General features: G+C 32.0%; 1 protein-coding gene across 2 annotated transcripts; it reads left to right on the top strand.

Annotated features, from left to right (window-relative positions):
• The first annotated feature begins 9,776 nt into the window (after window positions 1–9,776).
• Window positions 9,777–52,986, top strand: LOC143228369 (zinc finger protein DPF3-like). Of its 2 annotated transcripts, none has more exons than XM_076459643.1 (10): window positions 9,777–9,861; window positions 12,001–12,078; window positions 12,589–12,878; window positions 15,032–15,249; window positions 21,266–21,335; window positions 26,416–26,589; window positions 37,391–37,525; window positions 43,323–43,435; window positions 43,936–44,017; window positions 50,431–52,986. In XM_076459643.1, exons 2-10 carry the CDS (start codon window positions 12,026–12,028, stop codon window positions 50,487–50,489), a joined length of 1,194 nt encoding a protein of 397 aa, XP_076315758.1. In that variant the 5' UTR covers window positions 9,777–9,861; window positions 12,001–12,025; the 3' UTR covers window positions 50,490–52,986. The 2 variants fall into 2 exon arrangements, with proteins under 2 accessions (XP_076315758.1, XP_076315754.1); XM_076459639.1 differs by having other exon boundaries at window positions 26,416–26,643.
• Window positions 52,987–60,948: the final 7,962 nt, after the last annotated feature.

Here is a 60,948-nt window from a genome sequence, read left to right as displayed (position 1 = left end):
TTCTTAGGTTATCTCCAGGTTAACCTGAAGTTTTAATACCCATACCAATCGTCTTAAGATACAGTCGTTATATGTTGTACGAGTGTATGGATCAAAATAATAACAGTGACAGGATATTTTTATTTTTAATAAAAGGCAATGTTTTTATTTTATTAGTATGTGAATAGAAATATCTGGTATCTCAGTAACTGTGTGAATTGGGAAAACTACGTTGTTATTGTTTAAAACTGGTTTGTGCATCAAAATATGTAGAACTGAATGATTTTCAGACAGAGTATTGGACTTTGTTATATATTGAGTTCACATATAAAGTGAAATGTAACTATTATATTATGACTGAGGAACGTATATATATATATATATTGTGGTGGTTCATGTTGATAAACCGAAATAAAGAGCTTAATGTTCGTATACAATCTGGAATCAGTGACACTCACTGCTTAGCAGACCACAACATCTGAAGACTGCCTGAACACAGAATATTTTCTAAAGCTACTATTTAGATTTCTCTATTATGACAGAGTGTATAAGTACTACAATCACGACACACATTAGAGCTTTCCTGAAACTTAGATTTTCTAAAAAATATTTCTAAATACGTTCTTTAAACTGAGCGCATAAGTAAAACGATTTTGTTTGGATACGCGTACTTTTTCCATAAATTAAACATTTGCAAAACAATTCGCAAGACGTTTATCAGTCTGCACTGGGATATTAAAACACAGTTAAGTTTGATTTTCATATAGATTCTGTTCAACAGTTTCTTTGTTTTACCACGAACGACACTCTTCCTAAATAAGATGCTATGAGAATCACTTTATTTTTGGATACCCTAAAAGAGTGGCCCAGGTTGTCCATCTGGGTTTTAATCTCTTGCATGATTTAGCGAGTAAGATTTATTATATAAGTGTTATTTAATTTTGGACAATCCATGATTCAATGTTTCTATGTAAGCTCATTACAAAAGGGTTGTGATCAGACTTCCTTTTAATGTAAATGGTACATAGTATTCAAAATGAATAAACAGTTCCGCAGACGTTGGCTTATGGTACGAACCAGCTCATAAAACAGCATTACCATTTGTGGTAAGGGTGTTATCTTAGTGTTCTATACCATTAAGTTAATATTACAATGTTTTTCATTTATTAACAGATAAAGGGTTAAATACATTCTACATTATTCTGATCCTGAACGATAGTGTAGTCATCTGCACGTCTGTAGTAATATAAATTCTGTTGAGCTTTCCCATAACTGTTTTCTTAATGTATAAAGAAATGAGCTAAGTCTAGTATTAAGTTGAATCCTATAGGCCTTTTTTACCAACTAAATTAGATTACTCGTAAGTACAACTTAATATATTTTTTAAACTTGTTTCGGTATTCCATCTTTTGTTTCCTCCTCACTCTACAGACAAAATTTGTACAACTTCTATGGCTTCACAGGGTGATATATGAGCGAATAGAAATTAGACGGGCCCAGCATGGCCAAACGTGTTAAGGCGTGCGACTCGTAATCTGAGGGTCGCGGGTTCACATCCCCTTTGTGCCAAATATGCTCGCCCTTTCAGCCGTGGGGGCGTTATAATTTGACGATCAATCCCACTATTCGTTGGTAAAAGAGTAACCCAAAAGTTGGCGGTGGGTGGTATTGACCAGCTGCCTTCCCTCTAGTCTTACACTACTAAATTTGGGACGGCTAGCACAGATAGCTCTCGAGTAGCTTTGTGCGAAATTCAAAAACAAACAAAACAAACAGAAATTAGACACCATTGGCCTTTTTTTTTCAATCATATCATAATTTATCGCTAACGGAAAATAACCTAGAACTTTAGTCCGCTCACGTCGAGTCATATTTTTAAAACGTCACTCCCTCTTATCCAGCGACGTCTGGTAATACGTCACGACAGACTTGATGTTATATTTTTTATTTTAAATGTGTTAACTGTTTCCAAATGCACAGACCTAAGTCTTGTTTACGATAGTTTATCTTGTCCTAAAATTATTTCAGACTCTTAATTTCGTAAAAAAAAAAAAATTAAAATCCCTTACTGAAATCATAATCAATCGTTTTGGTCATCCCATGTTAAAATTTTGAGTAAATTTCAAGGTATGTATTTTAAGGCTCTTACATCTCTCCCTTCTCCTCCCCACACACACAAAAAAAGAAAAACACAACGAGAAAGCCATGAAACACGTGCCAAAACAACGCCATAGTAAGATTTACATTACAGAAACGAATCTCACAAACTAAGCACAGTTTAAATATGCAGCTTAGATAACACACATCTAATTGCTCTCTTTGTGAAAAACAACTCCAAGTACTTAACAAGCATTAGATTCAAACAATTATGCGAACTACACAATTGTAAAGAAAAAAACAAACATTTTCTTCTCGAACAACCTGATATTGTTATTTACATTCACGGCTCAGAATCATGCAAACTGTACACAGTACGAACATATTTTATAAACAGAGGATCTTCGACAAGGAATTCCTACACTCAAGTTATAAACTGAATATTGTTATCTTATATTTGAAGATTTTCTACGGGCCTTACACAAATGTGACATCTACCTTGCAGCTAAAAATTTCGACCAGATTAGTACTCATATATCAAGTCTTGCTCTGTTTTCAATAATTGAACAAGGGGGGAAAAAAAAGAAACCCGTTTCCCATCTAAAATAATTATACACTCTTTAAAAACTGTGAACGAATAAGGGCATTATCATCACCAAACCTGGCGAAATAATTGGACCATTATTAGGAACAAAATATGTTATCTTAAAGATTTGGAGCATATTAGACGGTACTACTAAGTTTAAAATGCTTGGTAACATATTAGTAAAACGTAAAAGTTAGGTATCATTAATAGAACTGTTTAAGAACAATACACCCCACAGGGTATATTATATTAACTACCTAATATTCATAAAGAAGGTTATCTAGTCAGACACATTGTCTCTCTAATTGGTATTTACAATAAAACTTTGAGCTTCCGTGAAGAAGTTTCTTACTGATGGTTTTACAGTAATATAAACCATCGAGTTCGTTAAGCCATAAAAGGCTACTATTTGATAAAGAGTTATTCTGTGCGTGCTGAATCTTTATTCACCAGTAAACCACAGATGAAATTATCGTCTAAAATATACATAAACATAGTCTGTAATAAGGAGGAAACAACCAACATAATATGTAAGTTAGTTTTCAAAAAATCTCTTAAACCCGACAACCGAAAAATCTGATTTAATTTTGAATGGAAATACCTATGAAGAGATATATGGAGTGGTTATGAAATCCAGCTTGGCAGCAGACTTAGCTAGTTTATTTTTCTCTTTTCATGAAAAGCAATGGCTGAATAACTGTTCAATAGGATTTAAACCTTGATATTACCACAGGTATGCTCATGATACCAACAACAGTTTTGAGGATCAGAACCATGGTGAACAGTTTCTCACTTATATCAAACATGCAACGATATAATAATGTAATATACTCGAATTATATTAACATAATTATAAGTTATAAATATAATTATATTATACAACAGTATAATATACAGTAAAATATCTGAAGAATGGTAGCATCTTTTCTTAGATACTTAAATCACTCATGATAATTTGTTTTATCAGCTGGTTTGTACCATAACACAATCTTTACAATGATGTTTATTCACTTTAAACGTCATGTACCATCTAAATTTAAATAAAACCTATTCGAAACACTTGTATAGCGAGTTTTAATTGTCATTAATGACAGAAATGTTATATCAAGAACTATCTGTAACAGAAGGCGTGAAGGCTGGTCGTTTGGAGTTCAACTTAGCACCAGTTATAAACGTGTGTGTGTTTTTTTATAGCAAAGCCACATCGGTCTATCTCCTGAGCCCACCGAGGGGAATCAAACCCCTGATCTTAGCTTTGTAAATCCGTAGACTTACTGCTGTAATAGCGGGGGGACAGTTATAAATTAATTTATAAAAATCCAGGTTGTACAGTTGCGAGTGGAGTACCAAAGTCACGAGCTCGAGAAGGTTTACAACTAAAATAAATAAATGACAAAAGGACTAAGGCACAAATTAATAAATAACACTTTAATTAATTCAAAATATTCAAACACTCTTTCAACTATACAGTAGCAAAACTAAACTGGGAAGTCTCAACAATAAGAGGATCAAATTCCTGGTTTTGAGTGAGTAACTGAGTCTCGATTAAGCCTTCAGTAATATTTATTAGATCTGGCATTACATAAAACAAACTTATCTATCAGGTCGTTATGCAATAAATATCCAGACATAGTTTAGTTTTTGTCATGTGATTAGTACTTTTTCTAAAGTAATTTGTGACAAGTTTATTACTTTTTTCAGTAAATCTTACCAAGTTTACAAATGAATTCAGTTTTACCATCGTGTTACACATTATACATCATTTCCTAATTAAACTGTTATATTAGATATGGTAGCAATAACTACTTACACAGAATTTGTACGTTGGATATTAATCAGGTTCTGCCAAAACTGCCATAGTTTCTTCAAGTAGCCTCTCGGACAGCCTCTGAATTCATCATCGGAGAAATAAGTTTTGGTCCAAAATCACGACTTCTTATTCACAATTTCGTATATTCATATGATGATCCAAATAGCACTACATGCCTTCTTTGCAAGTAGATCCTCCATTTGATTGGTTCGATTCCATTGTTTTATAAATCCAAAACCAAAACTAAGTAATAATTGGTTATAGTCGTAAGCTGTTAATCACAGCTTATCGAAATGTATATCTCCACGTTTTCTTTCCAGTCAAATTTCTGATGGTGTTCTTAGATTAGAAAACCACCGGTTTTACTTCATATATTGCAACTTGGATGCATCATATTATTTACTTTAAAGCTTCTATTTCCTTATCTGAGCAATCGCTTAGATCTAGTTTATATTAGACATTCACTGGTGTACACGTCTTTCCTTCGCTTGACATGTATGTGTATCATACATGAATATTCACGAAAAATTATATTTTTCCTTCACTGAAACATTTGTAATTCTCATAAAATGCTTCAATCCTTTTCTCTTAAAGAAATTCGTATTCCCAATAAAAATTTCGCCACACAGCATCCACGTTTCTACTTCTCTCATGATGTCTAAATATACTTAATGTTGTGACTAACAAGTGTCTTGTTTCAGTTTACATTAAAGCCTTAATATTAATTTTATATTTTAATGTATAGTTATTCACAGAAGTATTCGTTTTAATCGCTCTATGGCGCAAAATATAAAATAATGTTTCACATTTTTCCATTTATTTGAAGTTAAGCACAAAGCTGCATAACAGGTTTTGTGTGCTCTGCCAAACACGGGTGCCGAAATTGTTTCTAGCATTGTAAGTCCGCAAGAACGTACCGTGTTTCTCCGAAAATAAGACAGGGCTTATATTAATTTTCACTCCAAAATATGACACTAGGGCTTATTTTCGGGGGATGTCTTATTTTGATATATTAAAAAAATGAAGTTACAAAGTAAAACTATTAAACTAACCATTTAAAATAAACTATTATTAAACTATTAAACTAACTGATTAATACTTAAACAAACTAATTAACTAACTATTAAACTAATTAATAAATTAATTTTTTTTTATTTCTTTCCTCTTCCTGCCACTCTTAACTAGGGCTTATTTTAAGGGTAGGGCTTATATTAAAACTATCCCCAAAAATCACACTAGGTCTTATTTTATGGGTATGTCTTATTATCGGAGAAACACGGTACATTGTGTGATTAGTAGTGAACCGCTGGAAACCAACATTATTACAGATAAATGTAAAAACATCTCCAAGAGATATATAAAACTGGACTTCTTGAGAACTAATAACACTTGATAAACAACCCATAATTACGTAATACGTTGTTTTATAAAACCACTTGCAAGTTTTCTGTGAGAATTTTAATAGTGACAACGTTTGAAAGATAGCTTCAACACGTGTGAACTGAAGATATAAAGTTTGAAACTAAAAACACGTGTAAAATCTTTACATATAAATAGTTTATATAATGTGTAAAATAAAAAATACATTTATAAGTCAATACATGTAGCAATTTCTGTCCTCCATAGTTGTTTACTGATCTTGTGTTTGTTTTTCTATATGAATCTGTTGTTCTTTTGCACAAATTATTCTCTTAACAAATCATTTTTCAGTTTTATGAACTCGGAATCTGAGATATCAGGCTTGTCCAATTGAGATTCATAATTCTTCTTTCTATTGTTACCAACAAACAGAAGTTTCTGGAAATCAAGATTGTTTTCTTTCTCTTTTTTTTTGCCTCAGGAGCTAAAAGTCTTTTGCGAACCATCATCCTTTGAGTATGAAGTTTGGTTGTATATTTTTTTCAACAGTGCAGGTGAACTTTGTTCAGCGCTGGAATTGCAAGCCAGACTGTGCCACGTTAGGCCAAGTTGAAATTCTAAACTTGCAGCTGTTTTATGGTAATATACACGTTTTGATCTACAGATCTGTTTGCCAGCTATAAACCTTGTCACAAGATGCATATAAGTCTCTGCTATGTTGCTTGTTCAATTACTTATCAGACGGTTTTAGTCATGTTTCCAACACGTGTCCAAAGTATAAACTATCAAAATGAAACGTCTTTTTACCTGCGGGACAATGTACATAGTTGTGATTAAGTAATCCCTGTTGGCTGGGTTACTGTTCCAGTGGCCAATACCAAGCATTATCTTCCTCCCTAATCAACACTGAATGATACATAAATGATCTTCACAAACAGTACGGCTCTCTCACTCTCGTTGTTTGGGTATATATATATATATATACGCGTGTATACCCAGAAGGGTCAGGTGAGGTGCACGTGACTTCTTTTGTTTTTTTCTTGTTGGTGCGAACTGCTTAGTATATTAATAGTCACTACATGAGAGCCAGAGTGACCCACATTTACTCTGGCCCCTTTCTGGACAATGCCAATATATTTTTCACCATCAGTTCCTTAACTAATGAGCCCCCCGCCAATACAACGATAAGTCTACAGACTTACAACCCCCAAATCAAAGGTCTGATATTAAAGGAGGTGAGGCATATGTCCAGGATGTCACTTGTATTTGTAGCATACGTGGTACATGCAGGTGTACTATCGTTTATTAGGGCTGTGTTATTTTCATCGATGAATTGTAATAGGTTTCTTTCATTTGTGTTGATAAATCTGCATTCAAAGTTCTTACGTTTACTCTTCAGATCACCTATTACAATTACAATTGTATCTTGTTTGTGGGAAAAGATGTTGTGGAATAGGTTTATATCAATGCATTTGGTTGGTGAACAATAAACACCTGCTATTATTATAATTGAATGGTTATTTATATTATATTTTCATTATCGTTGTTTATTTTATAATGTCAGCAACTGGAAGGTTGTTTTTACGTTTGTTTGTTTGTTTGTTTTGGAATTTCGCGCACAGCAACACGAGGGCTATCTGCGCTCGTCGTCCCTAATTTAGCAGTGTAAGACTAGAGGGAAGGCAACTAGTCATCACCACCCACCGCCAACTTTTGGGCTACTCTTTTACCAACTACTAGTGGGATTGATCGCCACATTATAACGCCCCCACGGCTGAAAGAGCTAACATGTTTGGTGTGATGGGGATTCGAACCCGCTACCCTCAGAATACGAGTCAAGTGCCATAACCACCTAACCTTGCCAGACCTAGTTGACAAGTTAGTTTCAACAAGGAGACAGGAGAAACTGTTTATATAAAAACGAATAATAAAATAATAATAAATAATATATGGTTTCTTTTTCTTATAGCAACATCACATCAGGCTATCTGCTGTGCCCACCCAGGAAATTTGGAACTTGACAAAAAAACAACAAAAACTTTGTTATATTCTGAATCACTTTGAAAAATTTCGTGAAGGGTTTTAACAATGAAATAATTAACAATTTTTAGATCTTCTATAAAACAAATTTTGGTAGTTTTTATTCCATAGGTATTCTATCAATGAGCAATTACAAAGATCTGCAAAATACTAATGTAGTTTACACAAATTTTACTTAAACACATGCTTTTATATTTATGCCTACATGAAAGCTTATAAAGTAATATAAATGAGAATGTTTTTGGAAAATCTGAATTCAAATTATTTATTTTTATGCTTGCATATGTGTGTGTATACATGGATATATACATAGTGACAAAACTGTGACTCGTGTTATGTATATGTGTATGTGTGTACCTGTATATACGACAAAACTATGCCCCGTCGTATGTATATGTTGGTGTGTGTATACATCTATATATAATGACAGAACTGTGATTCTTATTATGTACCTGTATATATATATGAGTGTGTGTAAATGTGTACTAATGAATGCATACAAAATTGTGACAGAAGATTTGAAAGTTGGATATTTCTTCTCCAGGGCCAAACTGAGAATAAGTTTTTATCCCTGTAATGATAATTGGTTGAAGTGCAGAACTTTTCGTAAGTGAAAAGCTCAAACCATGTCAATACAGTTAACGATTAACGATAAACTAAAAGTGTCGACCTCGTTTTCATCTGTGAGATTTTATGTGAGCTAAGCCTCAATGCATTTTCTAATGGCATTTTGCAATTCATCTCTTTTACAAAAAATTGTATTACTTAAAGAGATTTATCATTTCAAGAGTAACTCATAAACATAATTAAAGTGGTTAATCTTGTAGTTACGAGTTTACTTACGATTGGTTTTACTTTATGACATATTAAAACTACCACAAAATAGCATGTTTAACTTTGTTTTTTGAATTTTGCGCAAAGTAACAAGTATCTGCGCTAGCCGTTCCTAATTTAGCAGTGTTAGACTAGAGGGAAGGCAGCTAGTCAGCATCACCCACCGCCAACTCTTGGTCTACTCTTTTAGTAACGAATAGTGGGATTCATCGTTACATTATAACGCTCCCACGGCTGAAAGGGCGAGCATGTTTGGTGTGAAGCGGATTCGAACCCGCGATCCTCGGATTACGAGTCGAAAGCCTTATCTACCTTGCATGTTTAAATTAAAAAAAAAAACGTTTAAAAATATTATATTTTAAAACCAAAGTAAAAAAAAAGATTAACTATTCATATGTGATGTTGAGTGACTAATTACAAAAGATGGACACTTTAGCGACATAGTTTTTATATCGTAACTGAATTTTGTGTTGAGAAAATAACTTTTTTAAAAATTCATTTAATAAAAGAACTGTTCAGTAAGTGGCCTAATTTCAACTTGTAATTGCGCAGCTAGCCTTTGAGTAGCTTTGTGCGAAATTAAAAGAAAACAACAAAAATCAACCTTTAATTAAATCTTTAATGTCTTGAGTTTTCTAAAAAGTTATTTTTAAAACATTTTATTTACCAATCTCGAAAAACGCACATGGAACGTCATTTAAATACCTGTATAAAGATGAAGGAAAATCTTTATTCGCAAATCCTTTCAAGCTAAAGACACTCTTGATTACTCTAAATTGTATTATATTAGCCTTAATTCTTACACATTTTTCGGTGGAATTAGCAGATAGGCCGATGTGGCTTTGCAAAAAGAAAACGCAACACACATATTTAAATTTATAGCATATAATTTTTCAGGAATAGTTAAAATTTCTTTTATGAACCCAACTGTATTTCAGCTTAGTTTTAAAATGTTTTAATAATCTATGTATACTCTGGATATTCTAAAATTAGTCTGAGTTTTGTTTTTTAATAGAATAAAAGCAGTAAGTAAACTGTTACGATTTCTCATTAAACCAAGGTCTTTTACTTAAACGTTTTAACACTAGGCGGCTTAATAGAGCGTCACTGAGCAATGGCGTGTGATTAAACTAACGATAACAGAAAATCAAATTTGGTAAGATGAACTAGGATTTATTGAATTATATTGTGGGAAAAAAATCTTAACCACCATTTAACTTTTTAAGTTATTTATACGCTAACCAGAATATAGTTACGAAGAAACAACATTTTTTATATGCCTCGTTTTTCTGCTCTTTGTAGTACGTGTTTGGGTAATGTTCACAGATAGTCAACAATAGCGAGATTATCTTGTGATGTTGTACAACCAGTGAAATTTTAACTATTTCAGTCAGTAAACAAATTAATTAATCTTATTGGTTGTATTTCATTTACAATGAACTAACTATTAATTGAAATTTATTAAACTTTACAGAATTTATAAAATACGGTATATAATTTATAATACAACTTGGTTAATAACTGGTGTTACCGATGATGACCAGTTGTCAGACATGTCAACTCATCTGAATTTCCCGTGATCCTCATGGAGTTGATGCTCGTTGTATAGTCTCACATAAACATCATAAAAATTAACAAATGCAGCTGTTGGGTTCACTTGCTTTTAGGATATACCATTTTAACAAAAATGAAAATAATTTTGATTGTGCAGACCCACTATATGTGTAATGTTTAGGATGGAATATGTGTTGATGAAATTCATAAATTCCGTCTTTGGATGTGAATTTTTATAGTTCAGTGAGTAAACTGATGGCATTTTGGTGTTCTTAGATTTGGAATAATACATTATTTGCACCCTACTTTAGAATAATTTACATCCAAATGAACAAAAGTATCTTGCAAGGAGACCATTCTTTTTTTACCTTCTTAAGGCCAAATAATGTCTGAGGTTTCTCCTCATGGCTCTGTGTTTGGGCTCATCTCTTACTGTTAGTTTTGGAGATGCTGTTTCATTTTTTTCTGAATGTAAAAAATTGACATCCCTGCAATTGCAATAGACATTACCTTTGTAAAGATACTGTATCATTATGATCAGACTGCATCATGGTTGAAGCCTTCAAGGACTTGAAATTTACCATAGTACAGTTGGAGAATGAACAATTTCTCACAAAGTTGCCAGACCAAGAATTTAATATTTCCATATTGTTGCAACCTTAAATAAAAAAATGTAGTTTTATCATTGTTTACTGCTCTCAGTTCTTTTTTTTAATTTGCCTCTAACCTGTTTTATTCAAACATTTGATGTGTAATTAATTCAATAGTTTAGTAATACTTTGTACAAGTAATATGTCAACAAAATGAGAGTGTATGTCAGACATATATTTATTGTTTTAAATTCTTAAATATATCTTTGTACTGTATACTGTATAACTAAGAGTAATATTCATCCCATATAACAGAACCCTGTATGGTTAGGGTTCTGAACTTATAATCTGAGGGTAGCAGGTTTGAATCCATTTATACATGCTTATCCTTTCAGTTGTGGGGATATTATAATGTGATGGGTAATCCCACTATTCACTGGTAAAAGAGTAGCCCAAGATTTGGCCATGGGTGGTGATGACCACCTGCCTTTCATCTAGTCTTATCTACTAAACTAGGGAAGGCTAGGACAGATATCACTTGTGAAGCTTTGCACAAAATTCACTTGCACACAAACAAAACAAAAGGGAATCCTCAATAGCCATAACAATTGAAATTCTTTTAAGCAGGATTAGAGTAAATTAATCTATGAGATCTTTCTTTCTATTAACTATATTTTAGTGTGTCTGCAGTACCAAGCATGAGGCACATATAGATAATTATATTTTATTACTCATCAGAATCTCTACCACTTACAATTGAAATTATTTTCAGCAGGATTAGGATAAATTAATCTATAAGACCTTGTGTGTGTTGAAATACATCTTTCAGTAGGGTTTGACCTTCTGAGTCCAAAACTGTGGTTAGATCTCAAATCATTTGGGAGATGAAAGAGTTATGAGCTGAAAGTTTGTCCTTGAAAAAACTCAGTACAGCTGTGTGAGGCATTGTGCCTCAGATGGATGTTTGAATTTTAGTGAATAAATGTGCTTATGTGTTTTAATCTGCATCTGTGGGTTTAGTACATTTCCTGCACATAAAAGATGTGTTCTGAATGAACAGCTGTGTAGTTCTAAAAATTTTGTCAGCATTCATTTTAATACTGAAGTCAACCAAACTGATTAAGAATATTTTTAATGTTACTTTCTTGTAGTATTTATTGTGAAACCTTGTGAAAGATGTCTGGAACTGATGTTTCTTTGAATACAGAAGCTATAGAACGACTGGAAAGGTAAACATAAACTGTTTTGGTGTTAGATGTGTGGTTTTATAAAAATATTTTTGAATGTTTTTTTTTTCTATTTTGTTTCAATTTATATTAGTTGTGTTTACACTATTTACTTAAGTTGCATGTTTTTATGCATTTAGAAGTCAAGTTTTGAAATTTGTAATTTAATTGTTTTAATGTGCAGCAGAATGGGAAAGATTGTATAAGTAACTGCTTTAATTTCAAGCACTCATGACTTACAATTTAACTAGTATTTGCTTTCATAGTGTTTAATATTGTGTGAATAGTTTCATGAATATCAAATGATAATAAATTGCATTCTAAATATTATTTCAAAAGTAGTCATGGCCAAAAAAACTTTATTTGCATATTTTTCACTTTCTTGCTTTCAAATATAGGTACTGTTTATATTTCAAAGTCTAGTAATAATTTTTTCTTCATATAAATTTATTTAATTTGAATAATAAAACTGTGAAGACTATGTACTGTAATTTATTTATTGCTTGTTTTCAGCATTTTAAATGACTCCTTTTATCGAGAAGCAGTTGAAAGCTCTGCAAATTACAATACTCGTCTGTGTATAGAAAGAAAGACTAGATTACCATTTTTAGATGCACAAACAGGTGTAGCCCAAAGTGATTCTAGTTTGTGGATGCCAAAATGGCAAAGAATGCCTGGTCAGAACTTTGGCCAGTTATACAGCTATCCAGTCAAAAGGTGGAAGAAGAAAAGGTGGCAGTACTTAATGAATGATAGATATATTCCTCAAAAGGTGAAAGATGCTGATCATGTCAGTGAAGCAGGTAGTATAACTTGATAGATATACAAGTACAATCACATGTTTGTGATGTTCATATGCTAAATTGTTCTGTGTATGTTACATGTTACATAGGTTCAGTTTCTGTTATAGAATGTAATACGTGGTTCTGTAGCAAAATAATTAAATATATGTGTTAATGTCTGAAGCCAACAGCTGGTGTTAGTACGTCCAGAAATGACGTATATTCTGTTATTTATTGCTACTTTTATTAACCTTGGTGCTTATAATGTTCAGTATATGCAACTTTTTATTTTTAATATTTATTGCTGTTCTATTTCTATTATTGATTTTTGATATTGTTAGCTTAATGTATGTATTTAGAACTAACATAAATCTTCTAAGCTGGCCAAACCCTGTGAGGTATTATATTTGTGGCTTAAAAATTATTAGGCAATGGTACCCAACTTAGGAAAATTTATTTTTCTATAATATATAAGTAGGGTTTCAACATTAATCTCAACTAGCTTAACAAATTGCTTAAACTAGCTTAGCAAAACAATAACAAATCAGGTGATTGCAAGAACTGTTTATTAGTAAACCAAGTTGAGTTATGCAAAACAATTTATACAAACTGGACAAGTTACATCCACATGCTGAGTGGCAAATCCAGTCAGAAACCAGTAGATTAAAACCTACATAATATTGCCTGCAGAAGTAAAAGTAACCAAAAACTATTAACTAAAAACTTCTGTCTTAACTTTGAGGTTAAGTGTCTAAATGCTGCAGCTTAACACGTCAATGCCACAGGTTATTAAAATAATAAATATTATGTGATTGTAAAGTTACATCACATACTATAATTTTAGACAAGATGACTGCGCAAAATGTAAGTAGGAAACTTTTAAACTTAATAGTAGTACATATGTGCATGTGTATGATTGAATGTTAATGTATCTAATTATGTTTTAATAGATGTTTGCACCTAAAGGAAGAAATTGTGATAAGTTAATTCATTATAAATTAATGAATCAGTATGTTCTAATTTTTCTGAATAAGTAAAATTACCAGTAAAATAAGTAAAAATACTAATTACCAGTCAATTTTAGTTTTGATTAAAGGAGCTTGCTCTGATTGGAAGCTAATGCTAACTACAAAACAGTCATTGCTCATGGAAAAAAATAGTGGTAATTTTTCTTAAATAGCAGCATAACAGACATCATAAATTACTTTTTGTGTAATAGTGTTGGGTATGGCACATGGGTAATGATATTATTAATATGATGAAGAAACATGTAAGCTTGAAAAAAACAGTATGTTGTAAGATACCTAAGTGTATTGTAGACTTGTTGATAAGTTTGTGAAAAAAGTGCTAGTTTTTCTGTAAATTTTGAAACTTTATCACTCTTGGTTTTCATTGTTAATATATAAAAAATGTAACAGTATTACTCATTTGATAGGAACTTGTAAATTTCATTGATTTCACTATAAATGTTTTGTGGATCTTTGCTGGTATTCTGTGATTTCCACTTTGAAGTCACAAGTGTGTTGAAAGAGTGATAATTAAATCTTTCTATTTAGTTACAATAATGTGGGAGTTGGTTGACTACCTGTCTTTCCTCTAGTCTATCACTTCAAAATTAGGGACACTTAGTGCAGGTTGCTGTCAACTAGCTTTATGTCAAAAATCTAGCCAAATAAAAACTCCAAACAAAGTCAAATATGTAATGGAAACCATTGCCTCAACACAAACAGTGCAACTGTAAATGGTTTAAAATCAAAGATAAGTGACTTCCAACACATTTTAAATTGAAAACACTTCTTTTTATATCATTGATTTATAATTATAATATTGTAAGGGATTGGCAAAAGACTGTACCATAAAAATGTAGTAAGTGGCTAGTCAGAAGTAAATTACACTTCTAGTCTTTTTGTGTGTTATTCTTCATTAATGTGTAACTATTAAAAACAAGTTTATTACTGTTTACAGTGCATAAAATGGTACACAGTTACTAGCCTAGCACAATTAGAACTTATGTTCAGTGATATTGATATAATTTAATGTTGAATTTACTCCAGTACAAAACAGAAAATTCTATTTTGATTGTTGGTTGTACTTTTTTAGACCATTCAATAAATATATAACAAGTAGTTATAAGGGTTTTCTATAACACTTACTTTGTCTTTTGTTTTTGGTAGATACCAGCCATATTGCAGTAGTAGAAAATCTAGTGACTCGTTTGGAAGAAGGTGAAGAAAATAGTGTAGATAAGGTAACTGAGGATTCGAAAGACTCATGGTGTAAGGATTTTGAAGATGTCATTGAACCTCCAGAGCTGGGTGAACCCGAAGATCTTGATTCAGATTATGATGAATTTGAGGAAAGCTACAGTAGGAGAAAAAAGAAAAAAGTTCGGGTAAGTTAAGTTTTCTGATTCAAAGTCACATTTTATTTTTGTAGAGAGTATGTGACTGCCATATTGGTTGTGAAGAAACAAAGATTTTGTATATTTTTTTAAGGAGGCACATTACTAATATAACAGTAAATTGACAAACAATGGTTTATAGATATAATGAAGTGATTTTATTTTGGGGAATATGTTTTAATGGCTAGACTGTAGATGATATTTAAACAAGATAGACCAATATTCTATCGAAATGTGATGTATTTTTCTAAGAATAAAACAAATTTGTTCTTCTCCTTGCTTCCTGTTGCTTCTAGATTTCCCAATGGGTCATTGGTAAGTTTTTGACTTGTACACTGCACAGCTGGTTATGATACCTGTGGAAGGCGAGGCACAGATGCCCTTTGTGCAGCTTTGTCTTTCTTTACACAAAAAAGAATTAAGTATTTCACACCATCAGTTCCTCAGGCTTTTGTAGGTTAGATATGTGTCCTTTATCATCTAAGTTAAATTTATTGTAAGCTAAATATTGATTATTACTTTGTTTTCAAGGTAATTTTATTCAGTTTACACATTTGTTATTATGTACTTTGTACAAAAAGTAAATTTTGATGTTTTGTAAGTTCAATATTAATGAGTACTTTATCAACTATATATATTTAGATGGCTTGTATTTTACATGTCATTTCTGCTTGTACCATCTAATTCATTCCATCTGAATAATTTTTTACAGTATAGTTAAATATATTCCTTATAATTCTAATTTTTCTCACCAAGGGCTAGATTTTTGCATTGCTACATTTCTGAAGTATTTATTTATTTTCTCATTTGTAGGGCTGAGCTTTGCTTTAGCTACATTTTTTGTGTTCTTGATACTGGAATCCAAATTTCTTCCTCTTACCTCAATTTGAGGTTTGCCCTTACAAAACCCACATAATAAATACCATATTTTTACCAAGAAATTGAGTTTTCCAGTTGAGGGCCCTATTTGTTTTGAGTAATCTTGGCTATTTTTGTCTGCTGGAAGGAATATTTGCATGAAATCTTCACTCAATGGGTCTTCACACATTATTACGTAGACAACTGACTCCTGCTTGCTTCTTCCCATTCACAGTTTAGAGACCACACTTATCTTTTCATACTATAAATGGCCTTGGTAGGATTTCATATAAAGATGGAGAAGTCTATTCTTACCCCAGTTCAATACCTCATTCATTTGTTTGCTGTTGTTTTTAACTCAAATCTTATTTGGGCCTACTCTTCTTCTATTTGTCTTTAGGATATAGAGCTAGTAGTCTACAAGGCCCTTACCTCACATTCTCTCAGCTCAAAAGGTTCTGTCTCTCTTTTGAGGATGTGGGCTTCTTTGGGGGCTCTCACTCTCATGAGTTTTGCTCACATGTTTCCTTCAGTGGATGCTCCACAAATAGGGTACTTCTATTCAAAACCCTTGAACTACCCTTTTTACCCTTCCTTTCTCAATTAGACTTGATGGCTAAAAAGGAACCAGACTATGATGGGGGTCCACTGCTCCATCTCTTTCAGATTTATATATTTTTTCAGACACGTGTGTAGGAGGCTGGGGTGTTTACTTCAACCTACTGGAAGTTTCTGATATCTGGTTGATCAAGGAGTCTTTTATCTCTGTATAAATATTAATGAATGTATGGCAGTTAATTAAGTTTTGTCCCACTTCCTTCTTATCATGTGGAAGGGTAGTTACAGTATACTACATTAACTCTACAGTGGTTACTGGTATCACAAATCAAGGGGGATGCCAGATCCAGGTTTCTCTACTCTCAGATCCTCTCTTTTTTTTTTTTCCTTGGCCCACCACAGTCATCAGATGGTGGCCTGAATATGGTTATGGATCATATACCTCAACTAATGAAGGTTTTCCTCATGGAGTGGTCTCTCAATCCCTAGGTATTTCAGTGGGTACGTTCTCATCTGGAAATATCTCATATGAATGCTTTCACTGCCCACTTAAACATCAAAATTCCTTTCTTTTGTCTCTGAACAACACAACATATGTAGTTTAATGCAAGTTATAAACTCAATTCTTTGATATTGGCATGCTAGGATATAAAATAAGGACATCTCACCTTTTCTGTTTACTGAAATATAATGTTTATTGACTTCAACATATTGGTTCTGCTGCTACTTCATCAATTGAGAAAACTTTTTTACCTATGCCTGCTTTTTATACCTATGAGTTTATAACAAATTAAAAGTTCTGCATTTTCTTTACATAATTCTGTTAGTCATTTTAAGTTACAATAGAAAAACTCTTATATTGTTGGAGAGTTTGAAGTATTATGAACAGTACTATTTTTCAAAGAGAAATTAGATTTTATTTTCAGACCCAAATATAATACAAGAAACCTGGTAAATCATAATAGATTTTTGTGGCATTGGTATAAGACTTAATTTTTTGGTATTCAAAAATGCATATATAAGGTGTATGAATTTTAATTTTCTACATCAGCATGTGAACTTGGAGAAGGCTTACAATGAAGGATAGTGAGTATGTCTCATGAGTGCAAAAAAAGCTCAGACTATCATAAGTAATGGAGATCATTGTTTTCCAATTGTTTTTATTTACTGTTCTACATTTTAAGAAAAATAACTAACATTCAAATACTTATTTGTAGACAGTAATAATATACACATTCCTACAAATATACTTATGATTATACACTAAGAGTAAAGAGAGCATATCTTGTTCCTCTCCTTCCATTTCTCCTAGAGGTATATGTACATGTAATGTTTGGTAACTTGTACCTCACCATACCTCACAAAATATTAAAAATTGTATATTTATTAGTTACTGTGTAAGCATGGTAAATTAGGAAATACCTCACAAAATATTAAAAATTGTATATTTATTAGTTACTGTGTAAGCATGGTAAATTAGGAAATACCTCACAAAATATTAAAAATTGTATATTTATTAGTTACTGTGTAAGCATGGTAAATTAGGAAATACCTCACAAAATATTAAAAATTGTATATTTATTAGTTACTGTGTAAGCATGGTAAATTAGGAAATACCTCACAAAATATTAAAAATTGTATATTTATTAGTTACTGTGTAAGCATGGTAAATTAGGAAATACCTCACAAAATATTAAAAATTGTATATTTATTAGTTACTGTGTAAGCATGGTAAATTAGGAAATACCTCACAAAATATTAAAAATTGTATATTTATTAGTTACTGTGTAAGCATGGTAAATTAGGAAATACCTCACAAAATATTAAAAATTGTATATTTATTAGTTACTGTGTAAGCATGGTAAATTAGGAAACAGGGTGTTCATAAGCACTTTCACACACATATTATCATTAAATTCCAATCACCCAAGTTTATTGGATCAGATACAACTTTGTACACAGCCATGTCATAAATATTTTCTCTCTTTTCTATATAGTAGTTTAGACAGTTCTTGTTACAATTACTGTCCTGTGTAAACAAGCCAATAAATTCTACCCCACTGTATTTTCAGAGCCAGGATTTGAATAAATCCTGTAGGAAATCATCCACTTGTAATACTTTGGACAATTCTTTTATCCTTGAACAAGTTGATATATCTTTTTCCAGTCTGTTTTCAAAGCAGGAAAATTTCTGGAAATTGCACTGCAAAAGTTTATTTGATATTGGTGGTGAAAAGTATGGTAACATGTAAGCAGAAATTGTGAATCATTGTTTTATATTTGACAGTTTATACTTCAGTCACAAATGGTAGAATAAACAGAAGAAAGAGTTATCAAAAAAAATTTAAAGAAACTTTCAGAAAATTTATTTATAACTTTGCTATCCATACTGAGGACAGAGTACTGTTTGTTTTATTTTGTCAAGTTTCTAAGCTATTTGCTAGCAGTAAAATAACAACAGAAAATAAGTGTTAAAAGGTGAGAAGTGTAAACCTTGACTATGATTGCTTGGAAATTTTATGATCACTACTTACAGTAGTATGAATTTTCTTTTACACATCTAACCTTTATTTTCCTTATACAATGATTACTAACCTAAAACCTGGAGAATCAAGTATAGTACTACAGTAAAGAAAATAACAAAATATAAAGCTTTACTAAAAATGAAAATGTCTGGTATTTAATAAGAGCTTTTTTATTTTTTATTTGTTTTCACTATTTATTATTATAAAAGTGATTGAAAGGTAAAAAATAGAAACTCATCAGGTAAGATAATGAAAGAAAAATAATAAAAACCTTCATATGGTACATTTGCAAGCAGCTTTTGTATTACTCTGTTCGATACAGTAGCATGAGTTCCATGTACTTCGCGTAGTTTTTCTTTTTATGTTGGGATATTTTAAGTCAGGCACAGTTCAAAGGTCAATAGGACAAAGATCTATAAATGTAAATAGATGTGCACTGTTATGTGATTTTATCTATTAGAAGAAACATTTGCAGTTATTCTAAAACATGAATAAAGGTAACTTAGATTTATTTTCTAATTTTTATGATGGGTACGAGGTCAGTCAAATCAATCAACATCATATAGAGCTAGAACTGATAAAATAATAGATTAATATAAAATTTTATTCAAAAACATTTGCTTGTTACCTAAACAAATGTAGAGATTATGCAAATAGAACTTCACAGTTTTCAGCTAAAGAAAATTATGTTTAACCTTAAAATCAGAATTACTTTGCTTGTTGAATAATTGACGTTCTGAAAGAAATGATTCATTCATGAGCAAATCTTTAATGAAAAATGTTAATGCTTAATTTCAAAAACATCATACTTTTATGAAAACCTTGTAATGTTTATTAATAATGTGCAAAGTTTTGTAAAGACTCACATTTTCAAAAAATATAGTGTAATTACTTACATGGTTACAAGGTGGGTGGATCCCACTCAACCTGTATTAGTATGGTTAATTCTGGTTGATGGAAGTTTTTTCCCTTCTCCATTGGTTGAGATTGGGGACTTTGTCTGCCTTGAAATACCACATACAGATTATTTCTACAGTTTATACAGTTGAGTGAATGTTTAATGTCCCCCTTATAATTTCAGGAGTTTTTGCCCTACATTTACAGTTGAGTGATTTGTGATTTCTGCTCTTAATAATGGTTATAGATGTCACCATGTGTTTATAGCTGGGTTTGGTTTTTTGTATTTTTGGCTCCTGCTGTGGTTTTGGGATTTAGTCCAATTTTGGCTGAAAGTTAACCTCCTCTTTGTAGTTCCAGTTATTTGACAAATTAAATTCTGTTTGCTTATGGTTTGGGTTGATGAGGATATGTAACATGGTCCACATCCGCTAATCATAATGTTTATGTGAAAAACATATCTGTTTCATAAATAATGTCGTATACCATGTGTGTGCCTTGTTTTCATCTCGTAGCACGTGTTCATTCTTGGTGGCTGCTTTACACTTCATTTCAATATTGTGCACCTAAACTGGCTCCTTTACCTTTGCAATGTGGAATTCTTCCTTTGTGTGAGAGGAGGTAGGATCATGCGAGAAGTTAACAATTTTCTTAAATTGGAAATGTGTTTCAGTTTAGTACCTACCTCTTTTCACACATTCTCCCTTTCCTTCCCAATGTCATTGTTCTTCTTTTAGAACCTGCTAATTCTTGAAAGTGAGGTCTGAGTGAAAATAGAGCTAGCTACACCAATATATGTGGCACATTGCAATTGGTGGAGAGCAGTCATGTGATACATACAGGTTAAAAATCATACCCAGTTGGAGGGGGTGTATAGGCTGGTCCATTGAGCACAGGAGTGTTTTAGCAATGCTTAGAAAGCAGAATGAAGACTAAGATATTTTGTATGAAATGAGATAAGTACCTATTAGAAATATCTTTTCAGTGTAAGAAAGATGTTGACATTTATTAAATTTAATACAGAAAAATGTTTTGTTTTATAATGTGTTAAGTAAATACATAAATTATGTTACTGTTTCTTCCATTGCTTATGTACAGGTTTTTATATGTTTCTATTTCCACAAAGTAATCTATCAAAGTGTAAGCTTCAGTTAACTTTCTTTGCATAGACCACACGAGGAAAAAGGAAGGGTGAACGAGTAGAGTATTCTCAGGCTGATAAGCCTTACAGCTGTGAAAGTGAGTAGCTATAGGGTTACCACATTTCATAAAAACACGTTAGATGTTAAATTATATATGAGTGACAGTGTGATATATATAAGGAATGTAATCATCATTCTCTTGTCAAATCATTGTTTTAAAAGTGTGTCCTCTTAATCACCAAGTGTGTTTATATATATATATATGAAATGCTTTCTATATAACACATTTAACTACTTAATTTTTATTTATTATTCCAAGTCATTTTAAGATATTGTTATGATAATTAAATTTGTAAATATTTTTGTCTTTTATACAGAATAGTTTAATATTTGACATTAGGCCATCCAAGAGTTTTCAAACACAGGGTTATCAAACTGTGGTTTCTTTTTTCTTCTGTAAGAGTAATGTGTCCTTTTATGAGTGTTTTAAACTATAAGGCTCTTAAATTTGTCAAAAGCTACAAATGCTCAGGGCGTTATCTTAGACAAATTAATTTCTCTGTTCATACTTATTTGTGTATGATAGTTCAAGTTGTGTTATGTAACACTTTAGTTCAATTTTTTTATGAATTATCAGACAAACTATTTTGTGATGATTCTTCCTTCACTAAGAGGAGCTAGTAAAACAGTAACAAAAATGTATAATGTGTGTAAAATGCATTAGACTAGATCTGTGTAAGGTTTCACCAACTTTTATTTTGGTGAATAATAATAACTAGATCATGAGTTGTTTTTGTGAGAAAGTATGTAAAACAAAGAATCTGTAAAAGTGGTTAAATAAGAAATACTGATGTTTTGATAAAATGAGTGAAAGATATATACTGTAGCCTGTGTTGATTTTATTTGGTGAAAATTCCAATATATGATACAAGCATGTGTAGATAAGTGGTTTGTAAATATTGGCATTTGTAAGTAAAACTGTAAGCACATTAACGCACAGTTTAATTATGTGCTTTGAGTGTGCACAAGTCAGAGCCACTGCTACTGTTTTTTTATAACTATGACAGACATTATCATTTGGACACCTATAACAGAGATGTCATTAATTTTTAAAGTAGAAGGAGATTGAAAAAGATGAAAGAGAGGTTCAAGTGTCCTTTCACAATGAGGGTCCTAGAGTGCAATGTTCTGCACATGGGGTCGAGAATTGTCAGTGGTTTCTATCAGTTCAGAAGGAATGAAACTGTTGTGGTCTAAGTAGTTGTTTGTCTTTCTTGAGTATAATTATTATTTTCCTGTCAGAAAACATCATTATCAGTCTTTTATCTGAGTTGAAAAGTTGTATTAGTATTACTCACTTGGTTTTGGCAAAGAAAAAAATGAAATTGGATATTTTTTCATTGAAAGCTAAGTTTTCAATTCAGTTTTCTTTATTAATAATGTTTTATTTAAAATTAAAAAATAAATGTATAGAAAATAAAAACCCACCTTTCAGAGTTACAGAAGTTATTCTACTCAAAATTTGTTTCTTACAAATGACATTGCAGTTTATGAACAAAATCAAATGTTAGAAATATGAAAACAAAAGCAACACAGTTACAACCCATACACATGGTATTATATTCTGCTTAGAGTGATTCTAAAAATAAGATTGATTTCAGTTGACCAGGACAAGACTTGTTTTGGACATTATTTATTGAATTATTTGCTACTTCCATAGTCTTTACTGTGCTTCTGTTAGTGTTAAATAATTTGAGTTGCAAAGAGCATTTTAGAATTAAATAGATGAACAGATTGGATATAAACATCTACTGATTGACACTCAAACCAACACATTTTATGCAGAATACATTATTGAAAATATTTTTTAATTTTCAGTGAACTCTAAAGGATAAAATTTTGTGCATTTAAGAAACAAATAAGACCTAGAAATGAAAACTGTTGAGGGCAAAATAACAAAAAACAGTGGGAAACCCCAGCTTCCAGATTGTAAATGACATTCTATGCATAAATATTTATTGCTTTGCAACAGAAAATTTAAACTTGTACCAAACAACAGACAGTATAACTCGACAAGTTTTCATACTTTCACATCATGAACATGAAACTTTTTCAAACAGATTTGTTACATTACAGACCACTAACAGGCTTTCTAGGCTTTTTTTTATTGCATCATCAGAACAAGTGTAAAATAATTATGGACATTATTTTTTCCATCATTTTTTGGCTGATTGACTTGAAATTGAGAGGTTTATGCCTTGGTTCAATATACTAGCAGACATTTTTTTATTTAGGCATTTCTAGGGATTTTATGTGGTCAAATGTAAAAAAAAAATGTATATTTTGAGCTCTTATGCTCTTTATAGCAAACAAGATCAAATTTGGCACAAATACTAAGTTTCATGTGCTCATCACATTCACATAGAGAAAAGAAGTGAGATTTTCTCATTTTGAATCTTTTTTTTTTTGTTGTTTTTTGAGGAGGGAATCAGAACTCACAAAATAATTTTGGGACTTTTGTCGATTTCTTGTCTGTATTTTGACCAGTTTACATGTGATTTAGCAAAAAGATATTTTTCTACAGGCAGCACACATATACACACAAAAGTGTTGAACTTGTCCATTTTTAGTTATTAGTAGGAGTTGAGATGCCACTAAGAAAAGAGTAATTTAAGGGATTTTTGACAATTGTTTTGCCATGTTTCTGCTAATTTATATGAAAATGACAGAAATATACTTTTTTTTTTACAAGTCTCATATTGAAATATAGAGAGTTTTGGAAGTTTTATTTTTGCTCAGTTTTTCAATGATAAAAGTACAATTTTAGTTTTTCATCAACTATATGTGTTTGTCAACCAATTTACATGGGAATTGGTACACAAATACCTTCTTGCAGGTCTTAAGTAGTGATATAGACAGTATTTAATTTTTCTTATGTCAGAACTGGCCATGTTGGGACTGCATGGCAAAGGCATATTGCATTTGCTTGTGAATGTTGGCCTCTTTAATTTGGTTACCCAAACACATATATTGTATATCTTTTTCAATAAACCAACTGTGATAAACATATTACCACAGAGGATTAGCAGATACTTGACAAATACAGAAGTGCTCCTAAAGTCAGAAGACATAGAATTTATGAAAATGTTACTAATTTAATGGACAAAAATAGTCACTGAGTCTGTTTCTTGTTTTAATATTTGATTATACTCCCTCTGGTCTTGAAAACTTCTGGACATCACTGTGGCATAAAAGTGTACTAGAGACTGAACTGAGGCATAAGTCAGTTGATTCCACATGCATATTAAGACTTCTGCAGTTCTAAGGGGCTTCTAATTTTCTTTTCTTGCACTTTGTTACCTATTACTTCCCAATGGTTTTTGATAGTGTTGAGATGTAAGCTGTTTCCTAGCAAATATAGTATTTTGATCCTCTCCCTATGAAGATATCCCTTCATCTGAAGCAATGAAATAAAACGTCTTTTTTGCAGTACACATAAGAGTGAATTTCCTTCAATTTATATCTACTGCTTATAGTTGATGAATATTACAAATCCCTTTTAACTCTGTTGTATGGAATGTGCATTGGTCAACTCCACTGAAGTTATCCCAAATTTTTGGCTTTAACCAAGACTCAAGGAGCTCAACATACTTGTCAACATTTACAATGCCATTCACAAAATGTAAGCATTCTGCGCCCTGGTGAGAGATGCATTCCATATCACCTGACCCACACAGATGCTTCACAGTTGTATTCAAACATGCTAGAAGAAACTCTTCTCCACACTGATGTCATAGAAAGTGCTTCCCATGAGACCTGTGCAGGTTGAACTTTTAACTTATCTGAGAAGATCACTTTGTTTCACATTTTTTCATTCCAGATAGCATTATCTTTGGCCCAGTTGAGCCTCCTCTTCATATGATTGGTGAGGAGAGGGGTTCTTTCTTGGTTATCTTGCTGCAAGACCAGATGAACAGCAGGAGAGATCTCATGGTGCACATATAATAATGAAGTTTCCTACTATGCTTTTTTGAGATCTGTGGATGACAGCTGATAATTCTGTATGCTCATGTTTAAGAACATGATTGTCAGCTTTTCTGAAAGAATTCTTCCAACTCTTCCCCTTCCATTACTTTGCACAACCAGTGGCTCACAGTAGACTGGTTAAATTTAATTTTTCTAGCATTCTGCCTTGTCATATGCCCCTCTTTGCTCTAGAATGACTGCTTTTCTGCAGTGGAGTTTGCTCAACCCTTAGCCTTGGTAGCATTACAGACACATTGTAACATATAGGCTTTTAAACTGACCCTTAGTAAGAACCTGTATAATCTTAAAATGGCTGACACAATACTCAAACAGGTTATGGTAGCTATACTGTATTACATCACTTATGAAACAGTTTGGCATCTATATGGGTTTGAACCCCCATCCAACCAAACATGCATGCCCTTTCAGTCATAGAGTTATAAAGTGATGGTCAATTCCACTGTTTGTTGGCAAAACAGTAACTCAAGAATTGTGAGTGGGTGGTAATGACTATATATCTCCCCTCTAGTCTTTTACTGCCAAATTAGGAAAGGCTGGTGCAAATAAACCTCATGTGGATTTGCTAGACACTGTTTCTAACCATCTTGCTTTATTTATTTGTTTAATATGATAAAGGACAGAGATTAGTGAAGTGAACTCTCAGATTTTAGTGGGTTTTTTGTTTGTTTGTTATTACCATGCCACCATATTTTAAAATAATTTTGTTTTTTTATGCTTTTTAAAGGTTTAACGTGACCTTAATGAATATTTAATATTTTGGAGGGTGGTTTTTTTTTAGGGATATGGAAACACTAGGTAAGTGAAATAGAAAACAGCTATAAATTTACTTTGAAAGAATAAAGCTGAACTTGCATATTTAGAGTTGTTTTAAATACTTTAAATTAAATTTCATAATATTTATTACAAATGTAAATGCTAATTAAAACTAAAGTTAAAGACTTAATGAATGAATTAAACTGTAAATGTAATTGTAATTTAACTTTTCATCATACTGTGGATTAGTTTTGTTGTGGTATCTTATGTTGATAGCTTATTTTATCTCTTTTAATATATTTGTAAACTTCTGAAAACTACCAAGGTGAATCAGTAAAGCAGAATTTGCTTGTTACACTCTATTTGTTTCTCCTCAGTATGCGGTGCCCGGTACAAGACCCGGCCAGGACTATCATACCACTACTCTCACAGTCACAACAACTCAGATACTGCTGACGAGGAGCAGAGCTATGCTTCTCCTAAATCCACTACTTCTAAACCCACTTCCTCTACCTCGTCAGCTGGAGGATCGGCCGATGACCCACTGGCAGGTTTGAGGAAATTTCAGGACAGCTTCTTGTCTTTCCTAAAGAAGCCTGGTAATGGTACGGGCAGACATTCACTTTGTGCTTATATGTACCCTACATCTTTCCTCCCAGTCCTTTGTGTGTAATTTTCCAGTCATTATATTCTGAGCTGTTGCATTGCTTTATGACTTCAGAATATCAAACAATTTATAAATGTCTGCGTAACTGCCTCTGCTGAACTAGCTGGACTAAAATATTAATTGTAACTAAATCTGTTTCAGTCAACGTTGGCAACTTAACCTACTAAGAAATTAGTGTGCAGAGGATTTAACACAATAAACTATTTTGACCCTTTTTTTTAAATTTTGGAGGTCGGACAGAGCTCTACAATGGTACTTCTATCAGCTTTAATGACTCTTGCAGCATTTCATGAGCTTTTGTGTAAGAGTTTAATATTATTTTGTAAAGGTTTATACCATATATACAAAAAGGACATTTCTTCTGGATCTTATCATGATTAATGTTTTTTTAAGAAAATATATTCAAATTATTTTGTCTTAAGGAAGTGTACTACTGCTATGGATATTTAAAATGAGCAGACAAATTAACCTTTATTAATTTGGTGTTTGAAATACATATTGGTTGAATTGAAAATAATTAAAAAGATAAAGTTCTGTTGTTTTTTAAAAAATGCAAAATTAATAATCTTTAATCATAGATATTAATTAAATATAACTTTTAAAGGAATTAATTTGTTTGTTTGTTTTTTCATTTTAAATAATATATGTTATTGAATGTATATTCTACTCAACTATAACATGAAATTGGCACTATTTTATAGTTTTGGATTGAACATGCATGAAGTGTGTTATTACATGGTAATTGTGTGTACAAATGAGTGCTTGTAACTTGTATATTTTAACAAATAACATTACATTTCTATTATTCATGTTTTGCATATTGAAGCTTTACTACACAAAAAATGTGACATTTTCTATATACATCTTTCAGGTGTAATACCCCATATTTCATTTTTTAATAAGATAATTTGTTGTTTTGATGAGTATTTCAACTTAATTTATGGTGTCTATAAAATTAGTTGGTTGGCAAGGTTTTTAACTTAAGTACAGAATGTTAGTTCTATTCAGGTGTTGGAACAGGGCAAGCATAGAAACAAGTGACTGGTCATTTTGATTCATCCAGGTCTGTAATGAGAAGGGTTTATAGACATGTCATTAAAAACTGATCTGTACAATAGACAATATAGAAGATCAGTTATGCCACATAATTACTGCTCTCTGCACAATGCTGCTGCTAAGAATAGCCAATCCATTGTTTATGGCTTTGAGACAGTAGGAGGGGCTGTAGCCAGTGATGAGTAGGAATTCATTTGAACAGCTGCTTCAACCAATATGTTTGATACTTTTGTGAAGAGATCAAGAGCTTGCAGAAAAAGCCACTAGTATTCTTTAATCATTTACTGGTTCATGTGTGAAGAGCCAGAAATGAATAATATGTTGAACACATTGTTTTATCATCATTATGGGTGAATTTATAGATCTTATTGTGTTTCTAACATGCTAGAGTTACTATTTGGTGATACATTGGTGTAATATTGGATCTACACGTACGAACTTTCTCTGGTCCAGTCAGACCAGATCGTGTCCTAATGTCCTATCATTAGGACTGTAATGGATTATCTTGAACGAAACAACAAATTAGAACCTAAATTGCAAAGAACCATTTTGGAACTACCTTGGACACCATGTACATCAATGATGCCATCCAGGGAGTAGTAATTTGTTTTAGGGGTCGGGTGTGTACCTATCTTTACAAACATTTGTCATTATGTCACTTCTTCCCCATGGTCATCTTTTGCTGTATACAACACCTCTGTTATTTTTCTTACAATGAAGAAAAAAGTAATTAGTTTATTAAAATGCATATTCTATGATTTGAAAACCATAAGAATGTTTTATTCACTTCAGACCCAATCTCAGAACACTCATCACAACTGTGTTATTTCAGTGCCTTTTCATCCCTAATTTCAGGCATAGGTTACCCCAATACTTCGTAATTCACTCATCAGCCAAAATGCATCAGAGTGAGATTCCGTGGGTGCCATATTGTTGTTCTGTATCAATTCTTCTGAACTTCCAGTTTCTTTTTGTTCTCTTGAATTTCAGGTTTTAAAAAGTAAAATTGATACAGTTTATAAAAAAAGCCAAAAAAACTATTGTATGTAATACAAGTTATCAGAAGATGGGATTCAACCCTTAATGTGAATGAGTGAACAATTTATTCTCCTATTCTACCTTCATCCACCATGCAGAATCATAGACTTTGGTACTGAAATTACTTAAGAATGAATGTAGGAGCTCCATAAAAATTATTTAATAAAATATTAGAAATGTGACCTGAATATGCAGAGAATATACTAATGTCAGTAGGTCTCCAAATACATTACTGAGTGTATCATTTTAATATGTTCTCTTCAATAGAAGTTATTTAAAGGAAACTTGTACTTCAATTGAAAGCAGTATTCTATGATATTCATGAAAGTAATACAGTAAATAAATGACACTTTATAAAATATATTAATTTCAGTTTTTTATTCATTTGGTTAAAGAATTATGTACCTGTAAAATCATGCCTCTTCAATTTGTTTGAGTAGCTTATCATTGATATTTATGCAGCACAGAGTGCATGAAGTACTTGAAACATTACTGTTAATTTCTAGTAAATAAATGTTTTTGTCATGTTAAAAGATGAAAGTACTTTTCTTAGTATGGTTGCCATTGTGAAAGAAAGTGCGAAAAATTTTGTTTTCATTTGTGCTATAAATTTATCTATCACATGAGAGTTACAGATTTACTTCAAATTCAGTATCACTTCCCAGCCATGTTAAAGAAGTACTTCATTTGACACTAAATTCATCAATGTTGTATTCACTGCTTAATTCAGTGGTTCTCAACCAGGGGTGCGAGATAGCATTTGTTTTGACCACCTTCACCTTTATTCTTAAATAAATAATTACTGTGATGGGTGCAGGGCATAAAATGGTTGGGAACCACTGGCTTAATTAAACAGTCAGTTGTATGATCTAACTTATTTTCATTATGTTTGTAAATTGTTTTATGAAATATGGAAAGTTTTTGAAATTACGATACCATCTGGAAAAAAATCACGGATAAAAAAAAGCAGGCATGTTTCTTTTTAAAATATACATTGAAAAGTTATTTTTGTCTTTTTTTTTAAATGGGAGGAAAGATGTTAGGCCTTTTACAGTAAAAAAGAAAACAGTATATAATAACTTTATAACTGGAAATATATATTTTACAAATTCGTTGTAACTAAGTGGACAATGACTGCTACTTTTAGTACTGGCCTCCTGAAATTTCTTCATGGTGTTTGCAGTATTGTGCCAAGTTAAAACATTGTTTTCCTAACTAACTGGTTTTTCTTTGTAACTTGAGTCTTTTATATCTGTGCATGTGTGCTTCTATTGCATGTGGGAAACTATGAAGCTTTTTCTCTTAAATTAGGATCATTCACCATTTGCACAATCTATCATCTGTGCATATATTTAGATATTGAAAGATAGCCCTCTTTTATGTTTTATTCCAAGTTTTTTGTTACATAAGCTTGAAAGTTATTAATTTATTTGTTTATGTTAATCAGTAGTTCAGATTGTGTTAATTTTGTAGAACAATGCATTGCTGGTCTCGACACATTGTAGCCTTATGTAAACAGACAGTGAGACACAAGTTGGTTATGGAGCTCTGGAAAAGCTCACGAGCTGATAACGCATGTTATGAAGTGTTTTAAAAATCATATAACACTGTTGTTGCATTCCAGAAGAGTTGATAAGTTGTATATTTTTTAACTGACAGTGTGCGTCTTAAAATATTAAAAACCTGTAGCTGCAAAGAGGATCAAAGTCTTTTGCTAGAACTTCTGGCTGTCTTATATATAATTAAAATATGGTAGCCACTTGTTATATCTAATTTTAATTATATTAATTTAAATGAAATTATTAGAGCATAAAACATATTTTGAAAAGCCATTATCTTAAGCAATATATATAATTTTGTAGAATATGGTAATTGCATGTATGTGTGTGCGTGCAGTCTTTTAGTCATGAAATAGCAGTTCATAAATATATATATGTTTCTAAAAGTATCAGGCACTTGTGTGTGTGTGTGTTTCACATAATGTAATGGTGTGCCTGGTAATTTTTATATATGTGTCAGTTTCTGGTAATTCTCAGAATGTGAAGTGGCAGTTCTTATATGTTTTTCATGATTTAACAATATCTAATGATTATGTGCTTTTCATAACTTAGTAATACCTAATAAGTATGTGTTCTAACAGTAATGATACATAGTAAAAGTGTGTATGCACTTTTCATAATTTAATAGCACCTGGTAGTAGTAAGGATGTGCTTAACATTTTATTAATGACTAAATATGATGCGTCTATGCATTATATTACTTGAGAATCACATGGATGTGCTTTGCATGTTCTAATAGTACTGTACTTAAGAATCAAAAATTGTTTACATGTTACTGTGCTGTTATGTTTATGTTGATTTGTTGTTAAGGAGTATTTTTGAAGATTTAAACTTCAAAACATAACCATATTATTTAACCTATAACTTAGAACATTAGTAATATATTGTTTTAAAATAATTTAAATAAAGTAGATGTCCTCTGCTGGCACAGTGGTAAGTCTATGGATTTATAACACTAAAATCAGGATTTTGATTCCCTATGATAGACACAGCAGATAGCCTGATGTGGCTTTGCTGTAAGAAAAACAAATAATTAACGTAGATTGTATTGATAGTGAATCTTTTATGGTAATACACCTGGTGTTTAAGAGTTGGTTGAACCTGTATTTAAGTTTATTACAAGTAACTTTATATTTTATATTTAGTGGTATCATAAAGAAATAAACTATCCAGTTTTAATAGGAATAACTAAGGATATATAATTATCTCTGAATTATTTTGTATGAGTCATTTCTTGCACTAACTTAATGTTCCTATTGAGAATGAATTTTTTGTTGTTGTTGTACATTTAATCTTGTAAGTTAGAGGTATTTTGTTAATTCTATAAGTTTTAGTACTTTAAGTATTACTTAAATAGGATACTAATACATTTGGAAAATGATAAAGTTTTGACCAAAATAAAACATTTATAAACGACCAAGTTACAATCTATTGTATTGGATATCCATCTAATTTTTGTAAAATATATCTTGCAGAAAAAAAATATTCACATTCTTTTCTATGGAGCTATTTTGCATTGCAGTAAGAAAAACCTTTTGTTTAATTAAAACTTGGAAAAAGATTTCATTTTTTCTCTTATGAGAGAGAAAATTACAAAGGTGACATAGTACAGTGTTATTATTCAATATCTGAAAGTTTATTTTTCTTTATAAATATCAAAAGTTAGAAGTAAGTTAAAAGAAAAGAAAAACTGAATGGTTCTGAAAAGAATGAAAAACCTATCCTATTGAGTCACTCTTAGGAAAAGTGCCTCTCTGTAAGAACTCAAAAGCACTTGGAAGTAATTAAGAAAAATAATAATAAGTCTTTTCAAGATAGCATTAACAATTATTTTATTGATGCCTGTAAGCCTATTCAGAATACAGTATAAAAGTAGTTTTCTAAAGTTACTTTTGTAATTGTTAAGCAGGTACTTGTAAGTGTCGGTTCAGTATTTTAATTTTTTTTTTATTATTAAGAAACTATATATATAAGTTATTTAAGTTTGTTAGAACTCAAAAACAAGCCAAAACAAAAACAAATGAAAAATGCTGCATCAACTGAAAAGATCCCAGGGTACAAGTTACTATGTGGGATTATAAATGTATCCTCTTCAGTTGATACAGCATTTTTTAATCATAACAAACTAATATAATTAGTCAGAGGTTAGGATTTGCTGTTTTTAACACAGTTCCTTCCTTGTGATTTTTACATATTTTACTGTTTAATTAAAATGTATTTATTTACATAATAAGTTATCTACTATTGTTTACATATAATTTGAGGTGTGTTTTGATATCATAAAATATAAAATCCAAACCTTGGATGCAACTTTATTAAAGTTTATCATTTGAATAATTTGGTTTGTTACTTTGAATATCTTCAAGAATATTTGTAGCGAATTTTGAATGTTCAGCAGTGTAAAGGTTTAATTTTCACATATGCTATATCTGGTATTTGTACATTGTTTCAAGTGAGCTTATTAACAGCAATTCTAGCAGGAGGTTAGTCTAATAAATGTGGTTTAAATGGAAAACTTGTAAAATAAATATTAGAATCATTTAGACATGAACTACTTTATGTACCTTATGATAAATGCAAGTTTATTATTAATTTTAAGTTTTTTTCTTTAGCCGATTATGTGTTTTATGAACATTAATAAACAATTATAGGTTAAATATTTTTTTTCAAGTAAATGTGTCTCAGATGTAGTTAGATGTTTTGTTGTCCTATTTCTAACTCACTTTCAATCTCCCACTTCAAATTTGACACTGAAAAAGTTAACTTTATTTTGATATTGTGGCATAAGTAACTGTGAAAATGTACCTTGTCACTAATACTTTAAAAATAAGCTAGAAAATTGTTCAGTCTAGGAGAAACGTTTTTTGATATATTTGATCATGTATTTTTCTATGTATGGCTTATATGTTTCAATTCTCTGCTCTCAACACATTAATAATACATTCTCTGGACCCTGTTATCATGCGTATGTAACCTAATCATTTCAAGATTTCAGAAAGTCTACAGTATCTGCACTGTAAGTCGTGTACAAGAGTGAATGTCTGCTTGTTACCATTATTAGCACAGTAAATATATATTATCTTAAATTCTGTGAAAGAAATTATTAATACGTAATATTTTGGAATAAAAAATAGTGATAATTCTGCTTCCAGAATTATCTGTAAATAACTTGAAAGTTCTAGGAAAGTAAAGTATCATAAATATGTTGTTGTGTTTTCCTATTGAAATATTGTTGCCATTTGATTTAATCTTGTAATTTGTTTTTCAGACGAAGTATATTAATATTTCATTTGTGAAGCTAGTAGTTCTGCCAGAAGTGCTAGCTGTGTAGTCACATTTTTTTTAAACTTCATTAAGGCACCCCTTGAAAACTTGAGTTAATTATTGTAATTTCAGGATGCTTAGTGGGTTATTATGTTATGAGCTAATTGTAAAACGAGCATTACTTTGGTAAGCTAGGAAATACAGTAATTTTATTTGTTCTAATCCTATCCAGACTGCAGAGCACCTATCAGGTGATGAGTGCACACCTGGATATCAAGTTTCAAAACCTAGGTAAAGATAGTACAGCAAGTCTTTTCAACCCGAAAAATGTTATAGAATTTATAACATATATTTAGTGCAATTCTCAAAAAAATATTATAACAATGTTTCAACTTTTTATCTGTACAACTTTGTGGGATCTTGCCTGTAAACCATTCGCTTATCACTTTATTTTACAATTTTTCTGCCCGTAACATAACATGGGTTAATATTTACTAATAAACTATTATCTCATGAAAATATAACTACCCATTTCTCGTTTCTGTTTTGATAGTTTTATTACTATGGTGTTGTTTTTTTTTTTGTTTTTTTTTTGTTGTTTTTTTTACCCATCCTATTATGGTGTTACCCTCTGTGGTCTGAACAATTACTTGTTATGCATTGCTTTGAAAATATCTACAGGCAACATTTAAATGCAAGTTGACAGAATATATTATAAAGTATTTATTTCAATGTAAATTAAATAAAATGGTTTAAGCAGTAATTTGTGGTTTGGTGGGAAAGTGACTAGATGATCTCCTATAGAGATAAATCAAGTCTAATTGAAAAGACTTAGAAGCAAACCAAAGGTGTGGACATTTTGTTACAGTTTTTTTCAGATGGTTTATAACTGAAAATGTTTTTATGTGAAAATATATCTTCAAAAGCTATAGAAATTTTCTTCCATCACGAACACCAGATAAGCTTAGTTAATGTAGTAGGCAAGGTCAAAATGTTCTGATGACCCAAATTATTATTTGTCAATATTGTTAATTTTGTGATATTCAAACTATATACACATAAATAAAATAACTTATTTTCTTGAAAATAAATATGTATTCTATAGGTATAATGTGATTCAATTTTGAAAGATCAGGTCCTAACTCATGAATCTGTACAAGTATGTGTGATGATTTATAACTGGAAGTGGTGACAACTGCAATCAGCAAAATAGAATCAATCAAATTGATCCTGACCGACTCGTAACATTCTGACTATAAGTAAAAGAAAAATTAAAATTCTAAAACAAATGAATGTATTTGTCCTGTTTGTTTTCTTTAAACAGCTTCACATTTTTAGAAGTTTCAAAAATATGGAAAAAAAAGTGGAAAAAATGAGTGTTTTAAACAAAACTGTTTATTAAGTTTGATCCATGTGGTTTGGTTTTAAGTATTTCCACTGTGATAAGGAAAAAAAAAATTAAAGGATATCAGTGATACCCCTACAGTCTGGAAAAGATTAAGTAGAAACTACAGACTGGCATAATTCCTGTAATCTGCTTTATTTGTAAAATCGTTTTTCAATAAAATGATACATTTTGTTTAAAACATTATTATGATTATGAGATAAATTGTCTTATTATAAATCTCATCAGTAATAAATGATATATTTCTTACCTGTCATATCTTATAAAAAGTGAAGGTCATCCCACATTATTGTGGACACTATACAGCTAAACTTTGAAATTTAGATTCATGCTGATTGAATCCTTTAAACAAAAGCTGTTATGTACAACACAATAATCTTGTGGTTTCTTAGATATTCATATGCCTAGCTCTATACGTACTGGGTTATTTTATTTTACTTCATGCATTATGTTAGTGAGAAAGTAGAATGAGTCATCTGTGAAGTCATGGTTAAAGATAACATTAGTTATGTTTTATCTTTCTTAGTGTAGCTGCTTTCTCTTTCAGTTGCTAAGGTATCACTGATTGTATTTTCAGAGTTTTACTTAGCTGTTCAGTATTCTTAGTAACAGTTTTACTTGCGAGGTAGACCCCCAGTGTGAAAGTTAAGGTTTTACTTGCTGGTATATATAGCAGTGTGAAAGTTAAGGTTTTACTTGCTTGTGTAAATGCCATTGTCATGGTTAATATGTTACCTATTATTGTATAATAGAATGTCAAAAGTTTTTACATGTTAGTTTAGCTTGTCAGTGTTGCTAATTTCTTATCTGTTGAGAGTAACCAGTCTTTTAAGATTTTACTTCGTTCAGTTCGTCTTTTGTTACATTGTTGTGGTGAAACTGCTGTCACTGTTGCAAAACATATGTCATTTGCCAACATTACTTCAGCAATTGTATGAAGTGTTAGCTAAATTAAACACTTTTATAAATATTATTTGAAAATAAATGCATAGAAAGTAAGGATTTGTTAATGCTATCCAGCTTTCTCTATCATGTTATTGTTTAATTTCTTTGTTTCTTTTAAGAATCTCTGTGCTTTAAATTTCATGGTTTCCATGGTCATTCTGAACTTACAGTTTATTAAATTACAAGCTTATAACCATAGTCTGCATTTAACTTTCCTAAAGTTCAAGACAGATTTATTTACATACACAAAAGTACTAATACTTGTGTTGTAGCAGTGTCTTTACTGGAAATAATTGTCTCTGCTGTCAAAATTTAAATACCTTAGTGATTAAAATTCAACTGAAAAGAAATATACTGAAATTGTGTTCTTGTGTTGTGGAAAATAGTTGACAATAAAATGTTTGCAGAATGTTTTTTCACCCCCTCATTCACAGTTGACTGAAGCCAATGATTTGAAACTATGGATTAAACCATTAATACATAGTAATGAAGAAGTCAAACTCCTGAACATTAAGCACATGGAAACATTAGTTATTAGTTTAAAAGATTTAAAATCCTGATCAGTGTCTTAATGCAAGCACAGCTAATACTTTGTTTATCTTAGATACCTACTATCATTTTGTTGGGTTGTTTGAATAAATGGTATAAAATGGAGATCTTGTTTAGTTTACATGTGATGGAAAAGCAACTGAGTTTTAAAATTGAGTTTGGTTTTAAAAGATAGGAAACTTAAATATTGAAAGCCTCATGAAAGTAAATACATCTCTGTTCAACAATTATTTATCAGTTCTTGTTTTGTGTATTTAAAAAAAAGAAAAAAGATGATGTAATTATTACATGAATGAATTGTAGTAACACCAGCATTTAGCACATTTACCATTGGCTGTTACTGTATATACATATACTTGCATGGCTTTGATGAGTTGAGTTGAAAATTAGTTATTTTGCATTTTTATTTTCAAAATTGGTTAAAGTGAAGGCATGGGTTTTTTTTTTTTCCTGTGATGTTGATTTCAAAAAATCTTCAAAGTGACCTAAATGATATTATAAGCAAGATGTTAGTATGCTTTTGGAAGAAAATGAACTTTCCAATTTGATTAATAATATTATATTAAAAGATTGTTGGGTTGTTTATTAATTATGATGAAGTTGTACTTTAGAATGAATATTTGAACTTTTATTGATAAAACATTTTATGTTATTGCAGTTAATTTATGAGAACATTTTTGTGGCTACCAAAAGTTGTGTTAAAAACCTGATAGTATGGATGTATACTTGTTTCAACATTGATATAAAAAATGCAGTTATTTTATTTCTTTAATAAATCATTTCAATCTTGGGTATGAAATCAATTTCTTAAAGCAATTTGGCTAAGCTTTCTTAACCATCTTGCACCATTATGGTGTATTTCTCTGTAGACCAGAAAAGTGCTTCAGGAAAACCTATGGCATCTCCAAGTCCTTATTGTGACTTCTGTCTAGGGGATAATGTAGAGAACAAAAAAACAAGGCAAGCAGAAGAGCTTGTATCTTGTGCAGACTGTGGACGATCCGGTATGGTTCGAGTTCTGATTGTGATTATAAGTAGAAGAACCTTATCTGGTATCTTAAGATAATGTATAGAATTAGATATGTAATAGGAAAATATTCTGAATAATTTTGCAATAAGCTTATAAAATAAGACTTGTCAGCTCATTTTATAGAAGAAAATATTAGTTTAAAAATTAACCCTTAAACAGTGACCATCATCAACTGATGTTGTTACCTACAGCATTCCTGCTGTTTAAGGGTTAATATAATTCAGATCCATTGATTAATATTATACAACTAGGTTTCCTTTTCAAGAAAGTCCTAAGTTACTTCACGAGAAAAAGTTTTACTTAAGAATATTTTGAAAGGAAATTAATAATTTCTGGTGCTAATGTGCTCATTAATGTCTTACCTCTTTGTTTTAAAACCAGTCTTTCTTTTTTTTTTATCCTCAAAGCATGTAGAATGACTTGGGAGTCTTGTAGTTAATGACACAGACCAACAAACTTAAACTTCCTAAACATTATTTTTGTTTTAATAATAAATTTTCCAAAATTCAGCTACAAACAAATTTCAGAAATAGTATTTATTTTTTGATATCACGTAAGGATTTTTAACGATTTGGGAAAAACAAGCTTATTTAGATCAAGTTATTACTTTATTTACCACAATGAAAATTTCTTATTATTATGTTTATATTCTAGTGTGATTGATAAGACACGCATCACGATTGGTCTACAGAAATTTATAACCACTTATTGTCAACATTTTAAGCATAAGAAAATGTGACCTGATTCCAATTAATATGATTCACTTTGTAAAACTACATATGATGTTTTGTGAACAATGTGTACCTTATGGAGAAAAAAATGTATATTTTCAGATTCAGCATAAAGGAATTAGTATTGAGCATGTAAAAATTTCAAGACAGTGAAACCATTGCAGGCCTGTGTTATTATATTGATATTAATTAGTATATTGAAATTTTGTGGTAAACTTGAATCATAAATTACAATTCTATTTTATGTAACATTAGATTATGATGAATTTAGACAGTAGTTACTGGACTACCTTGTGATATATACATTTGGAAAATCCATTCTTCAATATATGTGTGTGTGTTTTATTTGAAGATGACATAAGTATTTTTAATATAGTACTTTTATATTTGTAACAAATTTCATATTTCATTAGAATGTGCCATTTTTATTTGTTTCTATATTTATTGGTCTTCATTGCACTGTTTATCTGTTTTGTACAAGTAATTGCATATTTATTTATTCATTTACAGCTGAAATCAAAATTTGATTCTCTACATGTCTAACTATATATACAGGGATTGAAATTTTCTATTTAAAGTCAGACATGTCCATTAAAAAATCAAGTTTGACCGGCACTTTCCCTTCTATCACCGACATCATGACCGGTTGTCATAATCCTAACGTATCGGACACAAATACATCATCCCATCAAAAATAAGCGAGGCAAAAGCTGTGTATGCACAGCCCAAAGATTTTGCTTGAAAGTATATTCTATAATGAGTGTAAAATAACTTGCAAAATTTAAGATTTAATTTGAGACAAAAAAAGCAAATTTTAAATGATCGTGAATACTCGCAAAATACGCTTTTTAGGTTGCATTATCAGTGCCGTCCTAGATAGTCACATGACAAACATTCTCGACAATCTGATTATGGTGTCTGATAGTAAAAAAACGGGAAAGTCTAATGATCTATTTCAGTTTGGTTTCACGAGCAAGACTAATGAATCAGAAGACAGTACTACGGAACCCCAAGTGAAAAAAACCCAAGCTTGTTGACCCAAGCCCAATGGTTAAAGCAAAAACTGTTGCTGCTAGTACTGGTGCTAAGCCTACTCGTTGTTTCCAGGATGAATGGAATATAAGCCGATCATGGCTGGAGTATAATAACACTATCGGACTGATGTTTTGCTCAATTTGTCAGGAATATGACCAAAGTAGCGGAAGGCAGAAGAACACCCTCATAACAGGATCTTCCAACCTGAGAGCAAGTACTGTTAAGGACCATGAAAACAGTCACACCCACAGTCTAAGTTGTCAAGCTAAGACAGCAAAAGAAGCACCTGATTTAACTCCCGTGATGAAAGAATTGAGCAAACTTAACCAGACTGAGAAAGATCGTTTGCTTGTGCTGTTCAGGACTGCCCTTTATATGACTTTGAATACCAAACCAATCAGCAATTTTCAAGAGCTTCTGTTGCTGCAGGAGCACAACTTTGGTATGAACTTAACAGAACATTATGCCAATGACAAACAAGCAGTTATCTTTACAAAGTATATTGCAGAAACAATTAGAATTAATGTAAGATCTCGTCTGCACACCTCATTATTCTTTGGCATTATGACTGACAGCTCAACAGACACTGCCAACATTGAGCAGGAGATAGTTTGTGTAAGATACTTGGACAGTGACTGTTACTCAGTAATCCACTTCCTGTGTCTGCAGTCAGTTGAGAAGGCTGATTCTGAACACTTGCTACAGGCACTTAGTTCAGGTAAAGGTTTCTTAATTACCTGGGATGAGAATTTTCTGGATTTATCCTGAATTCCTAATTAAGAAAAATTAAAATGGACAATATTTCATGTACATTTGTGTTTTAAATCAGGTTTACTTAGTCATTTCATTGTTAATATACATCAGTGAAAACTCAAGCATTTTTCAATTGATTTAAACCAAGAAGAACCACATATTTACCAATGACAAAATTGGAGCTTAACCTAGCATAACTAGCATAATAGATAACGGAGCAATTGAATTTTCCAAAGTACAAATTTACATTTTTTACAGAAAGTAACTAATATTGGGTACTAATTTTTTGCAGCATTGTCCATATATGGCAAGTTTCCTGACTGGCTTGAATCAATTGTATGCCTGACAGCTGATGGGGCAGCTGTCAATTTTGGCACAAATAAAGGACTTGTCAACAGATTGAAGGTGCAAAAACCTTATTTGATAGGGATCCACTGTGTTAGTCACAGATTGGAACTTGCAATTAAGAAGACCATCAAGAACATCCCTTACCTTGATAGTATCCAAACCTTTTTAGAAAACCTATGGAAATTTTATAACAATTCGCCACAGAACTGGGCTGGCCTCAAGAAGCTGGTAAAGCCAACAAAAGGGACAGGAACATGGTGGGTGGCCTACAAAGAGCATGCTCTGGAGTCAGTTTCTCATAACTGGCCAGCTTTAGCAGAGCACTTGTATCAAGTAAAGCTGCATGACAAAGGGGAACATGGACAGAAAGCTGCAGGATTATACAGTACTTTGACAAGCCTTAAATTCATCCTGTACATGGATATACTCTTGGCAGTTCTGCCTGTTTTGACATCTCTTAGTCTCAAAATGCAAGACAATTCTGCTACTGTGAACATTGTTTCTGACAAACTCTGTTTGTAAAGAGAAGCTTGGCAATCTGAATCATGTTGAGAGATCCCAGAAAATTGTTAAAGAGCTCACAACATGTGAACAAACTGGCAAGTGGTTACATAGAGGAAAGGTGATTGTTATAAGTGGTCAAACAAGGGCCAGAGGCTGAAAAATTCCACAAAAGAGACAGTTGCTCAATCCGTGGCTGAAGAAACTGCCATCTTCATTGGTAAAATTGTCACATATCTGAATGAGAGATTTGAAGAATTTGATAAGGATTTTATTGGTGCCTTTCAAATTTTTGAATCAAGCAACTGGCCTAAAAGCAAGGAAGCATTGTCATCTTATGGCAATAATGAACTCCAGACACTATTGGACCACTTTGGCACTGTGCTAGAAGCTAAGGGTTTCAACATTGCAGCTGATATTTGCCAAGCTGATTTACATGAGCCACTGCTCAAAGCCACAAGACTTGCCAAATCAGATGAGTCCCTGGCTAGTAGTGCAAGTGGATTGTGGACCCACATGTTAAGTCAAATTACTGTTGAAGATGGTAAACCTTTCCCTAGATCAACAGTGTTGGCCATGGTATGCCTTATGCAGGTGATTTCCATGTCATTTGCTGAACCAGAATGTGGATTTTCCCAGATGGCAGTTATTAAGGATGACTGGCAGTCCAAAGTAATAAATGATCCTCATAATGACTTGATGACAATAAAATTAGCTAAGAATAAGACCTGTGATCTTGCAAGCACAGAATTACTGTGCAAGTCTGTAGAATCCTGGTGGAAGGACAGTAAAAAACCAGACAATTTGTGAGTCCACATGGAACTCACACACGTTGAGACAATAAAGATACTGAGTCTACATCAGCTGATGTCTTAGTGCTGGATGACTAAATCTACCAGTTTGACTAATGTGTCAATTTTAATGGATACCAGGCTTGTTGCCACTTGCTTTGAAATAATGTTTCAGTGCCATAAATAAAATGATTCTGTTTTATATAATAATTGTCTCTACTTGATTTCTTGTTTTTGGTAATGTCCGGTGACAATTTTGAGGTGTCCTGCTAAAATTTCAAATGTCTGGCAAGTTTCACTGTCCAGCAGGACATGTGTCCTGCTGAAAATTTAGAATATTTCTACCCCTGATATATGTGTGTGTGTGTACAAATTTGAATGAATTGAATACAGTTTAATGTAATATTTGGACCATGTGTGATGGAGATATGTTTCCAGTCTTTTCTTGAAATTGACAACTTTTTTCAGATTCTGGGCCATAAATGAATGGAAGAAAAGTAGAAGCTTGTAGAACTGTATGATGAATATGTGTACAATATGATAAGTTAATGTGAGCTCCTGATTGCAGTTACAGAAGTAATTTTACTGACATAGAAAAATTCAAAAATCCACAGAGAATATTTTACATTTTCTAGAGATTTTGTTTGACCACCCTTGTTCATATTTAAACTATTATAAAACACATCAGGAATACTGGATTACATCTTAACTTATGGATAAATCTTTGTTGTATTTATGTTTATTTTTGTTCATATCTATTTAAATCTTAAGACTGTTAGTAATATACCCCTAACTACTATTTATTGTAATGATGCAAATGATCTGTGTGTGTGTGTTGCAGATGAACATGCAAGTAATACATCAAATCTGTGTTCACAGTCCATCTTTCTTACCAGTTTTCAAACAATGGAAAGTTATGAACAACATTTTCATGTGTTACACCAGTTTCTAAACATGTTTTTTTTTTGTTCTGTTTCTTGACTCACATTTTGTTTTATTGAAATTCTATGTGTGAAGAATGGGTTGTGTGGAATACATTAGTGGAGGAAAGAATGTTTAGTTCATACATATTTCTATATCTTTAAAATGTCTTTTTAAGTTGCCCCCCAGTGGCTCAGCAGTATGTCTGTGGACTTACAATGCTAAAATCTGAGTTTTGATACCCATGGTGGGCAGAGCACAGATAGCCCATTGTGTAGCTTTGTGCTTAATTCAGAACAACTTACATCTTTTTAAGTTAGATTATTAAAATAGATTTATTGAAAAGTGTTGTCCCCTTACTGAACAATAAAACAACCTTGCAAAGCACAAGTTTTAACAGATGTTGTGTGGGGTAAGGTATAGTTTTCTGAAACTGTTTTTTTGGGGTAGTATTTATAATCAGGAAAGTGTGGAATAACAGTATAGCTTTCAGTGTGTAATTTTTTTTATTAAATAAGGAAGTACAATTTAGTTTAATGTATATTAAATAAACTGTTTTTGTGATTTAATTGGTGAAGTAAGATACTCAACTGAAAATATACAGATTTATTTTCTTTATTCTCTTAATTTATTTCACATGCCAATTAAACATCTCTCATGTGTTATTGAATTTTATATTTTTCATGAATAGCACATCCAACTTGCCTTCAGTTTACTCCAAACATGACAATCTCAGTAAAAAAATACAGATGGCAATGTATTGAATGTAAATCTTGTGGCCTGTGTGGAACTTCAGATAATGATGTAAGTGACAGAGACTTCAAAAAAGAAGTAATTTTGTAACTTCACAGACTGTTCCCAGTTTTTGGTTGTCTGATAGATAGAAATTACAAAAATCATAGTGTAAAAACTGTAACAAAAGGCATGCTGGAAATATTAAAGGGAAATCTGTTCAGTTTCTGCTTGCATTAAACCTATATTGATTCATGCACTTATGTCACATTTCAGATTAAAGATTGCATCACATCCACTGAATTTAAGGAAGTACTGTGTTAATATCTTAAAAAGTACTTGTAACTTAAGAAACTTGCAAGTCAAAATTATAAGATATGTGAGCAATAGTTTTGTTTTAATGTACTCTATTGAAAGAGCTTTTTCTTTTGATGGAATATAGTAGCTCATAATGGAAGTAAAAGAAACAGTGTAATGTTGGGAAAACAGTTTTGTTTATGTAATGTCCTGGTTTTCATGCTTGGAAGTTCTTAACAAAGTTTTCTTTTTGTCTTGTTTAATTCTTCTTTCAGGACCAGTTGCTATTTTGTGATGACTGTGACCGAGGTTACCACATGTACTGCTTGAATCCTCCACTGTCAGAACCACCAGAAGGTAAAGTTAGATTTACTTTATTACTGTAGAAAGTTTTCTCACTTGAGTTATTCAACAATCTGAAATACTAATCAGTCATGTCGAGAAAACCCACTTGTAGAGAAATATATATGCAAAAACGGCTCGTTTGGGTTGAGAAAATATTTTACATAGAAGAGCGAACAACGTTTCGACCTTCTATGGTCATCGTCAGGTTCACAAAGAAAGAGGTAACTGACCGGAAGCTGACCACATGTTTGAAAGGGGTTGTGTAACTGAGTGTTGGAATGTAGGGGGCGGTGTTATATGTTTGAATATATAATTTATTTATTTTATTATATTAATATAGGTATAAAGGCATTCCTTTATATTGGTTTATTTTGGGTTTAAGTTGTTGTATAAGTAAGGCTTCTTTAATTTTGCATTTGTTTATGTTTGTTTCTTTATTTAGTATTTGAGTGTTTTCTATGGTTATGTTGTGTTTATTTGACTTGCAGTGTTCGAAAACGTGTGAAGGTGACTTTTTATGTTCTTTGAATCTGGTTTCCATTTTTCTACTTGTTTCTCCAATATAGAAGTCGTGACAGTTATCACATTGTATTTTATAAATAATGTTGGTGTGGTGTTTGTCAGTGTAGTTTTTTACACAGTATAGACCTCAGTTTTGTGCCTGGTTTTTGAATAAATTTGGTATTAACTGGAATGTCATATTTTGTAACTAGTTTTTGCCAAATGTTGGTTATTTGTCTGCTGATGTCAGGAATATATGGTGTGCAGCAGTATATGGTTTCGTGATTTTTGATTTGTGAGATATATTTACTTTTGTTGGTTGATTTTGCTTTCTGTCTAGGTGTGTGCGTATAATGTTTTCTACAGTTTGTGGAGGAAACTTATTGATGTTGATGAAGTATTGTTTTATTTTGTCTAATTCATCGTTAATTTTATCTGGTGAGCATAGTTTTATGGCTGTGTTTATTTGGTTTCTTAGTATGTTGAGTTTTTGTTTTGTTTCATGTGCTGAGTCCCAAGGAATGTATAGTCTAGTATGGGTGATTTTTCGGTGAATTTCTGTTTTGAATTGTGTGTCGGTTCTTGTAATTTTGAGGTTAAGAAATGATATTTGATTGCTTTCTTCCTATTCACATGTGAAGTTAATGTTGGGTTGTATAGAGTTAATGTGATTGAAAAAATTAAGTATGTGTTCTGTAGGTTTGAATCCTGCAACCATGTCATCTACATATCTGTACCAGTATAGTGGTGGATGTAATGCTGTGTTAATTGCTTGTGTTTCAACTTGTGTCATAAAAATATTGGCTAGAACTGGTGATACTGGGTTGCCCATGCTTAGGCCATTTGTTTGTATATAGTTGTGGTTGTTGAACATGAAGTTTGTCTTTATCGTGGTGAATTCTATGAGGGTTGCTAATTGGTTGCTGGGAATGTTTATAGTTGGGTTAGGGGCTCGGATATAGAGTTCTAAGGCTATCTTGCAGGCTTCAGTGGTTGGAACTTCTGTAAAGAGGGATATAACATTGAAACTGGCCATTCAGCCTTTATGATTAAGTTGATTTAGATTAGACTTGAAATTAAAAGAGTCTTTGATGAATGAGCTGGCTGATGTTACATATTTGGAGAATGCCCACGCTATGTATTTACCAAGATTGTAATTAAACGATTCATATGTGGACATTATTGGTGAACATTATTTGTGAACCTGACGATGACCAAGGAAGGTCGAAACGTTGTTTGCTCTTCTATGTAAAATATTTTCTCAACCCAAACGAGCCGTTTTTGCATATATAAATCTTAAATACTGAAAGCCTTTGCTAGTGGAGTTTGAACTTGTGCTGTGAACAGAATGTGTCTCAGAATTTCTGAATACCCTTTGTGCATTACAGTCTTTTATCCATAATTCCCCATCTCTTCCACCTTTTGCATGTCTTATTGCACAAGCTCTGCTTTCATGCCATAATTTGAATTTTTTTTTATTGACAATATGCTGTTAACTTTGATATGACTTTTTTTGCTGATTGAAATATATCCACCAATGTCAGCATTTCTCTAAGAATATAGAATACAGCATAAACCTATAGCTGCATTCTCAACCATAATTGTTCTGCATATTTATGCTATTATATACTGATGTTCCTGTCAGGTATCACAATGGTGTGAGTGTTTAATTTCCATAACACTTGACATTTTGTTGTATTTTGGTGAAGATTGATATTTTACCAAGGCCTGCTTGCCTACAGAGTATGCAGAGCTGAATTATTCTTCTGCTTCCTCACCCTAATCCTAACACACTTCTACTTGTCTCAGTTCTTTTTCTCTTTCAGGTATGTTTTATTCTCAACATTACAACTGAGGGTTCTTATGTCATGTAAAGTGATTTGTGTACTTTTATTCCTCCCACTACTTTCTGATAAAGTTTGTAGAAATTGTTTTTTTTTCAAATCTATCCATGTACTAAATACATTAGCTTGAACTTCTGCACATGTTGTGGCAGTGCAATATGCCACTGTCATCAGGAATAACAGATATAAGTAAGACACTGAGTTGTATGCCTATAAAACAATAAATTTACATAAACTACATCCCACTAATCACATCAACCATCCTAGGAAAGGTAACTGTTGTTAGGGAGTCTTCCATGTGTTTCATACTTTCATCCATAGTAATTTTATGACTGGCATTCTCTGACTTTTCTTGTTTTGAGACACTTTTTCTGAACCATTAGTGTCTAATCTTGTTTAGCATGTAAATGTCAGAAGCTCCTCTCCTTGTTATGCCATCACTGTGTTTAAGTACTTGCATTCAATTCAGCTCTGATGATATGCAGCAACAAATAGAGTGGAAGTCAATCCTGCAGTCTTTTCTTGCTGCTATTTTTCGACTTCTTTGGCTTTATTCCCATCATGTCTTCTGTTTCATTGGTTGTGCCAACTATCTGATTAACTAATTCTTGATGTATTTATGGTGATAGTAAATCATCTTCAGATGCTTTACTGCTTTACAATTCCAGGTTCAACTTCTCTACAATAGATTGTTTCAATCTCATTTGAGGAGAAATTTTTCTTTGTGTTGCCCTGTTCCTCACCTTCCTGTTTTATCAAGTACTAAACATGATCAGTTGGTCCTATTGTTCACTTCTTCTTATTGTTTCATGGTGGACTACTTCAAGTTTTTTTTATTCTTTTATTGCATCTCTACAAGTACCTAGACATTACCTTTAGTGGAATTTTGGTTTCCTAGCTTCTTCCTTTGAACACTTAGCAACTTGTTCATTGTACCATCTTTCTCTGAAAACATGTTTTATTTTGTTTCTCACTTTTTGGTGGAGATGATCACACATTCTTGCCTTTGTTATTTTTCTTTTTTTTTTCTGTATTTATATTCTGATGGAGTATTCCTACCAGAGATTTGGGCTACAAGAAGTGGCCACAGCTGTTTCTCCTATTGTAGTACCTTCTCTGATTCACTTCCTGGAGAACGTTTTCTATGTCTGATTAGGACTGTTTTTTCTTATGAGGACAGAACCAGCACTTTTTATCTTTTCTTTACAACAATTCTTGTTCCAGAGATTTTCTCCGTAGTATAATAACAAGTTGGCTTGTTCAGCTGATCAGTTTATTTACCATGATGTTTACAACCACCTTAAGCATAGATTTCAGATTACTTCTCATCACAGTCATCATTTTATTATATCTTTGGCCATCTGGCCTCTATACCCTTTAGGAGAGATTTCACAGATCGACAATGAGATGAATCAACATATATTTTTTGGTTTTTACCTTTATCATGCTGCTGTATCTTCAGTTTCAAGATCACTATTGCCACCTGTGGTTATACATTATTTTCCTTAGCATACAAGGTTTGTATATTCTGTGCTACACCTGTTAACCGTATCCAGGATATCCGAGATTGTGAATAATTTTCATTTCACAACAAAAGTTACAAAACAAGACAGATAAAATAGTTAAATACAGTGTATTGTTCATCTCCCCACCTCAGAAATTTCAGAGCTTATGTGTTTTATATTTGATTATGTATAAAAAATGTTTAAACAACCATTTTTTTATTTTTATTGGCAACAAACTCAACCATTGTGTTTATTCTCAGCTTAGAAAATATGGCTCATAATGGGTAGAATACTCTGTCTTGGCAGCCTTGGGCAGTAATGAATTTTGAAGTATATATACCTCCATGTGTAAACTACCAGCTACCACAAGGTCGTTATTTTAGTAATATCCCCTTGAGGAGTTTCCTGTGTGGGGTGAGGGTACTTCCCAGAGAAGGTAAATTTCAATTTACCTCCTCTGGGATCTGAACATCCACTCACGTGTTTGCCATGCATGGTGACCTACAAAGGGAAGGGGAGGAGTCTAGCCCTAACACACCAATTTGGTCTGAATTCCTATAGATGGGCAGCCTTGGTGTGGCTCCCCCATGGTCACTTGGCTGGTTCACTTGGGCTAGAGACAATCAAGTGCCAGTGTTGGATGTTCTCAACAAGTGTTGTGAATATTGTGCCTGATCTTGGTGTTTGGGTATAATGCTCATGAAAGCCTGGCATTGCTGTAATGTTCTTGTTTGGCATTGCAGTGATGATCCATAATGAGTGGGGACAATGAGCACTGAAATGTTCCTATTTTATTATGGATGCCACCATTCATGAAGAAAAAACTAAAAAAGAAGAACACATTGGAAAACGACCACGTCTGGACGACTTTGTTACAAAGTCACCATCAAAGTTGGATTCAACACCTTGATTTTTCATTCATTTGCAGGAACGAACTCGCTGACAGCTGAGCTAAGTGTGTCTGCTCTGGTGCTATCACTGCTTTGCATATTCCATATATGTACTACAACCCTGTATTCAAGGCTTGGCTCCACGACAGTTGGTAGTCAATTTGGAGTGAGCAACATGATAAGCTTTCACAGATAAAACCTTCTATTGGATTTTGGCCACCTTGTTTCCATAAGGATCAGAAGGAGGAAGTTAATCTAACTAGGCTATGCATTGATCACAGTTTTTAACTCACTGATGCACCAATATGTGGTCTGTGTGACACTCAAACCACAATAGCCCACATTTTACTGTTATGTCGTTGTTACAACCGTGAGTGATGGCACCATTTTAGAGATGTTTTTACTGTGGGATTACCCCTAATGTTGAACAGTGTCATTGGTAATGGTGACACTGTCTACCTTGTGAATGTTTTCAATTTTTTAAGGGTCATTGGCCTTTTTAATTCTATTTAAGTTTTTATCTGACATTGGGCCACTGTTTTTGTTTTAACTTAATTTTCCTTTTCACTTTATAGAACTTAGTTTGTTTGTTTGTTTTTTCCAGTTGTGTGGTGTAGATAGCCTAGTTACTTTGCCTCATAAATTGCCAGACAATGTCACTGATATTAGCATTAAAACCTAAAAGCATAAAATTACTGGTGGGAAAAACATCATGGACATTTCAGAATCTTCCTAATTCAGTCATCTTTAGCATAAACACCTCAAAAATAATTCACATTTCAAGCCTAAGTTTTTCCTAGTTTATTGCCTAATCTTTATTGATGAAAAGAGAGAGTGAGAGAAATGTTAATGTGTATGGCAACAGTCTATTACCATGGGTGTCACATTGCCAGCTTCTACATGATTTAATCATCCACCATTTACAGTGATCGATCTAAGCTTTAACTTTGTTTATCCATTAAAGTATAAAAACTTGTAATTGTTGTTCTTCGTCACCTGTTGTTTTTTGTTTCTCACAACTTAATTAGTAATTTCTTTATCATCTACCTGTATGTACTTGTATGAAGTAGTCAACTTGGCTTTCTGTGAGACTCCAACATTCCAGGATCACCATTTGTAGACGTATGCACAATGTTTTGTACTTTTCTTGTCATATAACTAAGGTTTATGCTGTATAGTGACTTCTCAGATGTGTCTGCTTACATGGGGATTTCAAATGACTATGAAAGCTATGAAACAAGTAGTGTGGCATTTCATGAAAAGACTAATAAAATTAGTGGATAAACTACAGTGAGGAAATGTGATGTATCCCAGTAAAAAAAGGTATTATGGAAGAACTCACAAACTGATGGAGATCCACGATCTGTTAGTTTTTCACTGATGTTTTAATATTTTATAGGCTAGAAACTATAGGCTATTTAATAGAAACTAGAAGTGCCATCAGGTAATTCAGCTAGAAGACAGACAATGTATGCATAGCTTTAAACAAACTAATTGAAATAAAGTCTGATATAGAAATCTGTACATTGCTGTCCTTGTTTTCCCTCTCTTGTCTTTTTTTTTGGGGAGAAAGGAAAAATATTTTCTGTGTTTATATTTATTTGAAATTGCAAAAACTGTACGAAGATAATTGGATAAATTTTAAAAAGACAGAAAAAGAGTAATTTTCTATTTTTTATTAACAGGTTCATGGAGTTGTCATCTTTGTATTGAAGAATATCATGGTGGAATGAAGATACAGTAAGATTCATTTCAAGACCTACTGTGGTTGGTTTCTGATCTTTATTACGTTAACACACGTCTTGGAGTCTCACATTAAAATTAATCATGGTCAGCGTCACTGAGTAAGCACATTTGTTATAGGATACTCCAGTTATTTTTATTTTGTGATACAGGTGTTACGTTTTGTTGGAAGAAAGTCGGAGAAAAGCTGTGAATAGAGTTTAAGTTGTCTGTAAGTGCATTTGAGGGCAACAAAAATGCATTCACACATAAAGAAAAAATTATATGATTGATTGGTGAAATATTTATTGTGTTGTTTTGTATGTTTTACCTTGAATAAATATATTTTAAATACAAAATAAGAAAATGGCCAGTTTTCAAAGATAAATGATGATGGCTATTTTAAGCCAATTCCAATTTATTAATTTCCAAATTTCGATTTTTATTTTTTTTAATGAAGAGAATTAACCTACATGTGTAGTAAATATAAAATGTGTCAGATTATTATTGGTGCTCACACAACAATAATAAATGTATCGCAAGCAAGGAGAAATAATAATTTTCGTCTTTATTTTCTTACCCAAATCTTGCTCTAGTAAGTTTTCTTCACCATTACACACATTATAAAATAGAGAATGTCTTATAAAAATGTGATTAATACTGAGATAAAAAATAGCATTTGAATAGTGAGAAATTACTTATAAAATGTGTGTATCTTTATCTATCTTGCAAAACTCTCAGAATATTTTTGTACAATTTATTTCATTGTGTTTTTTTAATTATTGACACTTTGGAAGAAATGAAATTTATTTTATTACAATGACTAAGGTTAAAAAAGAAGTTGTATTTTTATGTAATAAATGTGTTATTTAGTACTTACATCTTGTAATTTTCTAGCGTCCTGTATTTTTACTGGTAGGCACTAACAGTTTCACTGTGCATTTCCAATCCTGCATGTAGGCTGTGTATTTTACGCTTTTTGTATTCGTAAGAATTTCTTGGGAACTTCGTGATTTGGAGCTCCTGATGGAATCTTAGCGTTGACTCTATGTACGTGGTGAGTTGTGTAACTAATGTGTGTGTGCATGTCTCATTGTCTGTTTGCAACAGATGCATACACACTTGTTTAAAGAAGAATTTATGCAAGTTTACACTGAATAACGTTAAGAGTTTCTTCAGAAATAACATTTTGTGAAGTTGATAAAGATGAAGTGATTTGTTATTGCCTTTTCAGAACACATTCTCTTTCAAAAAAAACTTATATTCTTACCAGATTTTTATTTGAAGAATTTGAATAGTATTGGTTAGATTATATACAATGAAAATTGACACTAATATTCATATTTTTTAAAATCATGTGCATTCTTTTTCTTTTTGTACCTGCTGGCATTTATTGCTTTAAATCATGTGTGCAAAGATATTTTTGAAGCCACAGAGTGGATCATTAATAGTTTTTTTTCATTCCTTCTTTCCTTTCTGGTTGAATATGTGGTAATTATACACCTCTTGTTTCTATACTTTACTGTAATATTTTGCTTGGTATTTCACTGTTTGTAATTAATAAATTAATTAAACATTAGTTGGTTAGAAAATAATTCAAAACATGGCTATCAGAATAGGTGGGAAATGAGGCATCTCATTAACAAATTAAAGTGTATAACTGTGCATTTTTCTTGCCATCTGATTGTGATTTGTGTGTACTAACCGTCCTTTTAATAGATATATATATATATTGGGTAAGTATTGGTAGCTAAAGGTCTCAGAAAACAATACACATAGTTTAATGTCCTGCTAATATGTTTACGTATTTGTGTCTATGTATGTGTACATATATATAGATATATGCAAATAACTTTTTACCTCTTTGTTGATAAAGTGAATAAACCTATAACTTGGTACAGCACCAGTAAACTTCAATGGAATTTATTAAGCTTGTAAAACATCTATACAGCACCATTGGTAGAAGACTTATTGTTGATAAAGTGAAGGCTCTGTTATAAGCCTAGATGTTCCATTTTGTCAATTGATTTGAGTGTCACATTTTAGAATAAAATAACTTCTATCACTGATCTTTGTTTTTGCTGGAAAGGATCTAGGTACTTCTCGTGTACGTAATGGTCTCACAGTTGTCACTTGTGAAGGGTCAGTTTACTATAAGCGTTCTAATACAAAATAACAGCCATCTAATTATTGCAACTTTTAATGCAGTTATTTTGTCTTTTAGGCAAAGTTGCATTTTTGTCACATTATAGAATGTGTTGCCTCTTGTACTTGTATGAATGTATCTAGCTTTCTGTCAGGTATTAAGAATGATCTTTAAATCAAAAGGTAATCATATGAATATTTTAATCAAATATTTCCAATTTATAGAAAACAATGGAACTTCGGCCTTACATTTGTGCATGTTTAGATAAATGTTTTGTCAAGCTGTTGTATATTTACATTTATATGATTCTATATATATTGCTTGCAAATTATGGAATATTTCAGTATAGTAATAAAACATTTTACAAACTGAATTTTGACTTTAGGAGGCTCAAGCTTTATTTTAGGAGAGATAGTGTACTTTTAACATATTTTTTGGTGGATTTCTTAAGAGAATTGTCAAAATCAGTGGTTCTCAACCTTTTTTATGCCCCGCACCCCTAAAAAAATTTAATATGTTCTCGCACCCCTCACAGTAATTATTTATTTAAGAATAAAGGTGAAGGTGGCCAAAATAAATGTTAACTCGCACCCCCTGGAACGCTATTTTGCACACCTGGTTGGGAACCACTGACTCAAGATGCACAGCTGTCAGGCACAACATAGCCAACATGGTGACAGAATGTAACGAACGGTGAGGCCCCCCAAATCATTTTAATATAAAGTACCTATTATTTCTACAATATTTAAACGTGAATCACATATTGCTTAACATTTACATATTGAGCCCGAGTGGCTTAGCAATAAACCTTTAGCCTTGGTACACTGAAAATTGGGTTTCAATGCACATGGTATGCACAGCACACTAAACATTTATTTCATGTTGAGCCATAATACAGCTCAGCATTTAAATAGAAGGTTATTTTATGAATTATCATTTAAGTACAAACACTACCATATTGTATGTAAGTAATTTTGTATTAATGTAAATAAGATCATTTTATGAAATCGTAAATTATGTAATAGAGTATTGGAGTAATATTTTAGATTATTTAATGACTAATTGAAAGTGTTTTTAGGTATTCCTAAAATACTGGTGTTAATACCTCATACTTCAAGATTCATACATAAACTCAGAAGATAAAAACAAATTAGACGTTTCAAAATCACACCACAACTGTAGATTTTTGATGTATGTATCAGTTTTTGTTTTCACTTTTTGTGGATTGTTTTACTGGATAATTACCATTAGTCCTATCAAACCAACCTTTGTGGTCACAATTTTGGAAACTATAAATCACATATAAATTCTTTGATCTTTATTATAGACATGAACTTCATTGTTGCCATTTTCACATCAATAATTTGTTAAAACCTGTAACAACTATGTGAGATCTTTTATATTCAGCATATTTTTATGTGCACAGTGAAATCAAAAGTAGTAATTATAATTTCCATGAAATGTATTTCTATTTTAAAGAATGCCACGTTTGTAGAACAAAAACATCGTTGTAAAAAAAATTGTTTTCAGTAGAGTTGTGTTGGAAAGTCATCATACGGAGGAAACTACACAATAAATGGAAATTGGCTTTTAAACCCCAAACTCATTCATTGGTCCTACAGAAATTAAGTTTTCAGTTTTACCTCGTGCTTCAGAAAATGTAATTAGTCGCCCAAAACTTTATTTAGTATTGTTGAAAAAGCTCTTAAAACGAGGCTATTTTTCTTCATGACTTTTCGTGTTCTCTGCTGATTGAATTCCAATGGTTTAGAACGATTTCTCTGTTTAATATTAAAAGAAACCTCATACACGAAGTTCACGTATCATTCAAACCTCACACCTTGTACTTACAACTTGAACAATCATCACCCACTGTGTAATAACTAGTTAAGGAATGAAAACAAATCTTTTATAAGTAATTGCTCCCCAGTGACACAGCGGTATGTCTGCAAATTCACAACGCTAGAAATCAGGTTTCGATGCCCGTGGTGGACAGAGCACATATAGCCCATTGTGTAGCTTTGTGCTTAACTACAAACGAACGTAAGTATTTGACAAAAGGCATTGAACCTTTACCAAAATCTTGACACAAATTGGAAAAAGGGGCAAATTCATTTTAAGATGAAACGTTGATTTGTGGTAATTAGAACTGGAAACATAAAAGTTGTGTGGTTCGAAACTAATGACAGTATACTCTTGCCGAAGGATAGCTTTTAGTGGTTTCTGTTTTTATCGTTTTACGGATATTGTGATCACTACAACAATTAGTACCTTTTCTGTTATTAACTCTCGACTCTAAGAGCATTATACCTTTGTTTGTTGTTTTTTAGCAAAGCTACATTAAATTATCTGCTGTGTCCAACGCAGGGAATCGAATCTGGATTTTAGCGTTATAAGTTCTTAAACTTACCGTTGTCCCAAAAGAGGACAGCATGCCTTTAAAATTGCAATTTTATGAGCTTATAAACAATTGGATTTATAAAATTCATAAGTGACATCTGCAGAAACATATGTAATAAATAACTGACAAAAATATGTAACAATTTAAATTTAAAGAAGTAAATTTTAAAATAAAGAAAGCTCAGGGAAAAGTAACATGATTATAGAAAATTTAAGTACATTACAATGATTGGTGTGGTTAAATACATTACATTGATTGGTGTAGTTAAATCTGATCATTTCAATCTGCCAGTGCAAATTAAAAAAAAAAAAAATTTTTAACTTCTAATTTACAGTTACAGTCAAGACTTGTTTACGTGTTTTATTTACCTGTGACTGAAAGTTTCTGCTAATACAGGTTATACAAAGTACGTCTCCGTGTTTGTTTCTATTTTCTGCTGTTCACACCAGATGTTTATTCGAAAATTTCTGCCGTTATTTCTTGGCATGAAGTACATATCAGTGTTTAAATGTTTTCTTCTGAAGGCCCGTCATGGCCAGATGGGTTAAAGCGTTCGACACGCAATCCGAGGGTCGCGGGTTCGAATTCCTATCGCACCAACCATGTTCGCATTTTCAGCCGTGGGGACGTTACAGTGTGAATCCCACTATTCGTTGGTAAGAGAGTAGCTGCCTTCTCTCTAGTCTTACACTGCTCTAATTTGGGACGGCTAGCGCAGATAGTCCTCGAGTAGCTTTGCACGAAATTCAAAACAAACAAACTATTTAAAACCAGATGTTTGTTCGAAAGTTCCTACCGTTACTGCTTGACTTGGAAAACCATATCTGTGCTTCAATGTTTTCTTCTATGACTGATTTGTTATTTACCTGTCAGGATCGGCAATAGTGCAACTGTGTCGTTTAAATTAGTTATTAATAACTTCTGTTCAAAAGTAAGATCACTTTAAAGATCAGAACTAAAAACAAGAATAAATTAAACTAATTTATAAAAAAAACAAAACAGAAAAAAACGTTATGTCCAAAATTGAAGTCGATATAGATTCAAATACGTTAGTTCAGTAATTTTGCAAGGAATACCACTCCAGACTGTAAAACTAATAATATCTCGCGAGGTTTTAAGCTAGTTTGTAAGATTTGTGTTACTAAATTAACAAAATAAAATGCTCTTTATAATATGTAATTAATAATGATAATATCGACAGATATATTTAAATACTATGGCCAATACAGTTAATGGAAGTAATTGAAGAAAATGTGTTATTACTTATTTACATTTTCTGAAACTACCCCGTTAAGCCTTTTCACATAACCCTTTCAGTATCGCAGTGGTATGTTTGCGGATTTACAACGCTAGAAACCAGGTTTTGATACTCGTGTGGGCAGAGAATGGATAATCCATTATGTGGCTTTGTGCTTAATGACAAACAAATAACTTATCTCAGAATGTTTTTTATAAAACTTACATAAATAGCATGGCTGTACCTAATTTTGAACTGATAAACTAAGGGGAATTTAGCTAGTTAGCAGCATATACTACTAGATGTTGGACTACTCTTGTCTATTTAACTGGATTGACCTTTACTCTTATAACGCACTCACGCCTCCAAAGTGCAGAGCACCTATTTGCAATAACGAGCTGTGAACCATATAAGTTCGGATTCACAGTCCGAGTTAGCGTGTGATTTTCATACAGTTTTCAGGGTATTACAGCACTTCTTCTATTTCTTATTTTAGCTTAAATTTAAACAATACAAGATCCATCGTGGAGTAAATTAAATCAAGAATCTTATTTTTATTGAAATATTTAATTAATAACATTGCGTTTCCGTAACTCATATTCAAATACTTTCTTCACCTGAGATCTTTTCCTGATTTTTCCACAACTTCAATTCTTTTGTGATTTGTTTTAAATACGGCTTTATCGCCGTAAGTTAATCCTGGAAACTAAAAATTTCCATCTCGATTTGAATGGTCATTATTACTTTCACGTAAGAAGCTAATTTATTTTTCATTTTAATTCACTTTTGTTTTAATGTATTTTTTCATTATTAACTTTGTTTTTTGCTTGGTTATTGTACGTCAGTATGCAGATAAAGTTGTTTCAGTTGACTTTTTATTTCAAAACTGTAAACCGAGTAGCTTGTAGTAATGCATTCCAGTGTATAAAGATTTAATTTTTAGCAATCTTTTCAGAAATACATTTTACAAAAGAACAAAAAACATGGCCATTAAAAAAATTAAGAAATACATTTTTATGCTAGTTTCACTTGTAACACAGCACATAACAAACTTAATCGGGCACCAGCTGTACTATAAGTCAAGTTTGTACTTGGCTTTAATTTCCATCTGAAACAAACAAAAATAATTAATAACTGCCTCTAATAGTGATAGGAAGACTTCGTTTGTTTCTCACTTAAATATTTTGAATAATCCTTCTGCAAATAGTGAAGCCTTTTTCAATTCATTGTTATTTCATATTTCTCTTATTAATATTTATCATGTTTTGAATTCTAAAATATTGCTGATACATATCGTGTTTTGAATTTTAGTCGACTGTGAACAATCGTAAAATTTTGGATTTTTAACTTATGGTATCGTTACCAATAAACTCGTTCTATAGTGATTTCATTTACTTTTTTTTTTTTTTTAAGAGACTGCCAACCAGAAAATCTTGTGAGGTGAGTGCTATGCAACCCGAATAAGACTTTTTATCTTCGATTATGACAGAAGTTTATGATTACTCGTTTGCGAATACAGTATTTAAGGTTATTAATTAAATCTGAGCACCTGAAGTGCAAATTTAACTCATCAACTAGATTTTACTTTTCTAAAGTATGATTATGACCTTGAATATTCATCCTTGAACTAAATAACCACTGTCTTTCTGAATTATAGCTTTCGTAATAAACCATCATTTACACATAAACATTAAGAGTTAAAAGTACAAAAACGAAAAATAACAAGTTCAAATGAAAGTTCAAACCAGAAATTAATAAACGAATAAATATTCGTTACTGAAAACACTGAAATAAAATAAGCAAATAAATCAGGTTTACTTGGATAACCTTCGTATCATTAGTCCAGCTGGGCTTATGAGACATGTTGTATTCAACATGTAAAATCGTTAATATTTCAAATTATATCTCCGCAGGAAAAATAAAACTTTAGTGCTAGAAAAAATATAAAGTTATGTTTATTCACAAAATCTATACCAAACTGAATCAGAAATTTGATACGTTTGGTGTTTCATCGATACTAAATTAATAAAGAAATTACATGAAGATATTACATGTTGCTAAATTATTCTTATAAACACACAAATATAATTAGAGCAATGTAAAATACTATAAAGAAGAAAAATTTGAATATCATTAATATTTTGAGGGTTAGATCTTCTATAAAAAACGAAACAAAAATATTAAATTTGGGATAGTTTAGTATTTAAAGTATTTAAAATTAATGTAATTTTTATTGTATGTTAAACGTTGGTGTATAAAATAGATAAAATCAATTAGATTCAATTAGATACTTACAAATAGTTCATTTTCACATTAAGAGGATCCTCACGGTAGCTCAGCGACAAGTCTTATGGTTTATAACCCTCAGGGTCGTAGGTCTTGGAGGGGATTGGGTGGGATACATTTGGAAGTTTACGTTTCTTACTGCGTCAAAATTTAGCATTACGTGGACATACTGATACAGAGGGGAACTTCCTGCAGTTAATGAAGCTCCTGGAAGAGAAAGATCCTGACTTGACGGCCAACTTGTCAAAGAAAACCAAATTCACATCACCCCAGGCTCAGAATGAAATAATGGAGATGTTCAGCCCTCAAATACTGAGGAACATAGCACACGAAGTGCAGCAAAGTAAAATCTTTGCATTAATGGTTGATGGCACTCAAGATGTTACAGGTGCCGAACATGAAGCAATATGTGTACGATACGTAGATGAGAACCTTGACGTCCATGAGACATTTCTTGGTTTGTACAGTGTTTTCAATACAACTGGTGAAATAATATCCTCGACTATACTTGATGTACTGACTAGACTCAATTTACCACTGTCAGGATTAAGAGCACAAACTTATGATGAAGCCGCTAATATGAGTGGTGCATACAGTGAATACCAGGCAAAAATAAAAGAGAAGCAACCGTCAACTTTGTTTTTTCACTGCGGAGCACACAAGGCTAATTTAATAATACAACATGCAGTTGAAACTTGTGAATGTGTTCGAGATTCCATCCAGTTGGTACATAAACTTGGTGTCTTGCTTCAGAGTTCAAGCAAATACAAGACAATCTTTGAAAATATTGTATCGTCATGTAGCCAAAATGGTTCAGATAAATACATCCACCCACTGTGTCCAACACGCTGGTTGTGCCGCCTATCTGCAATTACATGTGCTAATGATCACTGCAGTGACATTGTTGATTCTTTGTCTGAATTAGCAAGTGAAAAATCAGATGTAGCAGTGAAAGCACGAGGTCTGCTGGACAGATTTGGCAAAGAAAAGACAGTTTTTGGATTGTTGATGGCTCAGCATCCATTCGTTGCATTAGAGGAACTAAACCGTGCATTGCAAGCAAAATCAGCGACAGTATCTGGCATGACTGAAGTCTGCAATGACAGTTGAGCAATTGCGGGTATTGCGAACATAGGAAAATTACAACAAGATATTTGATGAAGCTGAGAAAAAGGTAACTTCCCTAGATCTGGTGCCTATTGAACTACCACGCATTCGCAGACCCTCCAGAAGGATCACAGGTGATGGCTCAGCACATCATTCTTCAACAGCTAGAGAAGCCAATATTTTGAATTTGTGGACACAGTCATAGAACATCTGACCACTAGATTCAATGCAGACAACAATGACTTGAGGCAATATCTGACACTTGAGAACATGATCACATCTGGAAAGATTGACAACTCGGTTATAAACTTCTATCCAGAAATCTCTGCACAACAGCTCGAGTTTCAGTTGCCCATGTTCAAAGGAACAACAAAAGCAGTATCTCTGAAAGATGCGAAGGATGCTTACTGTAAAACGCATGAAACAAGCCAGCAGATGTTTAGTGAAGTGTTTCTTTTCATGAAAATTTTGCTTGTATGTCCAGTATCCAGCTGCGAATGTAAACGCAGCTTTTCTGCATTAAACGGTTGAAAACGTGGTTAAGATCAACTATGTCTCAGTGCCGCCTCAACCATCTGGCAGTTTGTCACACTCACAAAGATGAGGTCGACAAGACAAATATAGAAGAACTTATGAAAGAATTCATAAACAGATCATCACAAAGGAGGTCTACGTTTGGGAATATGTAGACTAGAATTCAAAATGAATCTTACTTCGACGAAAAGTATGAATAATTATGTGCTACATTGTATTGATGTGTAATTTTCAAGAGTTCGCAAAGACATTTTAATTATTTTTATAATGTTTTTCATGAACATTTTTCAGTAGATATAAACTTATCAAGGATAATTACTAATTTTATTAATATTTGAAAACGTAATTCATGCAATGAAAGTTATTAGTAACCTTGTCAAGTATAATGGCCATCTTTTATACTGTGCAGTGTGCAGGAATAAATTCATGTGGCAGTTAATTTGTGACACATTTGTCTTTATTCTATTTACATTTTGAGAGCTGTTCACAACACCTCACTTATATAAACCTACATGGAAACCTTGAAATATCGTGGCAACAAGATTACTCTGTGACTGCATGTTTACAGCTTTCAGGTTCACGTAATCAGAGATTACCAATTTGCAAATTGAACAGTCCACATAAGTGGTTGCAAAAATCATCACCCCCATTGGGTATAAAAAATCTGCGCCCCTGCTTATATTCATAGCTAACAAACTGATAACTTCTTAATAGTTAAGGAAATGTGTTTTAATTTATTAGTTTTCAAAGTCAAACGAAACGGATATTTA

Source organism: Tachypleus tridentatus, chromosome 1 (genome assembly GCF_004210375.1).
Source record: "Tachypleus tridentatus isolate NWPU-2018 chromosome 1, ASM421037v1, whole genome shotgun sequence".
NCBI lineage: Eukaryota > Metazoa > Arthropoda > Merostomata > Xiphosura > Limulidae > Tachypleus > Tachypleus tridentatus.
The sequence above is the reverse complement of the archived record's forward strand: the minus strand, read 5'-3'. Positions and strand labels throughout refer to the sequence as shown.

Excerpts from the sequence above, each read along its gene's own strand:
- LOC143228369 (XM_076459639.1), top strand. The coding sequence starts at position 12,026 with ATGTCTGGAACTGATGTTTCTTTGAATACAGAAGCTATAGAACGACTG. Across the intron at positions 21,336-26,415 it reads TAAGCCTTACAGCTGTGAAA|TATGCGGTGCCCGGTACAAG; the intron begins GTGAGTAGCTAT and ends GTTTCTCCTCAG. Across the intron at positions 44,018-50,430 it reads ACTGTCAGAACCACCAGAAG|GTTCATGGAGTTGTCATCTT; the intron begins GTAAAGTTAGAT and ends TTTTATTAACAG.